We start from the raw sequence: 72,089 nt of genomic DNA, 5'->3' as shown, positions 1-72,089 counted from the left end.
GTCACTACGTAATCACCAGACGGACGTGAAACAATTCTGTTAATCATTTTAATGTAACAATCAAAATTTAGTAACAAATATTTGTAAAAAGTTGACCTGTTGAAGGAACTCAAAAATTCTACTTAATCTCTCTAATTATTTTCCTTCAAGTCAGCAGACGTTTCTTTGCTAATCAAAGTTCATGAGGATGAATGTGTGAGTAGCTTGGTGGAACATGGAAGTAATGAAATGCTTTCATAATGCCTAAAGACAGCCAACTGGCTGGCTACTGCTCAGTTACCTATTTTGGGCTCTCCCTCTGTCAGGTCTACTTTATCTGGTGTGTGGGTTCAGATGGGGAAGAAGTTACATATACAAAGGTTGAGAGCCACTTCCCTATGTGCAGTTTCTGTCAAGATGAGCAAGCAGGATGAGAACAGATCTATTGTAGTAGGTGACCCTGTAGCAGTGCTGAAGCAAGTAGCTTGCGTTGCATAGCATAGAATGATATCTTCAGTCTGTGTGAGACCTTCAGTTTCTCAAACCCTCAACCAGGCGCCACTCCCCTCATACTACTCTGTATGCATAAAAATCTTCTAGCAGGAGAATTATCAGTGAAAACTGAGCAATAACCTCCTAGAGGGTCTCACTGTCAAGGATCATGTGGTGGAAGACACTGTTACATTAAATAGGCATGTACCATCACAGCAACTGCCTATGGTGATGTGATTAAGGGTGCTGTAAAGGCTGATATATGTCATTGACGAAAACAGCCAGCCCGCAATTTACTCTCTTCAGTGGAAGCAATTTTCTACCTTCACAGGAGTGTCAATAGGTTCAAAAATGTTCGTTGCAAACAGAGACACAACGATCTTTCCAGCACTATGGGCTTCATTTCCTCTATTTTGTTTCTTCTACCATTTTATTGTGACAGTGAGGCTGTATCGGTTTAGCCAAGCGGTCTAAGGCGCTGCAGTCATGGACTGTGTGGCTGATCCCAGTGGAGGTTTGAGTCCTCCCTCGGGCATGAGCGTGTGTGTTTGTCCTTAGGATAATTTAGCTTAAGTGGTGTGTAAGCTTAGAGACTGCTGACCTTTAGCAGTTAAGTCCCATAAGATTTCACACCCATTTTTTTTTTTTTTTTTTTTGACAGTGGGCAACTGATCTGTGGGGTAGGAAAAGCAGGACTTACAGACGCAAATGTGGAAGCATCGGTGTTGTGTGTGTTGGGGAGTGTTTGGCTTTTGGGTAGCACGCCTACCACTAGAGTTTAACATTGAAACATTTTCTTCCTTAATCTTCCAGTTGCCATGACCACTACTCTTATTTCCTTATGACAAGATCACCGGCAGTTGGAAGATTTTGACTGTTTTTTGAGAGTTGGCTAGTGCATATGTTTCTGTTAATGTAGGCAGTGAAGAGCTAGTAATTATGATGATAAATAATCACTCAGCACTTGCTACGAATACTTTTATTCTTGCAGCATATACACAATGGATGTAGCATAGAGAGCGAACTAAAGAGAATTGATTGGGGAAAGAGACAGTTCTTCTTGCTGCAGGATAGGGCAGCAATATTATTGGGGGTGAGAGCCAGTGGTTCAACATCCCCACACTGGCTTCACCACTGTAACAACATAGACCATAAATGCTTTGATTTGGTGACCTACAATTAATCTCAGAGTCCATTGAATGTGATTCCTTTCATTATTTCTACTTATTACAATCGTTCCCTGCTTGGGAAATAGGGTAACCACTTCTCAGATCTGAGAGGTATCTGAAGTAGTCAATGTGCACCAATGAGGTACGTACTGCCTGCTTCATGTGTGCCTCAACATATTTGCTGTCAGATGTCTTACCCTTGCAGATCATTACCACAAGACCCAAAATTTAAAACATCACATGGAGCTGATGATGAATGCCCTAACCACTGCACACATTACTACCTGTGTTTACATACTGTGGTAAGTAGGAATGCTAAATCATTATAAATGTAACAGTTTTTCCAGGTGTTTATTGTTCCTACTAGTGACTTGAACTGCATCCATGATCCATTGATAAGCTGCTGCATATTTTAAAATCATGTCCATGAGGTCTCTACATATTACCCTTTCTACTATTTGGAGCATAGAAGCCAACCTCACTGTTTCCTTTTCTATAAGTAGTACGCCATTAAACAGGCCCATTATTAAAGTATATTGTCAAAGTTCAAATAACGGAAACTCCAGGGAAGGATATCAACAGTGTAGGAAAAGACGCATTGCTGCATACCATACAGTTTATATGTGAAGTTGCACACAGACACAATTAAAACACACTTAAGCACAAGCTTTTGGCCACAGCCTTCATCAGATAAAGAGAAACACATGATTCATTCACACAAGCAACCACATCTCAGGCACACACGACCGCGACCTATAGCAGCTCGGCCAAAATGGGGGAGTTGGGGAAACCTCCTCAGACGATCCCTCCCTTCTCCCATCATCAAAACCATGTCGTTAGCTACTTGAGCTCTGATAGTTTTATCGTAGCTTTCAGATAATTATTTAAGAACTCTGAATAATTATAACTGTTTTTCATGGAAATGACGTAGTTAATGGCTCATGGGGACTTTATAATAATTGGTGTTATCCGTTTGTTTTGTGAGACATTGATATGATGTAGGTACCTCTGTAAATGTCTTTTCAAAATTCAATTTAAAAATGTTGAGAATTTAGAGATTTTCACATTTACATCAGTTTCTCCACATAATTCATCTCAACTTTGGTTTGCTTGTTATTTTCAAATATCTTCTATTTTTATTTCTGATAGATGTCTTTTGCAAACTTGCAGTTTTGGGGATTTTCCCATGCCAGATTTTACTGTTGTTTTTTGCCAGAAATGGTCTGACAGCCAAAGATATTTTTGAGCTACATCACACTTTTCCCTGGCCACACTGTCAATCAGCAATGGAGTCACTGCAGTAATATTTATTACACCATTAACCAAAAGGGAAATGTGAAAACTCTGAAGTATATTGATGAGGGTTCTACTTCTTTTGTTTTGATATTTGTGTTTATGTCTCCACAGAGATGTTTGTTTACTTTAGTGTCTAAGTCTTTTAGACCTTCTGTTAATTTATTGAAAAAAGTTCCCACACTGCTACTAGGAATTTGGTACAAACACAATATGATTAATTTTCTGGTTGTATCAAGCCCTGTTAATTGAGTAGCTCATATTTCAAAGTGTTTGTCTTCACTTATTTTAGTAAGTACACACCTTGACTTGAGCCACATTTCTTTTCTTGTTGTTGTGGTCTTCAGTCCTGAGACTGGTTTGATGCAGCCTTCCATGCTACTCTATCCTGTGCAAGCTTCTTCATCTCTCAGTACCCACTGCAACCCACATCCTTCTGAATCTGCTTAGTGTAGTCATCTCTTGGTCTCCCTCTACGATTTTTACCCTCCACGTTGCCCTCCAATACTAACTTGAAGATCCAATGATGCCTCAGAACATGTCCTACCAATCGATCCCTTCTTCTGGTCAAGTTGTGCCACAAACTTCTCTTCTCCCCAATCCTATTCAATACTTCCTCATTAGTTATGTGATCTACCCATCTAATCCATAGCATTCTTCTGTAGCACCACATTTCGAATGCTTCTATTCTCTTTTCGTCCAAACTATTTATCGTCCATGTTTCACTTCCATACATGGCTACACTCCATACAAATTCTTTCAAAAATGACTTCCTGACACTTAAATCTAAACTCGATGTTAACAAAGTTCTCCTCTTCAGAAACGCTTTCCTTGCCATTGCCAGTCTACATTTTATATCTTCTCTACTTCGACCATCACCAGTTATTTTGCTCCCCAAATAGCAAAACTCCTTTACTACTTTAAGTGCCTCATTTCCTAATCTAATTCCTTCAGCATCATCCTACTTAATTCGACTACATTCCATTATCGTCGTTTTGCTTTTGTTGATGTTCATCTTATATCCTCCTTTCAAGACACTATCCATTCTGTTCAACTGCTCTCCCAAGTCCTTTGCTGTCTCTGACAGAATTACGATGTCATCGGCGAACCTCAAAGTTTTTATTTCTTCTCCACAGATTTTAATACCTACTTCAATTTTTTCTTTTGTTTCCTTTACTGCTTGCTCAATATTCAGATTGAATAACATTCGGGAGAGACTACAACACTATCTCACTCCCTTCCCAACCACTGCTTCCCTTTCATGTCCTTCGACTCTTATAACCGTCATCTGGTTTCTGTACAAATTGTAAATAGCCTTTCGCTCCCTGTATTTTACCCCTGCCACCTTTAGAATTTGAAAGAGAGTATTCCAATCAACATTGTCAAAAGCTTTCTCTAAGTCTACAAATGCTAGAAACGTAGGTTTGCCTTTCCTTAATATGTCTTGTAAGATAAGTTGTAAGGTCAGTATTGCCTCACGTGTTCCAACATTTCTACGGAATCCAAACTGATCTTCCCTGAGGTCGGCTTCTACTAGTTTTTCCATTCGTCTTTAAAGAATTCATGTTAGTATTATGCAGCTATGGCTTATTAAACTGATATTTCGGTAATTTTCACATCTGTCAACACCTGGTTTCTTTAAGATTGGAATTATTAGATTCTTCTTGAAGTCTGAGGGTATTTCGCCTGTTTCATACATCTTGCTGACCAGATGGTAGATTTTCGTCAGGACTGGCTCTCCCAAGGCCGTCAGTAGTTCCAATGGAATGTTGTCTACTCCGGACGCCTTGTTTCGACTCAGGTCTTTCAGTGCTCTGTCCAATTCATCACGCAGTATCGTATCTCCCATTTTATCTTCATCTACATCCTCTTCTATTTCCATAATATTGTCCTCAAGAACATCGCCCTTGTATAGACCCTCCATATACTACTTCCACCTTTCTGCTTTCCCTTCTTTGCTGAGAACTGGGTTTCCATCTGAGCTCTTGATGTTCATACAAGTGCTTCTCTTTTCTCCAAAGGTCTCCTTAATTTTCTTGTAGGCAGTATCTATCTTACCCCTAATGAGATAAGCCTCTACATCCATACATTTGTCGTATAGCGATCCCTGCCTAACCATTTTGGATTTCTGGTCGACCTCATTTTTGAGACGTTTTTATTCCTTTCTGCCTGCTTCATTTACTGCATTTTTACATTTTCTCCTTTCATCAATTAAATTCAATATTTCTTCTGTCACCCAAGGATTTCTACCAGCCCTCGGCTTTTTACCTACTTGATCCTCTGCTGCCTTCACTACTTCATCTCTCAAAGCTATCCATTCTTCTTCTACTGTATTTCTTTCCCCCATACCTGTAAATTTTTCCCTTATGCTCTCCCATCTCCTTAAATTTCCACCATTTTGCAGTTTCTTCAGTTTTAATCTACAGTTCATAACCAATAGATTGTGGTCAGAGTCCACATCTGCCCATGGAAATGTCTTTCAATTTAAAACCAGGTTCCTAAATCTCTGTCTTACCATTATATAATCTATCTGATACCTTTTAGTATCTCCAGGGATCTTCCATTTATACAACCTTCTTTCATGATTCTTAAACCAAGTGATAGCTATGATTAAGTTGTGCTCTGTGCAAAATTCTACTAGGCAGCTTCCTCTTTCATTTCTTAGCCCCAATCCACATTCACCTATTATGTTTCCTCCTCTCCCTTCCCTACACTCTAATTCCAATCACCCATGACTAATAAATTTTCGTCTCCCTTCACTATCTGAATAATTTCTTTTATGTCATCATACATTTCTTCAATTTCTTCGTCATCTGCAGAGCTAGTTGGCATATAAACTTGTACTAATGCAGTATTTGTGGGCTTTCTTATCTATCTTGGCCACAATAATGCGTTCACTATGCTGTTTGTAGTAGCTTACCCGCATTCCTATTTTCCTATTCATTATTAAACCTACTCCTGCATTATTGTTACAAGGTCAGAGCAGTTCAATCATGCAGACTGCCCCTCTTCAGGAACCATACGTTTGTCTGGCTTCTCAACAGATGCCCCTCCATTGTGGTTGTACCTATGGTATGGCTATCTGTGTCACTGAGGCACGAAAGCCTCCCCACCAACGGCAAGGTCCATGGTTCATGGGAGGGGGGAAACAATTAATACAAACAGCAATGAAAAAATGGAAATTGTCAAAGCAAGCAGCAGCAATTCTAAATTAGCACAGCAAATGCAACATTGCAACTAATATAACGCAATGCACAGCAAACAAGAAAAATAAATCCGCAGCAAAACTATCTTAACAGAGTAATACAAAGTCAAATTCAGTAACATTATGCCTGGCAAACAGCAGCAGCAAATGCAATAACTTATAACTAAACATGACGAAGCTCAAGCAGAAAAAATATCACAGTAAAAATGGCCATATTTAATACTTATGTCACATCTTAACACTAGGGTGATGCACCACGAGAACTTACGCTAGCAGATAAGTTACCATATCATAAAAAAAGATATTTATACAATTCCTGTGAAGAGAAATGTCTATTTATGTGTCCTCATTTTCTTGGAAGTAGATCATAAATCTATTATTGACCGGATCTGTAGGCATAAAATAACTATATTAGTACATCTATTAAATTTTATTTTAGCCAATGTTGCACTGCACCTAGAAACTATATATTAAACAAAATGAGTAAATAAATACATAAGGCAAGCCATATGGCATTTCTCTCAACTAGCAAGACAATAGCTGTAAAATATTTCTCATCATATCATTATACATTTTAGTAAATATCATAAATTAACAGCTCCACAGTATAACCATATGTTTTCAAGTTTGAACGTGTCGTATTTGCGATGCTTTCTACAAAGAAATGTCAATAGCCAGAATAATGGCATCTTTTTTTTCTCCATCTGTGCCTCTGAAAGGCACACACTAATGACTTTTTCTCCAGGCAGGTGGCATAGCTAGGCGCCCACGTTGCATTACATGCAGGTCACACAACGTTCTTAATGAAATATTTAAGACAGCAGTTTGCACTACAGTGACAGTCTCATATAAAAATTTCACAGGTCGAGAATTGGTGTTTCAAATCTGTAGAAACAAAATCCTGTAAATTTAACAGTGTCCAAAAAATTTTCGCCAGCATAGTGATACAATCACGCATATACACACATTTCATAACTCTTAAAGTTCGATTCTAGGTTTCCTACATCGTTTTTCACAAACCAGAGTCCCTAACCACTACTCATTATTCCTTGCTTTATTACACATATAAATATTCATAGACACTTATTCAATATTTCATCATAATAAACATGTAGCATAATGAAATTCCTCATATAACATCTGGTTATTGACCATAAACATCCCATAACAGCGTAATACACATCGTCATTATAAGATCACAAAACCTCAGCCAAATCTCAAAATCGTCGTAGCTTCCTCCATTAATTTCAAAACCTAAAAAAAATTCTCTGCTCATGTCAAAAGTATCATCTGACTCAAATGTACTTTAAAAATCATGATCCCATACCAAATAAATCATTCAAAGCTCTCATAGTACCACAATGGTTCTGAAAGATTTGAACAGTTCACAAAGTACAGACTAAATACGGTTTCATTAGTGTGAAGTTATTCAACTGTGTGATGGCGTAAACATCTCTCACTGATGTAGTAAAAAAAAAATTATCTCTCAGTTAAATGATCAGATAGCTGTGTAATTTATGTGTTAGAGAAATATGGTACCGACGTGTAAAGTTGTATAAGCTAATACCATATTAGCTAGGGCTTCTCGTGCTTGCCACACATATGGTACACAAAGTAAGTATGCACCCCCTGAGGATTAATGTAATTATACCCTCAGGTGTTACAGATTACAGCAATGGAATGAAATGTATCATGGAAAACTTTCTTTGTAATTCAAAAATCTTGAAAAGTAAATGGTTCAAGTAAAAAATTAATCACTCAAATGTGTGTCCTGTAGCGCTAAATGTGCGTCTTCCTGTAAGATAATTCTGTGGAAGTGTCGTAGTTATCGTCCTCCGAAAGCTAAGTTCTGCAGAAGTCAATGTACTTACCTCATGATAAACAAAAGTGAAATGCTTTACGTATAAATATCTTAGTTATTACGCTTATTGCCGTGATGAAGAAAGTACTATTCTGTAACTTATTGTTGTGCTACGGAGAAGGCTGTCTCCTTGTAGCTATACCACAAAAGTTACTACTAAAACATGTTTTCCTTTCCAGAATAATTCAGAAAAACTGCGGATATAAAACAGAAACACGGCAAAAGCAACATTGTAAATTGTCACTCATTAGTAGCCTCATGACAAAATCGTGTAGCTGTCAAATAAACTAAATACTAAGTCATCCTTAATGTCACAAAAACTACTTGAAATAAGGAATGTCTTTTCAAGTAACCAAAATGTTGCTTTAAAATCTCATTAGCAGTATATGTTCTAAGTATGTAAGCCTTATAGTCGTTAGTAATCGTGCAACTATCAAGCAAGAATGTACAGACACAGTAACACTGTGTCCTCTGTTCACTATCACAATGCAGTGGTAATTACTGTCTCAATATGTTCTGTAGGTTCTAGACTGGATAGTGAACTTCAAAACATTGTTGCATGATAACAGTTTCAAAGTGTGACAACGCATACTAGTAACGTGAAGTGAAAAGTTTTATTTCACAGACAAAGTTAACAAGCAGATTATCTTTCAATAAACGGTTTTACATGTGAAATGTGGTCTAATCCTTTACTCTTCCTAGTACGGAGAGTTTCAACTTCAATGCAATTATTATGTGGTATGCGTCGGATTCTGTAAGGTCCATTGTAAATCAGAAAGAATTTGTGACTCAAGTGTTTCTACTTATGTGACAATGAATGAGCTTTAATGAGAACTTTGTGACCAATATATAATTTCTTTGCATTTGCTTTACCGTGTAGTCTTCTCCTTTTGTCTGCTGCAGAATTTGTATCTTTAATAGCCAAATCAGTTATGTGTTTGTGTCGAAGTTTACTTGTATTTGGAAAACGTACAAGCTCTCTGATTCTGTTCGGTGGTTCTTCATTCTTCAGTACAAGAATACGTGGTAAAGCAGTGGAGTCATGAGGCATTTCATTCAGCACGTTTTGAAATAAGTGTAAATATCTGTCCCAATGCCGATGCTTTCTGTGACAATAAAGTCTGCAAGGCTTATTGATTTCTTTCATAGTCCGTTCAGATGGGTTACAATGTGGTGAGTACAATGAAATAAAAACGGGTTTGATTTTATGGTTCCGAAGCATTGGTGACCAAACACCAGATCTGAATTGCGATCCGTTGTCTGGAATAACTTTACTAACGTGTCCAACTTCACGTGAGAAATTTTTAACAAAGGCTTTGGATACAGACCGTCCAGTGGCTTTACGTAACGGAGTGAAAGAAACAAATTTTAAAGTAAGTTCAACAGCGACTAGAACGTACGAAAATACATTCGATGTTCTGACAAGCGGTCCCAAGAGATCAACAGCAGCAAATTCTTTTAATTTAGAAGGAATGATAGGAAACAACGGAGCACGATGTGAGATAGTAGATGGTTTCGCCTTTTGACAAAGTTTACAAATAGACAAGACTCTTCGAATTCTCTTTTCCATTTTGATAAAATAACAAGTCGTTCGAAGAATATGATAACATTTTCGTGGACCACAATGTGCATAGCTGAAATGAATGTACCAAATGAGCTTATTAACGAAATCGTCTGGAATGCAAAGTACCCATAGCTTGTCATCAACAGTGCAGCGTTTGAATAGTATGTTGTTTCTAACCAGATAATAATGCCGAATCTGTGTGTGTGTCTTTTCATGCCATTTGCTTTTGATGTCTTTCCAAATCGGATCTTTATCTTGTTCATGGGCAATGTCTTTTAAAGATGTGGTGATGAAGTTTTCAAAGGCGACTTTCTGAATGTAAAGAATACTGAAGTTTCTCTCGAGGTTGACTTCTGTGTTACTTTTCTCAAGCCCAGCCGGTGCACGGGACAGTGCGTCCGCAACAATGCTCTCCTTGCCGGGAATGTAGACTATTGTGAAGTGGAATTCTTGCAGAAACAATGCCCAACGTTTTAACCTGTCATGATTTAATTTTGAAGGCATAAGAGATTATAATGCACGATGATCACTGTATACATCTACGTGCTTGCCAGAAAGAAAGAAGCGGAATTTTTTAAATGCCCAAACGATAGCTAAAGCTTCTAATTCCGTAACTCAATAATTTTTTTCAGATTTTGTTAGCAATCGGCTAGCAAAAGCAATGATTTTTCTGAACAGTAATGTCATTTTCTGTGGCTTCTTGAAATGAATGGGCACCAAGATCGACTTTAGAAGAATCCGTGCTAAGGCAAAAATCTTGTGAGAGATCTGGATGAGCTAGTATTGGCGCGTTAAGTGGCGATTCTTTCAAAGAATTGAATTCCAACTGCGCTTTTTCGTCCCAGTTCCAAATAGTATTTTTTCTAGTGAGAGAACAAAGTTTTGGTGTAACTAGAATTTGCATATTCAGAAGACGACGGTAAAGATTGACGAGACCTAGAAAACTGCGGACTTGCCGTTTTGTGGATGGGGCTGCAATGGCTCTGATTGCTTCTAACTTTTCTGGATCCGCCTGAATGCCTTCAGAAGAAATAATATGTCCCAAAAACCTCACCTTTGACCTACCGAATTCACACTTTTCCAAGTTAACTGTAATTCCAGATTCTGCAAAAATACATAACAAACTGTTGAGGATGCTATTATGTTGTTCCCATGAGGCTTCTGCTATTAGAATATCATCCACATATAAGATGATTTGACGTTTTAAGAAATCAGGAAATATGGAATTTAGCCCAAGAATGAATGCTGCCGAAGAAATGTTCAAATCAAAAGGAAGTTTCCGAAATTGATAACAAAAACGTCGAAACAAAGAAAAGCTGTGTATTTTCTACATTCTGGATGAAGTTCGATCTGATAAAAGCTGGATCTGAGATCAATAGAGGACAACACTTTTACACCATTAAAATTTTGAAGAAGTTTTTCCAACGTTCTGTTTCAGGAATGATGATAGTATTGATTTGTCTCGAATCTAAGACAAGCCTGATCGATCCATTCTTCTTCTCAAGAACATGTAATGGATTGTTGTATGAGCTTACTGCAGGCTCAATAATTCCCTCGTCAAGCATAGATTGTATTTCTGTTGTAACACGGTCCCTATAATGCGCCGGAATTAAGTATGGTCTAACACAAAATTTAGTATGCTCACGAACACAAAATTGGTATTGAGATCCCTTGATTGTTCCTGTTTTGTGAGTAAAAACTGTGGAATGTGTTTGTAAAATCTCAAAAAGGTCCTGCCTATCGGTGTCATTACAATTCTCAATTGTTTGAATTTTATTTTGAATTAACTCATTAGTTTCAAATATGCTGTCGATATCATCCCTGTCAGTACTTGCAGAGTGATTGTTAGTGTCTAGTTCCCTAGAATATTCCGAAAGGTTGTATAACAGAAGGTAAAGCCGATTAATTTCCTCGTCATGGTTTAAGAGCCAATCTTGAAATTTCAGAGCTATTGACTTACCTTCTTTCTCTAAACTTATTTCAGCATCGTGAAAGTTTAAGATTGCTTTGTATTCATTGAAAAAGTCTACTCCCAGTATAATTTCCGTCGACAATAATGGAACAATAAGAAACTTAATAGAGAAGCTGTGGCTTTGACAAGAGATTTCTAAGTTAGTTTTTTCCCACAGATTGCACCTTCTAATTTAACCTTACGTAACGGAAGTGTGGGGCAATCGTTCGATTTGTTGCATTTCCTAAAGGCTGTTTCAAAATTACTGAAATGGGACTGCCAGAGTCAAGTACTGCAGTAAATTTGACGTCATTTACTGTAATGTGAATCACAGGATATGCAATGTTGTTATCTTTTACGTCGTGTTCCTGGAGTAAGATGACCCTAATGTCTTCCATTTTTACGTAATTACTACCTACAGCAGCTGCGTCGTCAGTTTCATACGTACCTTTTGTGGCTGCGAGCGGTATGACTCATTGCCTATTGTCTCTTTGTTGGCACGCCTCGTTATTGCGATTTGGAGGCCTAAATTCTACAAATTCACCATGTCGTCATGGTGGGATCTACTGAGATCCCATAGTTTCCTTCTTGTCGGTCTTGTGGTGGAGAATTTCTCCCTGAATCGTAACTGCGCGCTGGACCGTTGCGTCTAAAATTATTCTGTCTACCTTGATAATAATTATTTTGGTTCCCATATTGTCTGTTTCTCTGATTGTCTCTGTGATAGTCACTACCGCGGAAAGGTGATCTTTCCCTGTAATTATTACTACTCTGCCAACGTTTGTCATACGGGTGGTGTCTGTTTCGGTCACGATTGACGTTGCAAGAGTAGCCTTGTCGTGTATTATTTCTGTCATCGGGGAATTGTGACAGATGTGACTCGTAATTGTTGAGCTCCTGTTTTCGCGTTCCGCGATTGTGAGTGTCAATTTCCAGTTCTTGTGACAGTCCCTGAAAAGCTTCAATGTCGTCTTTGCAACGTCCTGCTAAAATAATGTGTCGTAAATGTTCAGGCAGTTTGATTAAGCAAATGCGGATGAGTTCTGAGGGGCTGTATGGGTTCGACAGGTACTGATTCTTGTGGAACATGTCTTCAAAATATGTCACAAGACTGGAAAATTCAGATTGTCCGAAAAGTTTCATCATTATGATGCCATGTTTTACTCGGTCTTGTGTGGCTTGAGACCAATATGCTGAGAGGAAGGCATGATAAAATTCTCCTTCACTGTGGCAATCGTAAATGACCGATCGCATTCTAACAGCCGGTTCATTCTCTAAATAGCCACACATAAATTCTAATCTGTGTTCTAATGACCAATTGGGAGGAAAACAATGAGAGAATTGATGGAGCCACACTTATGGATCAATGTCGTTGCCAGAATTCTTAAATGTTTTGAATTTACGTATAGTAATGAACAGCTTATAGCCAAATCATCATGTCGGCGAGTCGCATGTCGGTCATTGTTACGTCGTTTCGGCGGTTCCATCTCAAAATTCGGTGTACCTTGCCAATTTCTTTCATAATTTTCGAAGTTCCCTGTGTTATTATTTTGTGTCTGTTCCGTATTTCTAAGTCCCTCTTCCCGTATTGGAGCGCGAGTGTCCTCTGAAATAAGCAATTCTTGTATTACCTGCGTCAGCTGATTTTGTACTTCCCGGATTTCTCTTTGGCGTTGTCTATTAACTTGATTCTGATTTTATTTGAATTTCCTAATTGGTTCGATCTCTTCTGTGTCATTAAAGACTACCGGTTTTGTGTCATTCAGATTATCATCTACCTTCGTAGATAAATTATTTAGCTGATCCGAAAGTTCAACTATTTTTTCTCTGATAATGAACTGATTTCCTTCATGTGTCATCCTGAACCAATTTTTAGAGTATCTACTGTGTCCTTTAAGTTTTCCTGAGTTTTTGTGAGTTGTGTAACCGAATCGGTAGATGCAACTGAGGCAATCTTAGCTTGCAAGGTCTCATGATTTTCATGAACAATAGTTTGCAGTTCTTTTATGGCTGATTCGTGATTCTGTAATGTATTTTCATTCCGAGAAAAAATAGCTGGGAAATGCTCACGAATTTGTGTTTTTACATCATTGTAGACTTTTTGACATTTCGATTCGATTTTATGTAACTCAGTAGTTAAACCTTCACGTGTTTGTTCAAGCGTATGTTCCACTGAGTCTAACTTTTGAAGCTTTTGTTCCATTGTGTCTAACTGTTGCACTGTTTGTCTCTGGTGTTGTTCCATTGTCTAACTTTTGACGATTTTTTCCATTGTGTCTAACGTTTGAAGATTTGCTGTGTTTGTCTCTGGTGTTGTTCCATTGTGTCTAACTTTTGAAGCTTTTGCTGTGTTTGTCTCTCATTTTGTTCCATTTGTTGCATTAATTGCAATAATAATGTATTAGTGTCTGGAACCTGTTTCTCTATGCTTTTTGGCAGTGCGTTTTCACCGGCAACATTCACATTTTGACAAGCGGAAAATGTGTCTTGAGTCATTTAAGAAAAGTGTGAGGATCCAAAACCTAATTCTACAGTATTTACAATATTGTGTTCTATCATTTCGAATTACTGAGGCGAGCTGTTACCAACAGATCGATCGATAATGCTCCCCTGTTCACTAATTGTTTCACTGCCTACACCATTATTTGCAGCCCACTCCATTTCCCTATGCACAATTACCAAATTACTACTTTGAACATTAGTTAATTCATTACTCGGCGGCGCTAACACACTGCTTTCGTCTTCACTGTCATTTCTCAGTTTACTTTGAAGCCTAGTATTACGTTCCTCACACGCCATTATTGTCACAATATTTGACAGGACAACACAGAAAAGCACAATTTGAAGAGCAAAATAACAAAACACATTAACATAGCATTCAAAGTAATATCTAGTTCATTGCAAGCTCAGCTGCGAAATTCTTGGTGCAAATCTACATTCATGCCACAACCGTTTTACAGTACAACAATGAAAAACTACAACTACAGAGGAAATGCTCTGTACAATTACGTGCTAGCAATAATCAAAGGCTACATCAATTCCACAAATTACAAGAAAAAAATCAGAAGATTCCAGTGAGGTATCCTCGGGTAAGGGTCGACATATGAAACGTCCCCTTAAAAATCTTATACATGACTGTGCTTAAACTGACACAATATTTTTTTAGCGCAACGTAATCTGACTTTCAGTAATCCCTACAAGAGAATGGCCCTGACTAACATTAACCTATACGTTTCACAAATCACTTACCTAACAAAAATCTTCGTTACTGGAACTACTGCAATACAGCGAGCGCCACTACTGCCAGCTAACTAAAAGATTCAAACTACGGAAGGCACTATCTACTGATAGGCATAGTGAGCAAATGAAAGATTTTGATAGAGAACAAACAATGTATTTACCTCAATAGTGTTCAAAAGTCATAACGTATATAGCAGTTCATGACATCCAGTCTCACAAATTTCAAAACTCCGCCATCTCTCTCCCCACATCCACCACTGCTGGCGGCTCACCTCCAACTGCGCAACGCTTTGCGCTGTTCACACCCATCTGCCCAACACTACAATGTCGAGTATTACAACAATGCCAACCAGCCACAGACTGCACACAGCACAGCCAGTGATCTTCATACAGAGCGCAACGTCCCGTTACCAGTAAAAAAAACTACACAGCCTACTTACAACATGTATGTCTTTCACTTTTCCTAATCTGAGGTGTTATTGGTCTTCCTATTTTTTACTCTTGTTTGATGTACATATTGCACGTAACCCTTATTTTGCTAGGGGTTACACCCATTTTTATGAGAGTTTCGGAAATCCTGCATTATTTTAAATTATCGTACGATTTTTATCTAACTACAAATCCTATGGACGTTTCTAGATTTTCCTTAAGTCTCGCTTTAATCATCAGTCACCAACCCAGAAGTACTTCTCTGATGCCTTTACCTTTCCTAAAACCAAATTGATCGTAATCTAGCACTTACCCAATATTCTTTTTCCTCTTATACACATATTCTTGTCAGCAACTTGAGTGTGAGAGCTCTTTAGGCAATTGTGCGGATGTCCTCGCACTCATGTGCCCTTGCAACATACTGAACTATGGCCATACACTATGCTGCTTGTGGTGTGGTATCAGTGTTAGCCACAGATCTCAACCCAGGCTACATCGGTCTGTCTGTGATGGCTGGTGAACTTCTCAGAACGTTGTTGTTTCCACCTCAAACCGTGGCTATACATTCTGCAGTCGCCCTACAGCCAGATGCCAGTGTAATGTGTCAGTACGATGCTCTCAAGTCCCTCATGCCGAAAATTTGTTTTTTCTTACAAAATTCCCCGTTCCTTGGACTTTCTCTTTTCCGATTTGCCGCTGAGTAATTCCAATAGCATTAGGAACGAAATAAACATCGTGTACACACATCATTCTCCATCTGTAGCAATGTCTTTGTTGTACTGAAAATAGGCTCGTATAAGAACGAAATGCAAAAAATCTCGCACAGGCATTAAAAAAATTGCAGTATTTTTCTTTAAGAGGTCGTATCTGCCATTAACTGTAAAATTATTTGTTTTCACGACAACAGTTTCGATCCTATGCCCTTTATACAGGTATACAGCAATAACCGAAAAGTGAAGGGCAGATGGCACGTATAGAACGCCACTATCATACCATACATGAGGCACTCATATTACAACAAATGCTAAAAACTGTACATCACTTGCATTGGGCCTCTGGAGGTGTCAAAATTTACGAATCTTCTGACATGTGTATATCTCACTGTTGTCTCTGTATATTGAGTCCCCTAACTCCGAGTGTACATCAACATTAGATCAGCTCAAGGATCATAGCATTCGCATAATGTAAATTTATTGTTACTGATGTTAACATCACTAAAACGAATCCCCTCAAATCAATGTTCATGTTGTTTACATGACAACTGAGGCGGTAGATGGGGAACATATTCACAAGTCGATTCTTAATTGTTCTTAGCAGTGATTGTACATGCCACAGTAAACGTTTTATATCAAAGTATCTAAATATCGTGTTTACATTTGTTAACAAAGTTTGGCATTCGGTCTACGATACAAGCATTTGATGTAAAGAAATAAGATAAGACATTTCTTCATTGTGATAGTGCGTAATAGTACATATGGTATACATCGTCAAAGGCTTACAGTAGCTTGGCTGCTCATAAAAACATGGCAGTAATAATTATATATATATATATATATATATATATATATATATATATATATATATATATATCATTTTACATATATATTCTTTGTACCATATTAACATCACAAAGGCATAAAACGCCTTCACAACTACTGTACCAGTACAAATGTAGTCATACATTTCCATGGTCCTTAGAACGTTTAGGCCGAGAATGGCTTTTTTAGCTACACTTGCAAAACACCTTATTCAATTTTTTACTGAATTATTAAACTATATTACTTATGTTAAAATAAATACACCCTAAATATAAAAACGTGTATGAATGGACATAATTCTTCCTCATTTCCATACATATCATACAACTCACGGGAAACATCGTAAAGTCTACTCATATTATAAAATCAGCATAGACACGATCCTGTGCAAATCGTTACGTCCTATGCTTGTCAGTAGGTCAAAGTCAAACAGCCAAACTATACATCCTCATTAATGTTACTTTCTATTATTAGCACATAAAACTGACTGGAATTTATTTCAAGATCTCTTATTTCTTAAATCTGTCCTATCGTTTGGCTAGTGGTGTGGGTGATTTTTGAAATAGTTGTATAATTTCACTTCTTCAGATATTTTGATACTTCTACCCTTAGGTTAATTTTTATTACTGGATCTACGTTAGGTGGTGGTACTCCTCTCTCTTTGCTTGATGTGCTCTTTAAATTGTCGCTGGAATATTAGCTGTGTAACGTCCGGTCAAGTTGTCCATGCTGTAACTCATACGATTACTGACATTGCATATTGATCTAGTTTCAAAAGGTAAATGCAACCTGCATACACTCTCTGGGGGCAGAAAGTGAAAGCTGTGCTTCCTACAGAAGTCTGATCCACTGGCTTGTTCATCAGCGCGTCGTCTCCCGTCTTGTGCAGAGCTGCAGACCCCGGAGGCTGTTTTCCTGGAACGCCTCTCCAGCTACTGGCGGGAATTGGCGCAGCTGCTCTCACTCGGTGCGACGCACGCCTCACAGCTGTTGCTTCCCCTCGCATTCGAACGTACGGTAAGTGGAGTTTTTTTCGTCCTCTTATAAACTGTATTATACGTACAGGGAGCGAGAAAATGACACACACTGCCTGGTCAGTTCTTGGAGAGTGTTTCCCAGTTTACCTGCTTCATACTGTAGCTATATTTGGCTCTCCAGTTCTGGAAGAATTCTGAACTAACCTCTACTTCTGTGAGACTTTTGGGGCTATGATACAGGGAGGCTAAGCTCGGAATGGTTCGAGGTCGAAGAAAATCGCCTGCATCTTTCTTTTCTCGTATTTGCTAGCTACTTCTTTAACAGATTCAGATAAGTTTGCATCGAATCCTGCTATACAAGCTGCAGCATGTTAGCTTCGTATTTAGTGGAGAGTGGTCTAGAGTCTCAGTGTGGCAATTCAAGTCTCCATCAGCATCTTCTCTTCCTAAGAACCTCTACTCCATATGGAAGGCCTATAAAATTACTTCTCTCAACATGGAGCTTCGTCAACTTCAAATCTCGTAATGAACCTGTGTACATACCACATAATTTATACAGTTCGTTACAACTGCTCGAACTCTTTCCAGCTTAACATTCACGTGGCATTTCCCAGGACTCCATGACAAGACGATAGCGCAGCTGACACTTGTGGCTCGACGCCAGTGGTGGCCCCCTGTGCTCACCTCTGCCAGCCAGCACTCTCCGTGTGGCACAGCAATGTCCCAGCCGCCGCAGCCACAGAGGACGCGCAACGATAACGAAGGTCCACCAGTTAGCGCGTGTTGCGTCAGCGAGCGGCTTTGTTAAAGGCACTGTGCTACTACAGACACAAGCGGAATATCTAGTGAATGAGTCAAGACCAATGAAAACCTGTGCGAGACCGACGTGAAACCGGATGCTGCTTTCTGAGAGCATTCATCTTAGTCGTTAGCCTTTCTGCACGTGTCTCGTGGCCTAACTCGAACCATTATCGAGTCTGAATTCTGTGTCTATGATTTATGAACACTACCACCAGAGATTTTCCCACTACCGAGAGGACGACGGTTCAATCCCGTGTCCGGCCATTCTGAGTTAGGGCACGGCCGACTTCCATCCCCATCCTTCCCTAATCCGATGAGACTGATGACCTCACTGTCTGGTCTCCTTCCCCAAACAAACCCAACCTTAACACACAGAATGGCCACTTGTGACTGTTTAGATTCTGACAGTAGTATACATGGAAAGCAAAAGGGCGAAGTATGATCTGTGTCTTTGTGTAACATTTTGTGGCGTATGTAGCAACGTGACAGTCCCTAAAGTATCGTGTGAGCCTAATTTTGGATCCTTTGAGAAGAGAATAAGGCGATACCTGTTTCAGTGAACTGAAAACGTTCTGGTTGGATTAAATCTTTTTCCTATAAATACACTCCTGGAAATGGAAAAAAGAACACATTGACACCGGTGTGTCAGACCCACCATACTTGCTCCGGACACTGCGAGAGGGCTGTACAAGCAATGATCACACGCATGGCACAGCGGACACACCAGGAACCGCGGTGTTGGCCGTCGAATGGCGCTAGCTGCGCAGCATTTGTGCACCGCGGCCGTCAGTGTCAGCCAGTTTGCCGTGGCATACGGAGCTCCATCGCAGTCTTTAACACTTGTAGCATGCCGCGACAGCGTGGACGTGAACCGTATGTGCAGTTGACGGACTTTGAGCGAGGGCGTATAGTGGGCATGCGGGATGCCGGGTGGACATACCGCCGAATTGCTCAACACGTGGGGCGTAAGGTCTCCACAGTACATCGATGTGTTCGCCAGAGGTCGGCGGAAGGTGCACGTGCCCGTCGACCTGCGACCGGACCGCAGCGAAGCACGGATACACGCCAAGACCGTAGGATCCTACGCAGTGCCTTAGGGGACCGCACCGCCACTTCCCAGCAAATTAGGGACACTGTTGCTCTTGGGGTATCGGTGAGGACCATCCGCAACCGTCTCCATGAAGCTGGGCTACGGTCCCGCACACCGTTAGGCCGTCTTCCCCTCACCCCCAAACTTCGTGCAGCCCGTCTCCAGTGGTGTCGCGACAGGCGTGAATGGAGGGACGAATGGAGACGTGTCGTCTTCAGCGATGAGAGTCGCTTCTGCCTTGGTGCCAATGATGGTCGTATGCGTGTTTGGCGCCGTGCAGGTGAGCGCCACAATCAGGACTGCATACGACCGAGGCACACAGGGCCAACACCCAGCATCATGGTGTGGGGAGCGATCTCCTACACTGGCCGTACATCTCTGGTGATCGTCGAGGGGACACTGAATAGTGCACGGTACATCCAAACCGTCATCGAACCCATCGTTCTACCATTCCTAGACCGGCAAGGGAACTTGCTGTTCCAACAGGACAATGCACGTCCGCATGTATCCCGTGCCATCCAACGTGCTCTAGAAGGTGTGAGTCAACTACCCTGGCCAGCAAGATCTCCGGATCTGTCCCCCATTGAGCATGTTTGGGACTAGATGAAGCGTCGTCTCACGCGGTCTACACGTCCAGCACGAACGCTGGTCCAACTGAGGCGCCAGGTGGAAATGGCATGGCAAGCCGTTCCACAGGACTACATCCAGCATCTCTACGATCGTCTCCATGGGAGAATAGCTGCCTGCATTGCTGCGAAAGGTGGATATACACTGTACTAGTGCCGACATTGTGCATGCTCTATTGCCTGTGTCTATGTGCCTGTTGTTCTGTCAGTGTGATCATGTGATGTACAGATACATCACATGATCACACTGACAGGAATGTGTTAATAAAGTTTCCCCTTCCCTGGACAATGAATTCACGGTGTTCTTATTTCAATTTCCAGAAGTGTATTACAGATGTTTTTGCTGGATGGTAATTTCAAAGATTGATAGTTGCGGGTTCCGCATTTAAGAATGGTTTCTGCCGACATCGTATCATGTCCTGTCATTACATCTTGTTTTGGTTACCATCATCCATGCATTTCACTGCAGCAAAGGCAATTTACCTGATACGTATCCAATATTTAGTAGAGATAGTACCTCACAGCTTGCGAGAGTGTTTAAAGGACGACTTCTTTATAAAATTTGTTGTGCAGCTACGCTTCGTTGATCATACACTGCACCTGCTTAGTAAAAGTGTAATTGCGAAAAGGTATTCAGTGAACCAATGTTGTACAGATAGTTTCGACTTATAGACACACTTTGCTTTCTGAATGAAACTTAAGTCTTGAGACAGCTGCAGCAGTCTTGAGGTATTCGTACTCGAGATAATTCCTATCGTTGTTCTTCACTACAGCCCTGCAGAGTAGTACAGCAAAGCGTGCTGTGGCCCAGGTAACGACGCAGCTTACGATTTTGACCCTATGCCCCTGGTAACTGGGCTCTCACATAATACTGTGTACAAATATGTATGTATGTGTGTTCAGAATAGTTCAAATGGCTCTGAGCACTATGGGACTTAACTTCTCAGGTCATCAGTCCCCTAGAACTTAGAACTACTCAAACCTAACTAACCTAAGGACATCATACACATCCATGCCAGAGGCAGGATTCGAACATGCGACCGTAGCAGTCGCGCGGTTCCAGACTAAAGCACTTAGGATCACTCGGCCACAACGGCCGACATAGATTAGGTCTAGATGGCAGTGGCGCCATCGCAAGGACGACGGATTCAACGTTTTGGAAAGTGCCGATTCAAAAGTGTGCACACCTTTCAATTCACTGCTCCTGCACAACGAGGGAAATGCTGAATTTTACTTTCCGTTTTCTGTATTGCTTATCGACGTACCGGTTAGTGCCATCTGCAGCCACGTGTCACCACTACAGTGATTTTGGGTCGGCCGGTACGCCGGGCCCCCTACTGTGTGGACTCGGCCAGTGACGCTCGCTGGCCTCCCTCGCCCTGTGCTGTTGTGACGCCCACAGCCGGGCTGTCGGAAACTGGAAGCGGCTCAGACCACAAACGGGATGTTAGCTGCCCGCTGACCGCTAGCCGCATTCTGTCACAGCGAGGACCTGACGCACGTCCCACAGACAAACACACACACACACACACACGTAAACGCGTGCAGTATTCCTGGCGCACATCCGCAAAGCTCTACTTACGCAAATACGAATTGGAGGCGATAAATCGCGATCCCGCGTAGAACCGGTCGACCATGTAAATTTATAAAATATTGTATTCGAAATGGAAGAACAGCAACAGCAATGGCAGCACAAAAACAATACACACACACACACACACACACGCGCACCATAAACATATAAAATACTTTCATTACACGGATGCATATTGCACATATTCCCCACGAAATATATACTCTGTCTCTCTCTCTCTCTCTCTCTCTCTCTCTCTCTCTCTCGATCACACACACACACACTCACACACACACACATATGGACTCAGAACTGTGACAAACAGTTCATCAAACTATTCCACACACACCCAGTCAAGTGGAACACATTTTTACCTTTTTACTAACAAATAAGCCCACCCAGACACATCAGTAAATAGTCTGGGTGCAGCAGACTTCCAAACCTATGCCCCCCGATGAACCACTTGTAATCGTGATAGGACACCCCTGCTTCCAGCTGGAATTGCAGTATATACCTCAGTATATAACCTCCTGATACGCATTTGTGGTGCAGCGCCAATGCCCTAGAGGAGGCACCTGTTGAATTCCCTGAACGTGAAAGTCTTTCAGGCTGTGCAAGTCACCGTGTTTGTGATGCAGACTTGTGTGATTGTCCAAATCTACCTCTAGGAGATATGCCTCAACAGCGTCAGCAGCCACATATCTGATATCTTCCCTCAGTCTGGTGATTTCCCCTTTTGACATCCATGAGAGCCCTTGAAAAGGGAGACTTAGTTGCATATTTTGCCTTTAGAGACAGTTTACGTCCAGGTAAAGGATGAAACTGAAATCGTGAGACAACCTGTACTCCCCCTCGATTATTTACAGGTTATTTGCCTTGGCATACCTGCGCACACATTGGCAAAGTCACTCGTGAATCGAATGTTCCAGGAAGACATGTATCTGAACGTTGGTCAAGAATTCGCTGCTGGCTTGTGTCTTTCTTAACATGGCAGCCCACGAAATCTCAGTGATATCCTACAGAACTTCTCGCAGATGTTGGTGGTCAGATGTACATTGGTGTTCATCATTTTACATGTTCTGATAAATCAGAGATGCTGAAGTCCTGCTGTTCGTTCACCAAGTGCCCGTTCTTTCCATTAATTATGGAAATGCCTCTTCGTTTAGTAGAGAATCCAGATATTCGTATGGAAAGACCCCATCTCCGTCACAAGTTGAAACTCTTGAAACTCTACATCATCCAGATAAGTGGCTCCCTTTGCTAAGAATATCTTTAGGACGCGTTGGTTCAGCAAATTTCTAAAGAGACGTGAGCATGAAGCGTTGAGAATTGAGGAAGTGGTGTGATACTCTTTGAAGCGGCATGTATTTGTCAACGGTGTCAGAAATGACACTGATCTTATCATCCTACTACCCAGACTCGTCAAAGTGCTGAACTGCAAAGGGGGCATCATGCTCACTTAAACTGTGGAAAAGATGGCTGTGGGCTGTGGCAGTGAGTACTTACATGGGTTGTCAGCTGCACTCTGGGACTTCCCCGTTACGTGGCAACAGTCTCTACAGGGAGCTTGCTCACCTCTGTCCAGTCACAGTCCCCAGATATAACGATCAGCTGCCTGCTTGCTCAGTGCGTCATTCTCCTTCACGTTGGTCATGGGGACGTTTTTACTATAAATGTTATAAACACGCCGTACAAGACTTTCAAGCTCAGTGAGCAACCATCTCGCGCTATTCCCTTGACATAAGGTTTTAATTTTAGTGCACAGAACTTGATGGGTGGCCACATATCGTATGCATCATTTCGTGACAGTGATTTGGGAGGCAGAGACACCACGTTCACACTGTACCACAGGAGCTAGGAGGCGCTCTAAACCGACGTAAACGATGAAGGGACAGAAGTGTTGGTGAGAGGTATTCTTAAACTTCGAGAACCGTTTATCCTTGGTAAGTGTTTCCACACCTATTGTTTCTTGGCTCTAGCAGTCAATCAGGTGTCTTTAGAGATACATGCGCTTGGTAAACGACTTGAGACATCTACAGAAAAAACATCTAGCACCTTGTTTGTTCTCATTTCAGAGGAACGTAGGTGGTACATGCATTATATTCAAACGTTGTGTTGCTTATCGTCTTCAGAGATTAGCAACAGGTCTACACTTTGTGGATGTTTCTCGGCTAATATGGACAAGAAGAGGGGACCACCTAATTTACGATCGACTTCTTTGTCGATATGCCAACAGCGTGTTAATGTTTGTCTTCTACTTATAGCTTTCCTACATTCGGCCATAAACGAGAAAATACAACGTCGGTGGACATCTGGTGTTTGTTGTGTATCTGTATGCCCTGTATTTTTCGGTTAATTTCTATCGCTGGTGAGAAGCAACCATGGTAACTAATTTAAATCCCTCTCATCATCATTCTGGGCATTAGGACATGCTTTTTGTTAGCAATATACACTTTTGAAGAGAGATGTAACTGGACCCCACAATAAGTTGATAAAAATCTTATGAACATAAATGAAGGTATAGCATACAGCTGAGTGTCTTACAGGACCCCCTTTCCTGCATCTCAGAAAAGTGACTCAGTATGACCACTCTGGTATCGACTCACTCCATGATGTCACGACAGCTCTCCCCCTAACTTTGACAATGCTCTTCCCCTCAACAACACGTCGAACTCCTAATAACTCTGCACACAAGAAGGAGAAAGAGTCGAAGTTGGTAAGTATCTAAGGAAGGAGAAATAAAAATCCGTACTCGTATAATAATAATAATAAATTATGAGTACTTGCAAGTAAAACTGTTGTTGTCTTCATTACTGGAATACAATTCCAGCAACACATCATCAGTGGGGATGTTTGTCATCAAGGGCATATCCAGCATTGGGTTTTAGAGGTGGTGTATGACGTCGGCAGGGGAATGTGTCTGAAAGAATATGGACAAATCGAAATGAAAAGACAGGTGCAAAAGAATCAGTAGCTGGTAGTCGTGTCAAAACACCGATATTCGCATTGAGAACATCTACAAAGTAGAGCATCTCAAAAATAACAAAAAAATTTAATACTGTAGAAAAAGCGATATCTACCTCTGAACAATCGAAGACGTTCCCCAGAGATCATCATTATCAGCTGCTGGGTTCAGATCCCACAGCGAGTAACGCCAGGTCACACCTAGAAAAGAAGAAGTAGAACCCATAAAATCACTTACGCTACTAGCCATTAAAATTCCTTCACCAAGAAGAAATGCAGATGATAAACGGGTATTCATTGGACAAATATATTATTCTAGAACTGACAGTAATTACATTTTGACGGAATTTCGGTGCATAGATCCTGAGAAATCAGTACCCAGAACAACCACTATGGCCGTAATAACGGCCTTGATACGTCTGGGCATAGAGTCAAACAGAGCTTTGATGGCGTGTATAGGTACAGCTGCCCATGCAGCCGGAACACGATATCACAGTAAATCAAGAGTAGTGACTGGCGTATTGTGATGAGCCAGTTGCTCGGGCACCATTGACCAGACGTTTTCAATTGGTGAGAGATCTGGAGAATGTGCTGGCAAGGGCAGCAGTCGAACATTTTCTGTATCCAGAAAGGCCCGTACAGGACCTGCAACATGCTGTCACGAATTGTCCTGCTGAAATGTAGGATCTCGCAGGGATCGAATGAAAGTAGAGCCACGGGTCGTAAGACACCTGCAGTGTTCAAAGTGCCGTCAATGCGAACAAGAGGTGACCGGGACGTGTAACCACTGGCACCACATACCATCACGCCTGGTGATACGCCAGTATGGCGATGACGAATACACGCTTCCAATGTGCGTTCACCGCGATGTCGCCAAACACGGATGCGACAATCATGATGCTGTAAACAGAACCTCGAGTCATCCGAAAAAATGACGTTTTGCCATTCGTGCACCCAGGATCGTCGTTGAATACACCATAGCAAGTGCTCCTATTTGTGATGCAGCGTCGGTGTCCGAGTTGATAGTCCATGTTGCTGCAAACGTTATCGAACTGTTCGTGCAAATGATTCTTGTCCTGCAAACGTCCGCATCTGAACATGGCTGCACGATCCATTACAGCCACGCGGATAAGATGCCTGTCATCTCGACTGCTAGTGATACGAGGCCGTTGGGATACAGCACGTATACCTTCCTGAACCCACCGATTTCATATTCTGCTGACAGTCATTGGATCTCGACCAACGCGAGCAGCATTGTCACGATACGATAAATCGCAATCGCGATAGGCTACAATCCGGCCTTTATCAAAGTCGGAAACGTGATGGTGCGCATTTCTCCTCCTTACACGAGGCATCACAACAACCTTTCATCAGGCAACGCAGGTCAACTGCTGTTTGTGTATGAGAAATCGGTTGGAAACTTTCCCCATCTCAGCACGTTGTAGGTGTCGCCCCTCACATGCCCCTCACAACTTGCTACTACTCTCATTACTTACCAAGCGTGGACGCAAGGCAGCACTCACGGCTTTATTTTTCGTAAGAAGAAGAACTTCCGCATATTAAACGAGTGGGATTGTGCTGTGACAGAAATGCACGAAATGGAATATGCAGGCTGCAAGTAGCTGCTGATCGGTTACGTTTTGAGTGACACATTGCAGAAACAGTGCTTGATTACTCACTGTGCAATGTACACAGCAACACACCTCAACATGAACACGACACAAGCCATCTGATGCAATGGACAGCTGACAGCAGGGTCAGTGGTGTGCTTCGGGCACAGGTTAATGCACCACTGCGTTGCTTGAGTGCTGCGAGCCTAGTTGTGTACAGAGGGTCCGTTTGGTGGTCAGGTGTGCACACCGTTTATCAGCTGCTACTGTTCGAGTGCACAACGGACACCCGAGATCTTCCCAAGAGTGTGAAGAACTGCAGGCATCATTGCAGTACATGCATTCATTCAGACTGACAGTCGTTGCTTTGAAGCATTGCTATGAGCTACATTGTTGTTAGGTGGTGCATGCTGTGCATGTCCTTAACACAATAAATATGCACTTTCGAGTATTGGTCCCCTATCTCAGTATAATCTATTGTGGGACCACTGTCACCTATTTCAGTCTGGCCCAAAAGGTTTGGGGACTCCACGTACAGGGAACAAGAGCAGTTCTGTCCCACTTCCCTCAGACCCTCCCGACGGCACCCATGCCTGTGGCAAACACTCACCTTCCAGAACAACATACTGGCTGATGCTAGGGTAGCTAGAAGAAAGGAAAACAGAATGGGCAAGTGCGAGAGGGACTCACGCTGAAACGTCCCCTTTGAACAATTATACAAGACTGTGCTCAAACTGACATACAATATTTTTTAGCGCAACGCAATCTGACTTTCAAAAATCCCTACGAAAGAATAGCCCTGAGTAATATTAACCTATATGTTTCACAAATCGTTTACCTCACAAAAATCTTCGTTACTCAAGCTACTGCAATACAGCGAGCGCCACTACTGCCAGCTAAATAAAAGATTCAAACTACTGAAGGCACTAACTACTGATAGGCATAGTTAGCAAATGAAAGATTTTAATAGAGAACAAACAATGTATTTACCTCACTAGTCATAATATATATAGCAGTTCATGACACCAATTCATACAAATTTCAAAACTCCGCCATCTCTCTCCCCACGTCCACCACTGCTGGCGGCTCACCTCCAACTGAGCAACGCTACGCGCTGTAAGCATCCAGCTGCCTCTGCTCAACACTACAATGGCAGACAACAATGCAAAGTAAACACACACTGCGCACAGCACAGCCAGTGATTTTTCATACCGAGCGCTAAGCGGCGTTACCAATAAGAAAACCTAAACAGCCTACTTACAACGCACTAAGGGTTCTCTACAAATTTTATGCCTGTACAAAACTGAATGTACTACAGTCATGCGCTGGCAGTAATGTCAGCGTCATGTAGTAGTGCTACATGTAACTGTATATTAAGACAGGCTGCGATTGTGGATGTTGTGAAAGTAAGCGACTCTGGTCCAGATACTGGCATCCAGTTGGTGAGGAAAAGTGGCCGCAAGTCATGTTAATCTCAATAGATGGAGGGAAGATGGGAAGACGTCAGTAGAGGGCAGGAAGCGGATAGCCATCGTTCTTATATTTTGTCCTGTGGTTGGTGTGTTTAAATCAGTCCGTGGCATAGAGCGTAAATACTGGAGGTTGCGAGCGAGAGGAAAGCGGAATAGTCTCTCAAGTGGTTGACATGTGGGGCAGTGGAATGGAGTCTGTAGGAGATATGTTGGCACCATGGAGGGTGACCAGGTGGCTTCCTATGTGGGAATGGGCAAGCTCCCAGGTCTTGTGGCGGTGTTCTTGGATTATTTTAGGTGGCTTATTGAGGGATAGCTATGGAGGTGGAGAACATGTAATACGATGGACACTTAGACTCAGCCGTGATTACTATCAATAGGATGAAAGACTTCTGCAGTTGTATCTTAAGAGGTCGGTAGGGGAGTCACTTTGGGCTGAGTGTGTCTGGGAAATGGACTAGGTCTTCTGAAACGAATATGATCAACCGACATCCACAGTTCAGTTCATCATGAGAACTGATGTGGGTAAACAGCTGTGGAGAGGCAGTGGTCGGTGTGAGGAACGAAATTATGTGCTATAGGATGGCTCGGACAGAGACAGGCAGTAGCACAGATCACGGTCAGGGTGGTAAAATACACACTCAGGGTAAGGTATTAGGCAGGAGGATTGAACATGATTTGTAGCGAACTGAAGCTGTTTCTGAGGAACGGTATTGTTACTCCACAATGTTTATTGTGTGGGGCTTTGTGGTTTGCTTCTCCACATCTGTCATCATAACTGTGAGTGGGTTACTGGTGCACTGTGTACGGAAACATGCAGATAGTGTGACGGGATAAAACTATAGATATTGTGTCAGGCAGTGGGAATGAAGGTAACAGTGGTTGGGAAGCTGAACTGAAAATCGGGGATGGGTAGATTTCAAGACAGGGGTGCACTAGACAAAGGAAGCAGCTAATCGGAGAGCAGAGTACTTGTGGAGTGCACATGGGGGTTTCAGGCTAGCCAGTAGTTTGAGGTACTCTCATGAACACTCGCCAGTTGGTACACATTTAGGGAAATCAGATAGCTTTCAGAGTAAAGTTAGTTTGAAACTTTTATCAGGCACTGTCGAAGTATTTGTACCATAGTTCCCAAATTTACTCTCCTCCATGAACGTTCTCAGCATCAAATTATTCTTGAATTGAGAGCTGGCTAAGACGCAAAGTAAAAAAAAAAAAACTCTGAGATATTTAGCTAGTCTTGGAATGTGTATCGGAAAGTCGTATTCGACGCCGTAGGAGGGGAAGTGTTCATTGCAGTTGACAAAAAATATTCTCTTTACTGAGGTTGAATTTGAGTGCAATAGTGAAGTTACGTGGTCGCACATAACAGGACAAGGTGAAACCGTATCAGTTGTTGGATGTTTTTACCACCCACTCGACTCCGCTGGGACACATGTGGAGCCATTCAGAGAAGGTAAATGGTCAGCATTGCATAAATATCCAGATCACGCGACACTAGCTGGCGGTGAGCTTAACCTACCGAGTATAGACTGGGACATGTATGGATTCACTGCAGGTCGTGCAGACAGACAGTCTTGTGAAGGACGTTTGAACACGATTTCCGAAAACTGTGCTGAGCAGCTAGTTCGGCAGCCAGCACAAACAGGCAGGACCTTATCGATGGCGTCAGCATACAGATGGGGATTAGTGATCATGATGTTATCAGCGACTATGGTTACGAAAGTCACTAAATCAGTCGAGAACGCTAGGAGAGTTGATATGGAGTTGTCAGCATCTCACTTAGATAATAAAATTTAATTCCAGAATTATGGCCATAGAGGAATTATGGCTAAAGTTTACAGAGACTGTAAATCGTGATCCGGAAAAGTAGGCGCCTACTAAGTGGATCAGGGGCGGAAAAGACTCATCGTGGTTTAATAACAAAATTCGGAAAATGCTGAGGAACGAAAGTCTGTTACATTCTCGGTTCAAAAAAGAACGCGCAAATGAGGACAGCAAGATTTGTAGAGATTCGTGCGTCTGTGAAAAGATCTGTGCACGGATCATACAACAGCTACCGGAAGAAGTTTTGGTCCTCTGCAAAATCGTTAAGCGGATCTAACGCTTCTATTCAGCCACACATGACCAGTCTGCTTAGGCGGTAGAATATTCCAAAAGGAAGGCTGAAGTTAAAAATTCCTCGTTTAAGAAATCGTTCACGCAGGAGAATGGTACAAACGTGCCGTCGTTCGACCATCGCACAGAGTCCTGTATGGAAATCATACTAATGAGTACCCCTGGCGTAGAGAAACAGCTGATACAGCTGAAAATAAGTAAGTGGCAATACCTAGATGGACTGCCAGTTTGGTTTTACAAGGAGTAGTGTACGGCATTGGCCCCTTACCTAGTTTGCGTTTACCGCGAATCTTGCGATCAGCGCTAAGAACCAAGTGAATGGGAAAAAGTGTAAGTGACTCTAGTGTATAAGAAAGGTAAAAGAACGGACCACCAAAATTGCACACCAATACCCCTAACACCTGTTTCCTGCAGAATCCTTGAACATATTCTCAGTTCGAACATAATCAACTTTCTTCAGACTAAGGAGCTTATGTGCACAAACCAACACGGTTTTGGTAAGCATCGCTTCTGTGAAACTCACCTTTTACTTTTCTCGCATGATGCACTGAGAGCTATGCATGAAGGGCAACAGGCAGGTTCCATATTTCTAGATTTCTCGAAAGCATTTGACACGGTGTCTCATTGCGGGGTGCTAAAGGAAGAACGAGCACATGGAATAATTTGAGTGACTGCGGGTTAACACAAGATGACGTCGACAAAATTTCTAGTTGGTTTGATGAATAGCAGGTGGCTCTTGCTGTAGAAGAAAGGGGATGAGTAGCAAAAACGAACCCGTAATATCAGGATACGGCACTCCAAGTATCCTGCTTGCCACAGTCACTTGGTGTAAATATCTGGGCGTAATGTTGCGAAGCGAGATGAAATGGAATAAACGTGTGAGGATTCTGGTAGGGAAGGCGAACGGTCGACTTGGGTTTATTTGGAGAGTTTTGTAAAAGTGTGGTTCGTGTGTGAGGGAGAGCCCGTATAGGACGCCAGCGCGACTTCTTGTTCAGCACTGCTCGAGTGTTTGGGATCTGCACCAGGTCGGATTGAAAGAAGGCATCGAAACAATTCAGGGGGAGCAGGTAGATTTCGATCAGCATGCAGCTGTTACGTATATGCTTCTGGAGCTCAGCAGGGAAGGAGGCACTCACTTCGAAGAAAACAACTGAGAAAGTGTAGAGAACCTGGCTGCAGAACGATCCTAAAGACGCCAGCATACATTTGTGGTAGGGTCCACGAAGACAAGATACGAGGAATTGCGGCTTCTAAGGAGGCATATAGACTGGCGTCTGTCCCTCGCTCTGTCAGCGAGCGGAACTGGAAAGGAAGCGACTAGTTGTGGAACAGGGTACCCTCCGCCACGCACCTCACGGAGGCTTGCGGATTATGTATGCAGATGTAGATACAAAGGACGATAGTTGAGAGGAGTTATTGGTTTCATGTCCGTAAATTTAGTGAAATCATTTTTGGCTTGGTTTCATTTGGAATCGTGAGGTTTTACCTATTCTCTTTCCTTTGTTTGGTCTTATGAGTGCATGCATGAAGCTTGTGGTGTAACAGGTGGCCCCAGTTGTGTGTAGGTAAGGACATTGACAGTAGTTTATGACGGCGGTGACGAAGCTACAGTGGTGGTGGATGTGGTTGGAACTTCCGGCTCCGGCAGAGGTGCGGGCGATGGGGCGAGCAGCGGTTCGGCGCTGGCGACGGTGTTGGCGACAGAGCCAGCGACGCTGCTGGAGAGGGAGTCGACGGAGGCGCAGGTGGCGGCGACGGTGGTGGAGCATTTGACGGAGGCAGTGGCGGAGGAGCTGCCAGACTACGGCTCTCTGTGAGTGGTGAAGCAATGAAGACGACGACGAAGGGTGGGAGGTTGCGGCGAAGAGCCACTAGCAGAGTCCAGGTGAGAGCTGAGCTGCTGGAGAAGTGTAGTGGGGCGAGTCAGCAAAACGGAGGATGCACTTCGTACTGGAAATTTTGGGAGGACATTTCGAGGTCAACATGAGTAAAGCGAGTCAGAAAATATACTCCAACCGAGAACGTGCTCAACGTGAGTAAAAAGGTGAGGGATGTTGCTTAAGACAAAGAATGTTCTCCGATTTAGTGTGAACAAAACTTGAGGAGCTTCTCACAACCGGAAAATATTGAAGCGAGATCTGTAGCATTCTTCGGGCTGAGTAAGTTCTGTTAACTGTTACCTACATTTTGGCTATGTTGGCAGAATCCATATTGCATGGGACGCAAAAAAAGAAGTATATAGCCCATCGAAGTGCTGAATTGAGGAGCTGTAGAAGTTTATACCGCTTTGACAATAAGAACATTATCTGCGGACTACCTCTCAAAAGAAGTGAAAATTGAAACATTTTTATTGCTATTTAGTAGCCCCAAGTTTTCAGACTGATGTACGAGAACATTTAGCCGCAGGCCTACACCAAACAACCGTGTCACTGACGTTTTCTGACGTTCACCATCATGTCTTCTCACAGCATAAGTCTTATACAGTGTGATGTTAGAAATAAGTAGGGTTACCACAAAAATTAATAACTGGTTTGTTGCAAACCTAGCGACCTGTTACTCGTAAGGAACGCATGGTGGGCCGCTTACGGGCTTGTTGCCACGTGTTGGACAACTGGGACAGAGTTCCGGCTTGAAGTGGATAAAAAGTCATTTAATCTTAAGATTTCGTTCGCATAATGTGTTCACCAGACATCTATAACTGAAAAGTTTCCACATGTTGTAAATTCGGTAACATCGCAAGTAAAGACATTTTCGTAAGCTGTACGTAGTTGTCATAATAATTTGTTGCCGCACATGAAATAAACAAAATGCAACGTAGTGAAACCCTGCCTGAACACAATGACGCCGGTTCCAGACATGTCGCCCGTTTGTTCGAGCTCAATGGAACGTGACACGGCGCGTGCTTTGTGTGCCGGACCCGGCAGACCACACACACCGACAACTCAGCAGGGAGCAGAGGTAGTGAGGAAAAGGAACACTCTCATCAGAGATTATGGCTTCGAATGTTTGGCTCGTAAGAACTTCCTGATAGAATGTTCTTTTGCTCGCAGAATCTTCTCCAGAGAACGTCGTCTTGTTTATTCATATGACCCAGCGTGTTTACCTTCAGTTGGATGTCAGTACAAAGTCGAAAACCGGAGATGCAAGAGGGGAGGGAGCCACAGAGCTCCACCGGCAGTGGTGCAGCTTAGGTACCGCCCTCCTAGTTCAGGCAGCACACCATTTCGTGTCTCTCCTGTAGTTGACGTATCGCCATTTACAGTCGGTCATTTCTAAATTTCTCCAATCCACTTCATTACTGGACTCGCATGATAGCTTTAGTAATGGCTCCAGCTCTACAGGCCAAAGCCGCCTATAGCACACTCACCCTTCCTCTGTACCCTAATTGACGACGATTGCCTTCCGTGGTAGCGGTCTGCCTCGCTTAACGAAACTCCACGTCTCTGTGGCGAGTATTGATTGCGTCTTCTGTGGATTCGCCACTCTGTGTCCCAAGGCACGTTCCCCCAAAATGAGAATGGCAGTCAGTATTGTAGTATTACTGCTGTGTAGTACATAGGCAAGTTGTCCAGAAGTTTCTGGGCCTTCTCTTCCTTTTGTTTTAGTGGAGATTGTATGCTCACCTCAAATGGTTCAAATGGCTCTGAGCACTATGGGACAACATCTGAGGTCATCTGTCCCTTACAACTTAGAACTACTTCAACCTAACTAACCTAAGGAGATCACACAAATCCATGCCCGAGGCAGGATTCGAAGCTGCGACCGTAGCAGCTCCGCAGTTCCAGACTGAAGCGCCTAGAACCGCTCGGCCACACCGGCTGTATGTTCACCTCCTTCCTCCACTTAAATACTTTCTTTGGTTGCCTTATGAAATGAACGGTTCCATTGCGTTAAACACAGCCCTTTCCCGAAATTCTTTGCCAAAAAATGTCAATATAATGATTATTGAGATCATTGTCAGTATGAATCTACTTCCTGGATCTGTGGCATGCAAACGATAAATTCTATCGCGGCACGAATTCTGAGTCCCAGCTTGTCAGTGGAGTAGGTGTGTTACTGTACCTCTAAACAGAACAGCGTGCTGGTGTACGTAGCGTGGAAATGATTTGCGAGCCTTAGCACCATGGCACCACATGTCTTATGGGAGGAACTGCTTTCCGGTCAAACTGGGGACCCAGACATCACACGGAACTCATTATGATGCAGCTCCATGCTTTAACTGAGAACGTCGTTTACAAGTAACGGTGATAACCAAGGACCATACTACAAGAAGTACAGGGAGTACCGACTGTTCTGCATCGTATCTGGCCGCATGGAAACTTTCCATCGTTGACGGGCTATGGGGAATGCAGTCGTAGATTAATCAGGAAAAAATTGTCTCATACCCGATTCTGAGGGCTGCATTCTCATCACAACATGTACCCGACACATATGCATCGAATCGATGTACCGAACACTGACCTTAGGACAAAATTTTACGGCCAACAATTTCTATACGATAATTTTCACTGCCAAACGAGAGAACCGCTCACGAAGCGAGACCGAGCGAATGCTTCAGAGCCAAGTAAAAAAAAAAAAAAAAATTATGCAATAGTGAAGCGTCATTTTGTCAAGTTTTACGTCAGCAGACGTGTACTTCTGCACGTCAAGCATAGCAGTGTGAGATGGTGGTAGGCACACTGCCGGATGTGAGCAGAAACATTATAAAAGTGCCAGGACTGATAAGGGTATCATGAGTAAAACGAAAGACCTATTGTGAAATTAAAAGACATGTTTGGTATTTGCAAAGACGGATTTGAAATAGTTTAAGCCATCGTATCGCGCTGTCCTTAGCCGTTGGATTAGCTGAAACGGACAATAAGTGGACCGGCTTGACGGTACACTCACGATTGTCCATAGGGCTCTTCTTCCTGTGGGAGTTCTGCTTTCAGCTGTCATACAGTCTTTACGGGAAATTATCGCAGATGTCACACCACCTAAAGCACATAGGAAACTCCCTGGCAGGTCAGAGCCGTGTGTCGGACCCGCGACGTGCACTCTCCACTGCACAGTGAGAATTGGTCCAGGAAGCAACTGCCGAGGCCACCGGGCACTGCAGTGGCCGTCCTCCGGGAGCGCTGGTCCCGCCAGCCGTGCAGGGGAGCTCCTGTGACGGCTGGAAGGCAGCGGGTGAGGCACTGGCCGAAGTAAGGCGGCGACGGCGGCTCTCGGTTCGTGCCTGCCTAGCTCGATGTCTGTCTTCTTAAGGACGTCATATTCGCCATTGACTTTAAAAATTGTTTTACAATTGCAGTTTCGACCTTTTGAGCCATTTTCAAGTGGTAATGTGGAAGATTTTGCTTCAGCTCATGACAGACATGTCTACATATCAGCGTCTAAAATCATCTATAACAAATTTGAACAACTCATTCATATCCTTAACATAAATATCACACGTTTACTCTCTTGCAATGCATACGAAATTCTTCTTTAAAGAAAAGATGTATTCTGCGGCAAGCGCTGCAGTTCTGCTGTTTGATGTGTCTGAAACCAGTTAAAACGATACAGCAGCACAGAACGGAGTTGATGATCTGCAAGAAATAGTTATAATCGGTGTCACACTCAAGTGCTCTGAAATCTAAAGATGAAATCTCGATGCGCTAAAAAGCTGCAAAGACTAATGGATTTGCGATTGTTTGCTGTGTTACTATGCATCCTTCAAAGAATAAAAAAGATCTAGGTTTGTGTCCCATTCAGTCACACAGTACTCATCTGCCAGGAAGTTTCTAATCCACTGGTGAGTGGAAATCCGTCCTGGATACTTTTACGTTATTGCATAAACTATACATGCTAGGTTTTTAACTCTTAACCTCGCACCTTGTGTGCTCCAGACGGCCGCTGTTGAGTGACCGCCTGCTGCGCTATCAGCCGTGGAACCTCTCCTCTGACGACGACTTCCGTGCGCTGTGCAAGCAGCGGCATCCAGAGGCGTCGCAAATGTTCAGCCTCGCTGACGATCTGTAAGCCTTCAGCCGTGTCTACTGGTTATTACTGGGACTTACTGGGACCTGGCCACTTCACGGTTATGCGCTGACAACTGTTCAGTTGTTCGAGGAATGAGATTCAAATATCCTTCTGAATATGTAGTCTTAGATCTTGCGTGATTTTGCACGCCACGCATGATAATCTCTGGTGCTCTTTCCAAAGTCAGTTTTTAGATTCCTCGGCACTCTTCGTCTGGATCTATGACAAGCTAACTACTTGATTTCTATGTATTACTGACTTCTTCATTATGCAGGGACTAAAAATAGACTACGTACACAAAATTTTGGATTGTTTAGAGAAGATTAGAAAGAACAAATTTTATGTGACACAAATGTCACAGGTGTACCCTCCACCTGCTCGTGTCCCATGAAGGTTTCGACGCCAGCGACGTACAGAGCCTGTGTGATGTTCTAGAGACGTTACTGAAGTGCCAGATGGGCGCTAACACACTCGAAATAAGTGGGTGTCTCACAAATAATGTTTGCAGCCTCAGCCTAACAGGCAACCACCTCAACTGGGGTGTCCGCCAGTGTCCGGCACACTGAACAACTCGTCTCCCTCCCGTAGGAGGCCCGCAACATCTCAAAAACAGTGTCCATCCCACAGCGGTTTGAACAACGTCTCTGAACGCCAGTGCAGATAAGATCTTCATACATGTGCGACACGTGCCTCATATAAAAAAGTGTTCCTTTTTATCTTCTCTAAACACTATAATTCTGTACATGTAGTTTTTTTCAGACCTAGTCTAAGGGTTGTTTTAAAAATGGCGAATGGTTTCTGCAACTTAACGGCTAGAGACAAGCTAATGTTTTGTCAATACTGTAACTGGTGTAGTGTTCTACATTTCTCATCTATGATACTGGCATGATACTGTTCGTATTTACTAATTTTCTTTGACGAATAATGTTTAGATTTGTAACTGAACAGTCAACTGTATTAGATACACTGTTAATATTATCCTTAGAAGTATTAATACTATGAACTGTAGTAGGACTGAAGGAACACTGTAATTTCAGCTATCGCAACTGTCTGCGAAACAACTCTATTTGTTCGAATCACTATATTCTTTAAATTTATTATTTTATTCTCGTTGCTGGACTTTATCTCTTACTCGATCATCTATCTATCGTGCATCAGACACGAAACGTGTTGTAATAGTTCATTTCTTTCTTTGTACCTGTCTGATAGCTTTTTGTTCGCTAGGGGGTAACTCCATTTAAATGAAGGGGGGACAGTGAGCTTGTGCTCCCTCAGCGGAAAAATTATTTATGCCTGCCGTTGTCACTCTTGACCGCTTCAGGCAATCGAACTTGAAGGGTTTTAATTGGTAGTAAACCGCCTAATTAAGAAACTAAGGTGGTCGAAAAGGGTTACAACAGATAAAGGAGTAAGTTGTCATAAGAACATGCGTATATTAAAACCAGGGACTGTAATACTGCGAAGAACGGCCTTTACAAAATTTCGTCTGCAGCCGATAACTTACTGGCACATAAACAGAAATACGCATTGTTAGCAAGTTACTAAACAAGCAACTCCTACCCCATCTGTTTCTAGACTCAGCGGCACTCGGCAGCAAGTCTATAAGTATGACTGAAACTGTAATGGACACCGAGAACAAACGTGTGAGCTGAAGTTGATGTTTCTATTCCTCGCGGGTAGCGACAAGGTATTAAAGAATGAGCAGCGACAAGAGCTTACAGAGTTGTGGAAAACTAGACGTTTGTCTGGAAGCTAACTTTAAGCCCGACATTGAAGATATCTTCAGGGGAAAGTTGTCATGATAATCCAGAGAGATCGGAGAGATCGTGGCAGTTCGGTCGAGATAGGGCGGGGGGGGGGGGGGGGGGGGAGGAGGAGGAAAAGACGAAATGGGTGCGAATCTCTTCTGAGCACGTGGCGATGTTTAGATGGCTTGCGACATCCAGCAGGCTGCTAGAACGGCCGTGTCTGAAAGAGTTGCCCTCGCCACTATTAAAACCTTGGAGCTTTACTGTCGGCTTTTTTACGCATCACTGTCCAGCAGAACTGGATGTTTGCCCGCAACAGACCAACTTATCTGGAACTGAGTCCTGATATGTTGTCACTGCCATTGTGTAAAATCAACTAAATCCCAAATCCAAGGCTAAAGATATCAAAAATACTTCCTGTGTGACGACTATCTGACCCAGTATCGCAGAACCACCTGGCCTAACCCAATTACAAACAAGACCAGTCCAAGTTGCTAATTTTTATTTTTTATTCATTCGATGATTTGTTTCGGACCGAGACCCATTTTCAAATCACCACAACATAGTCGAAAATGGCACTTCCGAAGATGTCAAAATCGTGCAATGAACATTTACAGTGCATACAGATAACTCATTGAATGAACAGAACCTTGGAACGGTTTTTCGTTCACTGATTACCAGACGTTTCTGACCCAAACTACTGCAGCATACTGGAAGTTCGGAAAACCACCCATGTTAACTATGCCAAATGTACAATCCTAGCACAATTGCATCACCTACACAGCCTCAACTCGAATGATCTAATAAATATAAAGTAAACGCATTATTCATGACACTAAACTTACATTCCGCATTCCAACAACATCATGCATTGCATCCTCACCATCAAAGATATTGAGTTCAGATCCACAGTTTTCTACCCACGTCAGTCGAGCTCATCGTCATCATCTCAACAGTTTCTTATGTCGCATCCCTAACATGAGAGACATCCAGTTTAGAGCCACTGTTTTCCACAACATTCACTCTCTTTCAACGTCCACATATCGTCCAACAGATGACGATAACAGCCACAGTCACCTTCCATTTTAACATCCAAGTCACCTATTCCAAAAATCAATCCAACTTAATCTTCAGCCACACCAAAACATCAGCTGAAAACCTATACCTAACCTTGTTTCGCCACATGAAACATCAAGACAAAGCAGCAGCCAAGCATTCCATCCATATGCCTGTTCCCGCAGCTCCAACGAGATCTTCATCACTCACATGTTATCTCAGTGCTACAACTATACTTTAATGAAAATTGTTACAGTCTCAAAACACAGTCCCAGCCACTCTACACTCTACAAAGCACAGATAATTGCTACAACATACAAGCAGATGGTATTGCCAATGGGTGCTTGTGAGATATCCTGATACCAGCACCTCATTCTGCAGATCAGAAACCCTGGGATTGGTGATACACATGGACAAAAACACTGCCACATTTTCCATAAACTGAACAATCTATTGAAAAAGGATTCATTCTCCTCCCATCCATAACAACCACACGTTACCAAACAACCTCAACAAGCCAGACTCAGTGCTTCATATCTTAAAGATATACTCACTGTATCTAATGACTGCTCCACAATTCGGTACATAAAATGTCACACAAATACGACTACCATATCTGTTGGTCCCAGTTTACAATATCTGTCTATAACGCCACAAAACGAATTAAATATAGCATTTACAAGACTATAAAGCCACAAATTTTGTGAGCGTGTGGGTTAGTGCTATTCTGTCATTCTGCGCAACATATTAATCTGAGATGTACCCCTTACCCTTTGCCCCCTGCAAGATATAATTTCCACCCTACACAACTACAGAAGTCAGATGGACACTCCTACCGTTCTAAAGAGAAATGCCTAAAAAACTTTCAACAATAAATACCTGTAAGGCAATTACACAAAAATTCACAAAATGTCTTACCTAACTAGTGGGATACTTGGTACTGGAGTAGTACTAGTTAGTGTAAGAAAAACATAAAAGAAAAGGAAATTTATTATTTATTTTGCAAAAATTCTGAGAAATCACAATGGCACTTTTAGTTATGAATTGAACACGTTATTTGTGGGTTCTTTTCAGAAGGTGAATTTACCTCTTAAGGATAGGTTTCGCTAATGAAATTTCTATACAAAGTTTAAGATTGTTATTGACTTGGCAGAATTGCTGAGAGCCGCACCTACTCAACTCGAATAACTATCGCTTAGAATGTTGTTAGGTACTGTCGAGGCTGTCACGTGTGACATGCCATGAAGGGTAGTGTTGTGGAGGAAATGTGGGGGTCGCAAGAGCTGTAGCTGTGATGACTGCTGTCCGCGCCGCTCGCTGCCGACAAATAAGATAACTCTCGTTCTATCTGGATTGACCTTCGCCAATCAAAGTCAAGGATTCCTGTTCGCCCCTAGTCTATTGGTGTGGTACACCAGTCAGATAACCAGTCCACCACGATGCCACTCAAAAATTCGCTCACAGGCGTTTAACTATAACTCTGTCCATTCACACCTCACAATGAGTGTGGCAGCCAACACAGTGAACAACGCTTGATCGCAAGGACTCACTATAGAGTCACACTTCGATTCCCTCTCGACAGAGGTGCTCTCCCAGTGAAGTACTGAGGAGAGACTTGTTCCTCGCTTTTGGAGTACATGTCTGCCAATCAGCATTGCTCTTGTAAAATGGGAGAATGACGTTTTGTTTAAGGCGACCAATCCGGAAATCTGTAGTATCGCTGTTTGGCGTTTGCTGTCTCCATGTGAAAATCTCTGAAACTGTGTGCTATGTGTAAAGAATGCGTAGGCTGGCCGCTCCCACACAATGTAGCGGAATTTGCTTTTGAGCCTAACACGGGGTCGTCCTTTCACTCGGGCTAACGCTGTCTGCTCTACAGGCGGTCACTGGCTGACGTAGATAGCTTGGGACAGGCCTCCTGGGGTGCAGTTGGCTCTCTCGAGCTAAAAGCTCCTGTGACCGTCGTGTCTGGAATGTATGTGTGTACGCCAGCCTCGAGTATTTCAACCACGGTGCGCACTTGCGATTTATTAGTTATTTGCATATCGTTTACATGAATTCATACAATACTGACTTTACCTTATTGAGTTTGGGCTCGAATAAAGCGTCTTGATTTGCAGAATATGATTGTGAGGGCGGAATATGTAAGCAATGAAGGAGACCAGAATGTCTTATAATTTCAGGAAATTCTTATGAGAGGCTGCTCATGACTCCATTACTTTCGACTGCCTTAAAAAAAGAAAAGAAAAAAAAGAAAACCTTACTTCCTACCAGCTCTAGTCAAATTGTGTGATATCATACTGTATGCAAGTTTATATCCCACGGCTCACCTATGATTTAAGGGTAGTGTCTTTGTATACTAATTAAAACGTCATGGGATCCAGGATCGAACCTCGCTACTGCTTACATTTAGAACAGAAATCGTCATAATGATGGATGGGCGGATAGGGCTTCGAGGCACTCTTTTCCCCTGCTCCTAAAACCCTGAAGAGTCAGCAGTGCTCAAAGGCATGAGAGTGCAGAAGGTAATGGGAACCACTGGTGTCTGTCCACAGGACATGTGGCCTATAATTGAAAAGTGGTATGGTGTCTCCTCCATTGGCGAAATATTCCGCAATAGTCGCACATTCGAATCTCTGGGAGGAAACTGGCAAGTGACAGGTGTCCCAATGAATTACGCTTACTGTATAACTCCTTGTCTGGCACACCATGCTTCTTTTGTTACTGTAAATATTACTCAACAGCATATCTCCATCTGCCTCGACAACTTCACCTCTTGGTGTAGCCTCTGCTACATCAAAATCACTTATGTTAAAAACCCAGTTGTAGTAACCGTTCAGTGCTCATCATCTGCAGACTTGCACTGTAATGACGCTCTGTGTTTTCAGCAGCTCCTGTGTATTTCAAGCCCAATTAGTAGCACACATGCTCTCACAGCCACAGCTACGAGGAGCAAAAGATAAGCGTATTGCTTTTCAAACAATAAGGCATCCTGTTCATTAACTGCTTCATTTATCTACTTGTAAATTTATTAAAAGCATGACATAACAACATGTGTATCAGATGTGGACGTTAGGCTCTTAACGCGTCCATTACAGTCACGTACACTCAACAGATAACTCCGAGTCACAGTTCTCTCACAATGCAAGGACAGTGCCCAACTACGTTCAAGAAGATAAGCGCTTGCAGTAAGGCGGTGGACCTGCTGCTCCATTCCTCTCTGCTGACATGGGCAGAGGGCTCACACTGTCTCATATCTTGGAATAATCACGCATTCCCAGCTTACAACAAACTCAAATTAATAAATCAGGAAACTCGACAATGTGGGGATTCCATCATTCAGCCATCCTCTGTACTTGGGTAAAGCCCACTGAACAAGGCGATGCTGCGGTAAGCTCTTGGCTCCTAACTTGATTTTCGACCATATTTAGTTTCTCTCCGATGTCCCTACACAGCTTAAGGTGAATGACATGACGGTTGCTATGGATGGACGCAGCAGTCCTTCTTCCCTGTTCTTCCCAATTCTGGGTTATGCTCTAATAGCTGTTTCACCAACAGGACGTTAACCCCTGATCTTGTCTCTTCCTTCGTCTTTACATAGGCCTTAGTGGCCTCAGTGTTACTTTCGCCAATATAGCTTGGATCTCAGCACTCTCAACAATTTAGCATTCCTTACAGTCTTAGAACACCTTGCACTCTGTATCATATTTGCCGCCTCAGACGCAACCTCTACCAGCTGCTTACATTGCCCTCTCTTATGAAGTTCCTCAGGCATTGTCACAAATTGTAAACGTTCCATAAACGTGGAGAACAAAAGCAATTTTTTCTCGACTTTCCTCTGGATACCTAGACTTCTGGTGCGCCTATACCAACATGTCATATGCACCCTCCACTTGCCATCCTTCTGTATCCTAATCGAGCGGAACTTCAGCTGGCTGGTTCTTCCTGTTCCAGAACAGTATGTAGACACTTACTCCTCCAACCAGCTATAATCCTAGCGTATAAGCCTCTTCAGTATGTAAATGATCCCGCTTCCAGCCTCCTGACCAGTGTAATCCCTCCCTCACTCCTCCCTATACCCACATCAACTTGTCAATCATACTTCCCAGCCCACTCCAACACCTTGAATACATACACCCTTTCTGGCTGGCACCTGCACCATACTGTATTACCCTCGTAGTAGTTGTTGGGAACTGACTGCCAGTGACTTGCCAGAAGCACGAGCCTTATGTTCACCATAGCACCATTATCAGCTTCAATGCACATGTGTTTATGTAGAGACGCTGTGACTTTAATTTTTTTGAAACCTGTCATGTTATTCATTCTCCCATAAAAGCTATACTGGCCTAACTTCGATAGGCTGAAGAGCAGCAAAGTGTCCAAAGCTTGCTTACCACACGATAATGTGGTGGGAGTGTAATGAATAACAAAGGAAATGGAGTGTTTACGACAAAGTCGAGCATTCGGCCTTTCACAGAATGTGCCTGTGTATAAGAATCTTTCAGAACTTATTCGTCTTACTGGGTATACATTTGCGCTCAACACGCCGATGACCTATATACATTGGATGATGTGTAGCATGTCAGTATCATTCTCCTTTGATTTGTACTCTGAACAGGAAGAGTGCTCGAGGAAAACGACCATCAGGGCATCTCAGAGTGCAGCAGGTAAAGCCGTCGTCAGGCTGAGGCCTGGTATGGCCACCACAGTGCTTCACGAGCGATTCTCCTACTGCAGGTTGTGCTCACTCGCCGTCTTTCTACTTTTGAACCAACTTACCCTGTTAATAACTGTGGGACAAAGTTAATGATTGGGTCTCCGAACAATTCTACAGTTCCAACGTTTTCGATTTCCATAAATCAATGTCAAATGTGAAAGAAGAGATAAGCGACAGAAGGAATCTCGGGAGCTGTGCCTGAATCCCAAGTCTGTGGAGTTGGAATCCCACATTCATCTACTCAGAAGCCGAGGCATATATGTCCTAATTGCATTTATTGCTGCATTATTATCATTACACTAGGTACAAGTGAGACGAAGTAATTAGATTTTTCTGCGTGTTTTTGAATGTATGCAAACAGAGTATTAACAGTAAATCGTTCATTGTGGTAAAGGTACTTGCAGAATCGTCAGTTACTGTATTTTGTTGTGTTTTTCCTTGACAGTCTCGTGCTAACGAAACAAACTTGTGACAAATATGCTCCATCACTTTTTTTTACGCTGCGTGATGGGGTCACTAAGTTCACAGAGAAAAGTGAAATATCACAACGACGAGAATTCAGCCTGCAACCTATTTCTTTGCACAGGACGCCTATGGAGTTATGTCAAAAGAGTATGTTCTATATTGACGTAGTAAGATATAAAAAAATACGTATCCAATGGATCAGAGTATGGACGATCACACCTTCCTCAGATATCTTTGTGTCTCGCTGTCCCCCTTGCTTTATTGCGGATCGTTCTAGTAATTGTGCTTAGAAAGACGTCCTCAACACTTGTGTAAATTTTCCATTAATCTTTCAACGTTGAGCCACATGAGGCTTTATTATTCTTCAAATTCTGTTATTTGCGTGGTAAGATCAAAAGTTTGTCATGACGATTTCAAAAGTTTGTCGAAGTGGTAATGTTGGGATTTGGTGATAACCATTTTATTGTGGCTTTAAATGCTGCAGAACCTAATACAGACTGAGAATAAGTTGTTCATTAAGAAACCCACACATCTGAACAACAAAACGAGACTCAAGCTGCTTCCTTCTACAACCACACAAGATCCGTGATTGCCTTGTCATAGAGCTGAGATACTGAAAACTTCTGATGTACAGAGAAATGGAAGTTCCCATTCATGTAAGCTTCAAAAGAATGTGGTCCTAACAGGTATTCTGATCACACAATGGCCAACATAATGTGACGTAGATTCCTTTCCAACTCTCGCTGATAATGGGTACTTTCCTTTGACAAGAAAACAATATTTTTCCTGAGAAAACAGTGGTATATGGCACATTTATAAGTAAACAACACTCTTGAGCGAGACATGGCACAAGTCGCCACAACGAAATACGGTAGGTTACAAATCGTTGCTCCACACCATTGTCAGATAATTCAGTAACAAACATGAAAACCTTTCGTATTCATATTTTTTCAGTGTCGTCGTGCATTGTTGAAGAAGATGCTTAAAGTCCAAATGCTCTTTTGCAAATTGTTTTTATTGGAGACTGCTCATCTCATTAAGAGAGGGTGACACACGTTTCCTCTCACTTTTTATTTCTTCCCATCCGTGGCCTGTCTTTGAGACAGCCTGAAAATATAAGACATTTATGTCAATCAGGCAGGGCTACTTTACGTGGTGGACTGAGTTTTCCTATCTGCGTATGTTCATGCACCCACAAATCGGCCACTAAACTCCCCTTTAGAAGATGAATTCGGAACTCAATGACTGCAGTGCTGAAACAAAACTATAATTCTGATAACATTTTTTTTGCCATCTTCAGAAAAGGACTATCAATAAAACCTATTTACTTCCTCATTTTTACTATGTCAAGAGCGATACAGGGACTTGTTGTAGATGAAGTAGATGTGCATAGTATAATGATACCTGTCTTTGTTAATAATCTTACTTTGCGTTGACATGCCGCCTGGGTAACTGAACCCAGATAATGTGGCTAAACAACGCCCAGGCTCTTCATCCAGACAAGACTTTGGATTCAGCTGCCTGCAGTGTACGGGCACCACCTACTTGCTGTCGTTTCCTTGCAGACGAGGAGTGGCAGCTGGAGGACAGAAGCCACGCTACGCTCTCCGTGGGCACTGACTGTGTGCAGCTGTTGGTGAACGCCCTGGACCACCCCACGTGTCCGCTGGAAGACCTGCCGCCGGAAGCCGTTAAGCAGCGCTTACAGTGCCGCGAGCAGCTGTGGGAGGACATGGTGCAGAGGTCGCCCCACGTACCCGTCACCAGCTACCTGGCCTACACGCAGAGGGCGAACGTCAACCTCTGCCTGCTGGCCTGGATGGCGGTCAACTCGTACGGCATCTGTCAGGACGTCCCGTTTAGTATGATACAGTCCGTGCATGTCGCTCGCTGCTATTTCGATAGTCCTGACGATCAATCATGTCTGCAGTCAAACGCTACAGACGCCATCTGCTTTGTTTCCAGAGCTATTCTGCTGCTAAAGTGTCGCGACTTTTCCTCTGTTACGACTTCCAATAACTGTACGATCGCTAGTTTACAATTTGGATTATTCCGTAGTAGTAGCAGTGTACTGTATCAAAAGCTAACAGAAGAAACACTGAACTACAAAAACAGTTTAAATAACGCCACCTTGAAATACAAGGATTTCAAAATAGACAGCTTGAAACCCTTAGAAATCTCATTTATACTGGTAAATATTATTTTCCGTTTTTCGACCGCCGCAGTATACATCTACCTTCCCCAGTTACGTAACTTGCCTGGAAAGATATTCTTGTCCTTTCAGATCACGTGTATAATCCAGATACTGTGTTCTGAGGTCGTGTATCGTATGGCAGGCGTTCCTGACTTACCTACAGCAGTGCTGGTAGATAGCGCCCTCACACTTCTCAGCTGTATCTGGCTAAACTCATTCTGCTACCACATGTATTCTTGTGTTCGCCATCTCAGGCTTCCTAACCAGCTACTACATGCAGAAGTAAGCCAGTTCTTCTGTCGTGAGGTACTGTATGTGTTTATACCGTGGAGTATAGTATGTGTGGCAGCTGTTGCTTTGGAAAAGACGAGTAAATATTACCTGATCCACAGTCGTATAGTAGTCCTTGCAGGGATTTCAGTGTCTGTGGCATTCAATTTGGTTTGTCTCGGACTGGTTGGATACATGTACCTACGTACTCGGTGCTCCATGCGGCAACTCAAAATTGTTGATAACAACAAATTTGCCTCAAAGAAGCAATGTCTTTTTATGTCAGTCAAGGCTGTTATCTTAAGCGGAATAGGTATTCTAATTAGAATTGGGTTCCACCAGGCTCAGGGAATAGCGCAGATAGTTTACTATACACATCTAGCAACGATGGTGCAAGGACCAGTGCTCTTCGTCTGTTTCGTTTGCAATCGAACGACGCTCCCCATTCTGAAGAGCAGGATACTTGTTTGGTGGGACCCAACTAACATTCCTGCAGGTGTAGAGCTGTGTTCAGCAGCCAAAAGGAATCTCGCCAGGAGAAACAATGAACAGTCTCCTTTTTCAGAATCCTCGCTGTAGCCTCCTTCAGTATTTTTCGCAAATAACTGTCTCCACACTGCACTGCATTACACCCAGCAATAAAAATGGACAATAGTAAATGTCATTAAATCTGATATCGTACAGCCAGTCCGATTCTCTTTCCTAACGCCTACTTCGTTTATAACTGTGTGCTTATTTGTGAGTGGTAGCCTCTGTCTACCAATTCTAATGCACTGAGACTACTTACTAAAATTGTTGGGAAATGCTTCGTGTATACAATAGGCTGCGTCAATCACACGGCATGTTATATACAAGGAAAACGCAGCACGTTGTCGGAGGAATTCCCGTTCGTCAGTGTTATCTACCGTGCCGATGGTGCATTTCTGGACACATGTTCGTAGGACGTCTTTTCTCCCTTTTCCGTCAAGGATCTGTCTTTGCAGTTTGTCTGTTTCATTAATGTATAATGTATGATATTAGTATACAACATATTATGTCTGAAACAAGGAAATTTTCCATATGTGTGTGAAAGATGTACTTTTACATGATTTGTAATTCAAGTACCATGACAAGAGACATTCAGATACTTATAAAATCAAAATAGAGTGAAACCTTCCCGTCTAATATTGGATGAACGTTTGCTTGCTGACTGAACGCTGCGTCTCTTAAAATCTTTTAACTGCTGCTCTGTCAAGACTACCTGCTGATTATTACGACGAAACATAAAATGTGTTGTCGCCGTGGCCCTCAGTCGTTACCTGAAATTATTAAGACTGATTCTTACCTTTAATTATTTATACTGGATCGCCATCTGACTGCTACAGCAAACTGTGGAATGAATATACTTACTTCTCTTTAACATAATTATAAGCTGCTGGTGGAGTTTCATAATACTTTGTGACTGGAATTCTTTAAGTTGAAGTTAATTTAGATTTGATAAAAGCTGAAGCTCAGTTTAGACTTTTCTTTTAAGATAACAATAAATTCCGTAAAGCATTTACGTGAATGATTTTGGGATAGAAAATTCTTAATGCATTTAATCTGGTAGAAGTTAACTATATTCTGAGAACGATCTTGACAAACAATTACAAGGGGTATAGTTCTTTACAAAAATTCTTAAAAAGTAGCGTTGCGCTACATACCTAATTTTCCATCAAAATTACATAACTATATTCTGAGAACGATCTTGACAAACAATTACAAGGGGTATAGTTCTTTACAAAAATTCTTAAAAACTAGCATTGCGCTACATATAGCGAGTGGCTGGCGAGCACACCGCTTCTTTCAAAGTGTTAATTCATTCCTCGCTTACAGCGACCTCCTCTCATGTCTCGCTAGCTACGACTGCCTCGTCTCACATCTTACTCGCAACTGCTCGCTTCCAACGCTCAATGCTACAAAAGTGCGGTCTCGCCGCCAACAATGGTTTTTGGTGCAGACAATCCCTGCTACCATTACAGATGTATTACTGCGCGCTGTTTCCCGCTCTTTCTCAAAATGTATCTATGCGCGGTTTCCCGCTCTTTCTCAATAATACACAATGCAATTTAATTAACAAAACAATTTAAATAAGAAACAGTTCAGATAATTACATGCTAAAACAGTTTAAATACGCCTATTACATAATTACATATGCCGCTACTCGGCTTTCTTAAAATTTTACTACGTTGTTGAGTCATATGGACTCAACATAAGTATAAAATTTGATTATAGAAAATAGTTTGAACAAAGTGTATACACAAATGCTGTCATACGAAATGATTTGTCTATCTCTAATAAAGAGAATATGTAAATAGAAAGGGTTTTAGTAGGAATTGTACATCAAGTAAAATTTGGTTCCCTTAAATTTAACAACAAGAATAAGAGTAAATGTGAAAATCAATATACAGATCATATGAAGCAATTGAAAGTTTACATTATGAAACATTTAATTCAAATTGGCATCTCTTAGTACCACAATTAAGGAAGGTACAAAAGGAATTGGATAGCATGGTCAAAGCACTGGCAACTGTCTGTGAATGCACTCAAAAGTCTGTTCCTTTCCCTCACATAGCACAACACCAGGTTTCGCCATGTGGTTCCATCATCGCCTTGCTCCATAGTTTTAGTGTACCCAAACACTAAGTAAGTCGTCGAATAGCCTGAGTTGCCGCAGCCACATCAGGATTAAGTTCCATCTCCAATGGTCCATTAAGGTTGGTGGTGTGCATCTTGGTATGCAAACACCTATTGTCGTACATCATACTGTGGTGTGTATCTAGGTATGCAGGCACCAATTGACATACATCGGTCTGTGGTGTGCATCTAGGTATGCAAACACCTCGTCGAGAACATCATTGGTTGAAGTCACGTGTTTCACAATTCACTGATTCTGTGCTCAATAACCATGGGGATGCACAGGAATTAAGGTACGGGTAAAATTGTTTTGGCAATGGGTTCACGGACATTGTTGGTACCATAATTTGACTACCAAATAATTTTCCCTATGACAAAATATGTTGAGTCGTAATTTGTAACAATATGTAGTTTTAATTTAAGAATTCTTCCAGAAAATTATTCCCATATATAAAGGACATAAAAGTTCCTACTTATTCAGTATTTGATAGTATACAGATTTGTTATAGACAAGTACATTATTACTTATTCTGTATTTACATATCTTAGTTTCTTACATCATTAATTATAAATTTTGTTGACAATGCATTTCTTGACTTACTGTCCTAAAATTTTATCTTCCATTCAGGGGTGTAGTCGTCAGTTATGAGTCGTCAAATGTCAGGTCATAATATACAATAAAATTACTGTCATAAAATTATTTAAAGTATTCCTTTGCAGCTGAAAATTAAGGTAAACATTATTCTGGTTAGACATTGTAATGTGTGGTCCCCATCCATAGTGTTGCAATGTGTCACATGGTAGCAAAATTATTTCTTAACATTATACATTTCTTATATACTAACATAACATACACATTCTTCTTCTGCATCTGTGTCAACTCTCTGCATAACCTGTTATAAACATTCAGCATTAATTAACGTCAGCGCACGGCATGGCTTATTATAAAACATTCAGTAATAATTATCGTCAGTGCACAGCATGACTTCAATAAACATCTTCTGGTACTTCTCGTCCGCTCCTGGCATGACCTATAAAACACTTTATCATAATATTAACTGCTGCAAAATCACGTCAGCTCCCGGCATGACCTATAAAATTTCTGTAATGACAATTAGCGTCAGCTATCTGCGTGACCTAAAGATTCACATCCTTATTCTAACTAAAACTACGTTTCATTTTGATGACGTGTGACAACAATGCTGCGTTCTGGAATAAAGAGTACATGTTAATGTTACCACTAAAATAATTGATTAATGAACGATCTATATTATCAGTTTAGCTATTGCAAAAATCGACATTTTCTTAAGTCATTATGTCACGTTATAAAAAAAATTTCTTTCATTTATGAGCTCTCAGTGCACAAATTCATACGTCGTGTCGTTGTCTGCATGTTCTCTTTAAGTTAGGAAATGTTTCTCGTGTTTTTATTTGTCTTGGCTGGCGTAGCATCATTAAGTACTGCTGTGTTCTTTAAGGTACGGTGAAATATTAGCGGCCCGCTGCGTGTCGCGGCTTTGTTTGTTACTGAAGCGCGCTGAAACTACCATTGTTGCATACTTACGTGTCACGCCGTCCTTTCGTCAGCTGAAATGCAAAAATTTAAGTCAAGAAATGTTTCACATTGGATACATGATGATTTCCTAATGATTTCTTCTTACGTAGCGTTTCCACATGCACTACATTAGCGTGTGGAATATTACGAACTCTGTAAGGGCCTGCATACAGAAGTTCGAATTTACGGCATCTGTGCTTACCTTTGTTGGAAAGAAAATGAGTGCGCATCAGTACTTTGTCGCCAATCTCGTACTTCTGTAGTCGACTTACCTGCTTCTGTTGTTTCTTCCGCCGATCTGCAGCTCTTTTAGTGTTTGCTAATGCTGTGTCTATCATTTCACAATGTCGAAGCCTACGCGTCTTAGGAAAAGTAATTAGTTCGGTAATTTTGTTCGGTGGGTCTTTATTTGTCAGTATTACGGTTGGTGATTGCATCGTAGATTCATTGGGTATTGCATTTATCACTTCTTGAAACTGTAAAATATATTTATCCCATGTTGTATGTCTTTTATGACAATAAATTCTGCATAACTTCCCGATCTCTTTCATTATTCTTTCTGATGGGTTGGAAGAACTGTGATATCTTGATATGTAAGTAGGTGTTATGTTCTTACTTTCTAACATTTCCTTCCATACGTCTGACCTAAACTGCGGACCGTTATCCGAAATAACCTTCTGTACACGTCCTACTACTGATAGAAAATCTCTTACAAACGCTCTTGATACTGTTCTTGCTGATGCTTTCCTTAGTGGAGAAAATGTTACAAATTTGGATGTTAGTTCTACAGCTACAAAAATATAACTATAACCATTATTTGTTCTGGGGATTGGACCGAAAAGATCCACTGCTGCCATGTGTCTTAACTTAACCGGTATGATGGGATACAATGGTGGAATGTGTGACACTGTTGATGATTTAGCTTTTTGACATATCTTGCATGATGCTATTACTTTTCTTATGTGTTTTTCCATGTTATTAAAGTGGCAATTTTGTCGCAGAATCAGAAAGCATTTCCTCGCTCCGTAGTGTTCATAACTTAGATTTGTATACCATATCAGTTTATTTACGATCCCTTCCGGAATGCATAAAAACCAATTATTACCGTCTCGGTATGATCGAATAAAGAGTATATTTTGATGTACAGTGTAATGAAGTCTGACTTTAGCGTTACTTCTGTCTTTCCAAAGCGTTACAATCTCTTTCAGTATTTCATCTTTCTGCTGTTCTCTCTCTATATCCTGTAATGCTGCTGATATAAAGTTTTCGAAAGCTACTTGTTTAATATACATAATACTATGGTTGTTGTAGCAAAAGGTATTTTCTTTCTCCATGCGTTTATTGTGAATGGACCTCGACAATGCGTCGGCAACAGTATTCTGCGTGCCTGGAATGTGTATAATGGTAAAATCAAACTCTTGTAAGTATAATTTCCAGCGGCTTAATCTATCGTGCGTAAGTTTTGCTGACAATAAAAACTGGATTGCTCAGTGATCGGTATATATTGTTGTATGTCGGCCATATAGAAAATGACGGAATTGCTTAAAAGCGTAAATTACACACAGTGTCTCTAATTCTGTTACAGAATAATTGCGCTCTGCTGGAGAAAGTATCCTGCTTGCAAAAGCAATGTGTTTCACGACTGTCTTATCTTCTTCCTTTATTTCTTGGAAAATATGTACTCCTAGTGCTGTGGTTGAACTATCTGTTGCAACGGAAAAGTTTTGTGTTGGGTCAGGGTGTGATAACAAAGGTGCTTTTAATAATGCTTCTTTCAAGTTCTCGAATTCAGCTTCAACGTCTTCATTCCATGACCAAAGTGTGTTTTTACTTGTAAGCTGGTATAGCAAGGGCGTGTCTAATGCTTTGTAGTGGATAAATTTTCTAAAATAATTGATAAGACCTAAAAAGCTCCGAAGTTCCTTTTTGTTTGTTGGCACGTCGATGTCTTTCAGTGCTTGCAATTTGTCAGGGTCTGGTGCGATACCTCTTTGTGAGATAATGTGCCCTAGAAATTTTATTGACGCTTTACCAAATTCAGATTTACGCAAGTTTATAGTTATACCATTCTGCTCGAATGTATTCAGTAATTGTTGAAGAGTATGATTGTGTTGTTCCCAGTTTTCTGCTGCAATTAAAATGTCATCGACATATGTAGCAATTTTGTTTTTCAGATCTTGTGGTAGAATAGTATTCATGCCTCGTATAAAGGCGGCAGACGAAATCGTTAGTCCAAACGGAAATTTACAAAATTGATAGCATTCCCCAAAGCAAAGGAATGCCGTATATTTTCGGCAATTTGGGTGTAGTTGGATTTGCCAAAACCCTGATTTGAGGTCGAGTGTAGTATAAATGGAGGTGCCATGAAATTTTTGCAGTAACTCTTCTAACGTCTGTGGTCGGTCGGTTTCTGTAATGATTATTTTATTAACTTGACGTGAATCTAAAACTAAACGTAGTGATCCATCCTTCTTTTCAACAATGTGTAGTGGATTTATATATTGGCTGGCTGCTGGTTCTATTATTCCTTGATCGATCATTGCTCGTAATTCTTTCTTAACTGCTTCTGTGTGTATGTGTGGGATTGGATAATGCTTTGCTTTGAAAGTCTCGTGTGGTTTCACCTGAAATTCGTACATAAATCCTGTCATTGTTCCTGGAACATTGGCGAAAACTGCTTTGTGTTGTACCAGAATATTTTCAAGTTCTGTGCGTTCTGCGTCGCATTTTGCTACACTATTGTCTACCTTGCGTGTAATTGTCTCGAACATATTGTACTCCTGTTCCTCTACCAAGTCATTATTAAGTGTGTTCGTGTATAGTGCGATATAACAATCGTTATCTTGAGAATCAGTAATAATCTCGATCCTGTGCATATTTTGTTCTTCGGAGGATACTGTGTTTTGAAATCTTACGATCACTTCCCTGTTTTCCTTTTGTAGTGTGAGGTATGACGATTTGAAGTCAATCTTCGCATCGTACTGAACAAGAAAATTTATTCCTAATATCATGTCTGTTGTTAAATTCCGAACTATCCAACAATCACTGTGGAACGTTTCCCCTGCAAAAACAAATGTTAATTGTGTCTGTCTTTTAACTTCAATGCCTTTTCCTGCAAAAGCTCCCTTGACCTTCGTTCTGTTTAAAGGAAATACTGGGTAATCATTATTGCTATTGCATCTGTTAAATGTGTCTTCGTTAATTACGCACATAGGTGAACCTGAATCAATTATCGCTAAAATATTGTGCGACTGTAAATTTATCTCTATTATTGGGTGATATATTGTTTTCTGTAGGATTGGTTTTTCCTGTAACAATGTGTCTCTCACATCGTCAAATGTAATGGCATTTTCGGTCGTTATGTTTTCTCTGTGTGATTTCATAGTATCGACATTAAGAGATTCATTGCAGGTTTTCTCTAGTCATAATTCTTCCGATATGTGATTTTCAGCTTGGGAGTTTGGTATGTGTTCTATCAACTGTACAGTTCTGCCGTTTTGATTATTAGCAGTGTCTGGTGGATGAAATCTGGTGTCTGGTACATTCATACGGTAACGCAGCTGTTGGGCCCTGTTGTAGTTTCCGTTAAAATTGTCATTGTGGAACGTCCTCGGCGGTCTGTGTTCGCTTTCTTTTCTCCTGTCGTTATAACTGTGACTGTACGGCAGCCCACCTGCACCCCGTAGAAACGTTTGTTTTTGTTCATTTTGCGGTCGACTCGCGTAATGGCCTTCCCCGGTCGCATTATCTGAGCGATGATTCATATGGAAATTTGACCTATTCGGTTGCGTGTTAAGTCTCGGATTCTGTTGCTGTCCTGAATATAAATTTACCGTGTCAGTATAATGTTTTTCATTACTCCTGTTTTCGTTGTCATTTTCGCTGCGAAAGCGTTTACTCGGATTGTTATTACCAAATCGTGTTTGTTCAAAAGTAGCTGAGTTTGTTTGTTTTCCGTTCTGTCGTGAAAAATTTTTGTTAACAAATGCGTAGTCTGCCTGGTGTGCTTCTAATAGTTGTAAGATGTCTCTAAAAGCGGATACATTGTCCTTTTGTTGCCCTGTCAGTAATGACACTTTCAAAGCTCTGGGCAGTTTTGAAATGCAAAGCTGTATTAATGCCGATTGACTGTATGGCTCGTTGAGGTACTGGTTCTGTTCCACCATGTACTCGAAAAATTGTGTGATTGTTGGAAAGGTAGAATTTTCAAAGTTTGGCAAACTAAGTAGCCGATCTTTGATGCTGTTTTGTGTAGTGTCAGACCAATATGCTGATAAAAATGCTTCCTCAAATGCTTCTACGGAAAAACATTGTCTAGCAATTGGTCGCATTCGTCGTGCTGGTTCTCCTTCAAGAAAACTGACAATAAATTCTAACTTATGTTGTACTGGCCATGATGGTGGAAGTGCTCCCCTGAACTGTTGGATAAAATCCAACGGATGTATTTGCGCCCTGTCGTTTTTAAATGTTTTAAACTTTCTAACTGAAAGAAAATGTTTGTGGTCAAAACTGTCATGTCTGTGTGTATAAGTGTTGTCGTATTGTCTTGAATATGGATTCGGGTGTCTTTCTTCCTGGGTAAAATCTCTTACTCTCTGAAGTCTACCAACATTATATGTATTATGGATCTGAGGCATTTCGTAACGGTGTGTGTTCTGTTGAAAATGATTATGTGCGGCGGTTTCTTGTGCGTCCGCTATCTCTTGCTGTAGAGAATTTATTTGCTGATGCAATGAATCATTACGCGATTTTAGATCTGTGATAGTTTGTTGTATATTTGTCAATGGCGTGTTATTACTATTAGAGTTCTGTTGCACTGGGACTGGTGCAGTGTCGTCTGATCTCTCGTCATTGTTAGTATCTAAAAGATCTATTCTTGTAGTGAGTTCATTGATCTTTTCTGTCAGTTCGTTTCGTAATTTACGGTTGCTTTTGGTGACTTTCTTAAAATCTGCCTTTAAATTTTCTGTGTCATGGTTAATTTCTATGTGTTCTATTTTGTCAGTTAGTGTCTGAACGTCCTCTGTTAATTTATCTTTAACATTCTGGATTTCAGTGTCTGTAGAATTTTTCACAACGATTGTCTGTGTTTGGATTTCTGTAAGCCTGTCTTGTATTTGATTATTTGTTTCTTTGACCGTTTCGATTTCTTCCGAGATCGACTGTATGTGATTGTCTACATATGTTTTGCCCTGGGCAAACACTTTCTTTTTGTCGTCCTGACGCTGTTTAGTGATTGTTTGTAGTAATTCTTTTCGTTCTTTATACTGCGATCGCACCAGTTTACGGTGACGTATCAAACAGTTTTCTGTGTGATTGTTAAAACGTTCATCAATCTGAGCGTTTTGTTTAGCAAAGTTTTCTGTCATTGTTTCCCGTATACTAACTGCAAATGTTGCTTGGTTATCGGATATTTCTTGAATTTTGTCGCGTAATTCTTGTGTTGATTGTGAACATTTTTCAGCGACTGTTTGAATTTCTAATTTGATTTCGTGTTTTAGATTTTGGTACATGTTGTCTAATTTCTGATCTGTGTGTGCGTGTTCTGCCTTAATTTCGTTTTTTAGATCTTGTGACCTTTTTTCTAATTCTTGTGACCCTCTGTTAAAGTTTTGATTCATGTCTTGTCTCATTTGTAGCAAAAATGCTATTATTGGATCCGTTTCGGATTGACTTCTGTGTGTATTTGTATTCGTTGTTAAAGGCTGTAGATCTGTGTTCATTTGAACATCCTCAGATGATTGTGACTGCGTCACGTTTTCCGTAATTTCGGAATTTTGGTCATGAGAACTGTTGGATCTGCTACGCAGGTTGTGTAACTGTGTACCGTTTGAATCTAAATCAGTGCTTAATGGAGTCTCTCTGTCTGACTGCATTGTAGTGGTTTCGTTACTGAAACTGTTATGTCTACTATGCGGAATTTGTGACTGTGTACCGTCTGTTGCATTTAATGCCAAATTATTTTGCACTACCGTTTCATTGTCTGTGGGCATTTCTGAAGTTACTTGTTCGTTAAACGCTTCCATATTGTTACAGTTATTAAATGTCTGTTCACCTAACGTTTCAGAATCAGGGTTTTCACACGTATTATTACTGCCTATTCCAGAAAAGAATCTCTCGTCAGTATTTTGTACAGTTTTATCAGTTTGAGAACGAGTAATTATTCTGCGGGACATTGTCTATAATCATCACACGCAACAAAAGTTTTATCAGTATGAGAACGAGTAATTATTCTATGGGACATTGTCTATAATCATCACACGCATAAAATATATCACTGTTCAAAGCGGATTCAACACTGAACAAACACTTTTCAACGCCGAATCAATAAAGCAAACAGAATTGCCGATGACCTGTGAATAAAAGTTATACACTTTAGAATATGCGTTGCGCCACCTTACAGTAACTTATTCACACTATTATCAAAGTCAGTATATTCATATCCACAGTAGATTCACTAAAATGTCGTACTGAATGGATATCGCCAAGTGAAACCTTCCCGTCTAATATTGGATGAACGTTTGCTTGCTGACTGAACGCTGCGTCTCTTAAAATCTTTTAACTGCCGCTCTGTCAAGACTACCTGCTGATTATTACGACGAAACATAAAATGTGTTGTCGCCGTGGCCCTCAGTCGTTACCTGAAATTATTAAGACTGATTCTTACCTTTAATTATTTATACTGGATCGCCATCTGACTGCTACAGCAAACTGTGGAATGAATATACTTACTTCTCTTTAACATAATTATAAGCTGCTGGTGGAGTTTCATAATACTTTGTGACTGGAATTCTTTAAGTTGAAGTTAATTTAGATTTGATAAAAGCTGAAGCTCAGTTTAGACTTTTCTTTTAAGATAACAATAAATTCCGTAAAGCATTTACGTGAATGATTTTGGGATAGAAAATTCTTAATGCATTTAATCTGGTAGAAGTTAACTATATTCTGAGAACGATCTTGACAAACAATTACAAGGGGTATAGTTCTTTACAAAAATTCTTAAAAAGTAGCGTTGCGCTACATACCTAATTTTCCATCAAAATTACATAACTATATTCTGAGAACGATCTTGACAAACAATTACAAGGGGTATAGTTCTTTACAAAAATTCTTAAAAACTAGCATTGCGCTACATATAGCGAGTGGCTGGCGAGCACACCGCTTCTTTCAAAGTGTTAATTCATACCTCGCTTACAGCGACCTCCTCTCATGTCTCGCTAGCTACGACTGCCTCGTCTCACATCTTACTCGCAACTGCTCGCTTCCAACGCTCAATGCTACAAAAGTGCGGTCTCGCCGCCAACAATGGTTTTTGGTGCAGACAATCCCTGCTACCATTACAGATGTATTACTGCGCGCTGTTTCCCGCTCTTTCTCAAAATGTATCTATGCGCGGTTTCCCGCTCTTTCTCAATAATACACAATGCAATTTAATTAACAAAACAATTTAAATAAGAAACAGTTCAGATAATTACATGCTAAAACAGTTTAAATACGCCTATTACATAATTACAAGAGAGGCCAATGACTGAAGTGGTGTGGGCATGAAAGTGTAAATAGGTCTGTTGAGCTTATTAATGGTTCGATTACATAGAGTGGCTGAAACAGGTGTAGTGATAAAGTAACACATGACTTGTGTGAAATGTGGCTGGAAGTGAGCGGAAAGTGTCGAATGGCAAAGTTGTTTCAATCTCATTCTAGAGTTATATGAGTTTAGCATTATTAGGTTTGTGAGACAAGATGGTTATTTGTTAAGCTAGAGGTTTGTAAGGGTACTGTGGCAGATGTTAAAAATTAGTGTTCCATGTGCCACTGCTGAGCAAGGAAGAACATTACTTAAAGGCGCATTTACAGAAACAGTACTGTGGAAGGACAAATTTGTGCCAATACTGTGAGTCGTGGAAAACATGTGCCATAGTACCTTCACTAGAAGGACACAGTACGCCGGAATTCTGGTGATTCCTAATCAATAGACGATCTCCCATTTGTTCAAATAAAGCCTGAGTGAGCAAAGTAAAGGAGTGTCTGTGTGAATTTAGTATCCAGCCCAACTGAAAATCCTGTGATGAATAGCACTACGTGGAGCGATTTTCGTGAATTGTGAAATTAAAGGCATCATCGCGCACTTAGCAGGCACCCGCAGTGTTAACCGCGATTTCCGTCCTGGACGCAGTGGAACCAGAGGCCGCACCGCCACGAGGGAGGCAGGTGCCGGGTGCAGCCCGCCTGGCGCAGGGGGCCGCCGGCAGCTCAACACACCCTGTGGAACCGTTTGACGGAGATTTGCAGGCCGCGCGCCTCGCTGCTGTCAGCGCAGTTCCAGCCGACCCTGGCCCGCCTTGCGTGACGTCACGAGAGCGCGCCGCGGCCGTCCCTTTAGGTGGTGGTGATCAGAGCCGACACGGGGCCCACTGGGGGCGCTTGGCCGCCCACCCACACAGGTGTCCGACACAGTGGTCGCCAGCCGAGCCTCGGCCCGCTGAAAGCATCGAACCTCATCGCTCATCAAAAGCCAGTAGATTTAACGGCCCTCATGCTACCTACTTACCCACAGACAAGATCCGCCACGTCGGCCACACGGGCGCCGACGGCCAGCTTTCGATTCCCCGAGCTCCGAGCCTCTCCACGAAATCCTTCTACACGTGGGCCCTTCAGCCAATCAGGAGCAGCAGAGGACTGCAAGCCCCACCACTGGCCACTCCCTGCTGCTGTTTCAGCCGCTGCTGTCACGTTGTGATCTTCTAAGAGGCGAACCAGCGAGCAGATGTGGGTGGTCAGGGAATCACCTGCTACAACCCTTCCACTCGTGGGTATCAAGCATTAACTTCTGCAACCGATATACCTATTAAGGGCTTTCCCCTGATATACCTGGAGACATGCATTCCCGCAGCAGAAACTGCTTGAGCTGTTGTTACACCTACGTAGTTGTTCGGCAGCACCCGTGTTACTCAGACGATGTCCCCTACAAAGAGCATCATGCCTAACTTGCGCCACTGTCGTCAAGTGCAGCATTGTCAGAGCGATTCAGACTTGGGATCAGCAGTCCGCACAACCGCCACACTTTGAGACAGGGACGACCAACCCGCATCTGGCGAGGCTAAAGGCACGGAACTCAACGCTGACTGAGAGCGTTCTCAGCAGGGCGTGGGGACTATGGATCGTCCTGTTTCCGATATGCAACAACAGTTTACAACGCACCAGACTGAAGTAGAGAACTCTGTCTCCACCAGATCTCCAGAAACGCAACGCTACGCGAACCAGCCCAAAACCCACACAACATAACAAAGAGAAAGACTCCTGGCGTACATAAGAAACAAAATCAAACAGTAGGGAAATTCTATAGAACATACGGCACTAACCAAATGGATATGCTACTATTGGCTTGAATGATCTCAATGACCTAATAAGAAGAGAAATCCACCAAATTATGCGCGAGGTATTCACAAGAATTAGGCCCCCATTATAGCAGTCGTTTTTGGAAAAGAAATTCAAACAAGCCATAGCACACCATTTTCGAACAGCCATCCTTAATAGCACATGAGAGTGCCATTCATTACTGCCGACCTCAAGAACGTTCCTCAAAGTGCTACAAAAACATTCACGGTCATCCATGGCATCCAAAATTAGAAGAAACCGACGACGAAATAATAATCGAAAATCCGAATGCAACCGCTTAACATCCACTACTTTATAACATTGACGAATAAGAAACGGAAAGAAACGTAACGTGCACGCAACGTTTTACGCTCTTACAGTGTCTGAGTTAACTTAAATAGAGCATGGTCGAAGGGGACAAAGGAAACATAAACAAAGAAGCCTGTCACATATAACGAAGGTATTACATCTAATCTTGCGCGACATATTCTCACGAAGCGCCCAAAAAAGTCTTTATCTGCCAAGTGAAACCTTAATTGTTGCATTCATGGACTGAAAACTAGGGCTACCAATGAAATGCCATGCCATTTTATGTTCCTTTCAAAATGTAATCCAAAATAGAATGAGTATGTTTACCACTGTCAAAAAGTCTATATACCTACGTTAAAGTCATGATTCAGAAATTTTCCTATAGACTTTACTTTTGTTGAGAATAATAACCCATCAGATTCAAAACGTAAACTATCACCTGTAGTCATTGGTACGATTTCAGGTAAAATCCCTCTTTATTTTATTCAGAAACCAGTTTTTGTGTCTGTTCACTCTTATACAATGGCTAGCAATTCGCGATCTCGTAAAAGTAGTGAAATTTGGGGTTTCCTCGCCGATTTAGGTGATGGGAAAGCAAAGTGCAGCTGTTGTTCTAAGTGTGTTTCATATAAAGGAGGAGATACATTTAATCTAGGGCGTCATGTTCGAGTGCCGCATCCAACAGTGTCATTGTCAGTCAGGCGCTTAGCGCCTCCTGCTCCTGCATCTTCCGATATTTCTTGGACAAATAACCCGGACAACCCGGAACCAACACCAGCAATTGTCAGAAGTAAACAGTAGTTGGTGCCAGAAAATAACAGTATCACTTCATTATCAGACAGCAGACTCAATAACACAGGACATTACCTATGTATTTTTCGAAACCTCTTTCGAACAGAAGAAATCAGGAGATAGATTTCACGCTTCTGGAGGCTGCTGTAAAGGATTATTTGCCCTTCAACATAGTGGAAAGAAAACTTTTCCAAAGTTTTGTGGGCAAACTGAATGGTGCTTACAGAATGCCTGCTCGGAAGACCATTTCCAATACACTACTACGACAACAGTACACCATGATGAAAGAAATTGTGAGAGTCAACATAAATTCTGAAGAAGCGGTTGTGCTGACAATTGATGGGTGGACCTCAACCACAAATAAGAGTTATTTGTTGGTGACGGCACACTACGTTGAAGACCTGGAGCTGACATCTTCCTTCCTAGAGTGCACTAAAGGCACTAAAGGCACTAAAGGCACACGTCAGAAAAACTATCCTAAGAACTGTGTCGTGTCACAAGGGAATGAGGCATTCAAGAAAAAGTCGTGTGTGTTGTTAGTGACAGTGCTGCTAATATTGTGGGAGCTACAAGACTCACAGCTTGGATACACAACACCTGCTTTGCACACACACTCAATTTAATTGCTCAGAATGGGCTTCCACACATTCAACCCGTTCTGAATAAAGTAAAAAAAATTGTTACATTTTTAAAAGAAGTTCACAGGCCTGCACGAAACAGAAATAATGCAGGAACAGTTAAAAGAGCCAGTTCTGACACAAAGACAGGATACTGTTACAAGATGGAATTCAACCTATTATATGCTGCGAAGAACAATCGAGGTTAAGAATTCCCTAATGACAGTTATCACTCTGATCTTCCAAATCTGACTGCAGGGGACATTGAAACTCTAACACAGGCCTGTGGCCTGTTGAAAGTTTTCAAAGACTGCAAGGAGGAAAGGTCAAGTGAAAATGTTGTCACTGCTTCTAAAGTTAAACTTCTTAGTCGCTCGTGGAAAAAATTGTGTTGTAGGTTTGTTAATAACACTGAAATTCATGTAGACGTGCAGCAAATGTCCGAAAAGCTAGCTAAGGACCTAAAATGACGGTTTCGAAATGTAGAGGAAAATTCCATCTTTGCAGAAGCAACTTCATTAAATCCCCGGTTCAAAGTACATTGTTTTTCTGATAAATATTCTGCTGAGAAAGTGAAATTAAACCTGATCAGGCACTGTGAGAAATTTGTGACGAACACATCCACTGCTACTGCCACAGTCTCAGTTCCAACCACTGAATCTATTTCTAGTCTCTGGCTCTAATTTGACTAAGTGTTTTCCAGACTGCAGAGTAATCCACACCCGAGAACTGCTGCAATGGTGGAAGTGGACAAATATTTACAAGAGCCCCTGCTACAGAGACAAGGCAATCCACTTGAGTGGTGGTCTGAAGGGCTGTCAGTATACCCCACGCTCTTTGAACTTGCAAAAATACGTGTATTGTTGCAACCTCCATGCGGTGTGAAAGAGTGTTGACGAAGGCAGGACATCTTACAACTGACACAAGAAACCGCCTGACAGGAAAGAAAGTGGAACAAATAATGTTATCAAACGGAAATCTCTGAACATTCGCCAAATCCGTTGACGTTTACTCATATATATGTATTTTTTTAAATATAATTAGGACAATCCTCAAGTTTAGTGTCATTATTTCAATAATGTGTATGAGATAAACATTGCTACATGAACGATTATCTTTCAGGCTTGGATTCCACGCATGCTTCAGTTCCAGACACAGAAGGTAAGCATTTTATTTTCATGTTGGCTGTGCGTGCTCACACAGCCAGCCTCTTCGTTTGTATCTTTAATATTCATTTATCTGCAAGCGCTGCCAACGGTAGGATATCCGTAGACGCGACGTATAACTGCACAAATAGTCACCGGTAAAGATGTCAGCACTGTAGGGAGCAGCTGACGCTGCCTTCCTCTCGCCCCTCACCTCCCCAAACCCTCCTAAACCTATCGTTCCCCACAAACAACGCGCGATTCGTCGACAGGAAGTAGAGGGAGGACTGAAGGGAGAATGAGTGACGTAGCGCCGATGTAGTGGGAGAGGGAGAGGGGAAGAGAGTGAGTGAACTAGAAAAAAGTGTGGAGTGTGCTATCTGTGAAGAATTTGAAGTACCAGTTCATTGAAATTGAGTGGTTAGTTCACACTTCACCGGAGTGAATCGTTCATTTGAACGACTCATTCACGAGCTCCCCATCACTAGCCGACAGTCCACTATTTTGCGATGGCGAATTACCTGCCCAGCCGTCAACCGGTAAGAGGCTTCAACCTTGAACCTTGACCCTAACTTCTTACTGGATGAGCAACCCGGCTACATGTAACGACACTGGCCAAAACACATCTAGACGTGGCATGTTGATCTACGCCTACGCTCACCTCTATGTGGAACGGCTCTGTACTGTGCCACGTCGGTTGTAGGTCACTGACTCTGTTAATAGGTTGCCAGACTATAAACATGCTTCTACAACTATGACTGGTGCCGTGTTTACTTTGACCAACGCTTGCCCTTAACAGGTAATTTTGTATAGTCAAACTCTGCTGTCTACTATTGGAGAACCTTTGCCCTACTTCGTTTTCTGACGCTAAAGTGTCAGTTTTTTATGTAAGAGGACTATTTGAACAAATCCTCACTTTGCTTTTGTTTCCATTCCATCACCTGGTAGCAAGGTGAACTGATGCGACGTAAATGACGTCAGTAAAGTAACATCCTATGTTCTCCTACATTTTCAAATCACTAAAGAATTCCTTTACACATCAAAATGAGTAAATATATAGAATTGTGAAATTCGCCTGTACTCCACCTCTCCATAAACTGATGTCAATAGTGTTAGCAGATTTTTGTAAATCGAGCTTATATACTCCATGGTTAGCGGCGCCATCTGGCAGTCGGCACTTTCGTGTAGTAAAAACATACATACATATATACCTTACATACGCGGCCAGTTCCCTGACGGCTGTAGTACAGCCTGGTTCCCGCAGCGTTGCGAGTGACGGGCCGTAGCCGCATCCACATAGGGGCTGGGTGATAGTTACCTCCGTCACAGTCTGTGCATTCGAACACAATAGAAGCAATATGAGCAGTGGACCTGTATGGCGGACGTTGCACACTGCGAGTCCAGTACGACCCACTTTCGGCAAGTTCAGTGCTTGATTTGTGACGGGGTACGCATAGGTACTCCCCAATGGTGTCTCGGTGTTGGGGGAAAAAAGGATCGATACTGCAAATTTTGAGATGTGGTAGGGTAGAACATTATCTTTTTAGTAGTAAAGATGTTGTCCTGTCACTTTTGAAATGCGCAGAAAAGCGTTAAAATCTTATGAGATCAATTGCAGAAACACACACCTGATACCCTCTCCCCCCCCCCCCCCCACCATCACCCTGGAAGGTCACAACAGTGTTGAACCTGTTTCTTACAAATCAAGCACTAGCTGAGGTTAAAGCTGTACACCACATACCAAATGCACTTCATGTCATTATTTTTGTCACGATATATAAAATTTTTCAGTGTGTGAATAGCAACAAGAGCGATTCCACTCAACAGATTATGGCGCTGTGTAATGCCCGGTGGCTGATACGTACCAATAAATATTACTACTTGTGTGTGTGAATGGAATTTTAAGCATAAACGTATTATGCTATAGTTGAACTCTTTTATGCTACCTTTTTGTATTTTGATCTGAAAAAGTCTCGTCAATGTTCTGAAACTAGTAATCAGTAGAGGAGTTTTAGCGATCTTGTAATATGACTTTTATCCACACATTTTAACATAACACATTGCCCGTCATCCCTTTTGAAAATAGGAAATTATAACGAGAAAATGTGTAACTTTTATGCCCAAGGGCATATTTTGCACTGGGTTGGCGCCACCTGCGACCACAATTCTAATTCGGTCTAAATTTCTTTTGGCAACAGAGAATGCAATTTTGATGGCTCATTGTTGAATGTCTAGTTGCTTAGTTTCATTTTCATGGTTGATTTATAGACTAACCATTATTATTAGCAGCTTGTCACAGTAGAGCAAACGTGTTTCTTTTGAGGAAGATTTTCTACATTGAGTCATAGAGACCTGAACGAGGCGGAAATTTTCGCTTAACATCTAATAGACGAACAAGTATCAGAGTTAAGGGATTTCGAGTCGAATTGTATAGACATTGAAGAGAATACAAATAAAGAAGATACCGGAAGGGTGGGGGGGAGGCAGTGAAGTAACAATGCCCACATACAACACTCACAATATGCTACAAGTTCTGGTAGGGTCCATCCAGAAGCAACTCCAAGAATATGTAAAAGTGCTTCTGCGAACTTGGCCCATAAACCTCAGCGAAGAAGTACACCTGGGAAAGAAGTATCTGAATCAATCAAAAAAATTTTCACTCCTGAAATGGTTAGGAAAAAAACTGACGATACAATTGTATCATGTAATGCCAAAAATTGATCTCTCGTTAGCGATTCTGAACTATACTCTGTATAGTCATACATACTACAATATACTGTCCTACTTAACATAATCTGTTACATTAGTTTGCTTTTAGCATCTAAGATGTACGTACTCACTTAGCATTTGACGATTTATTCGTTGTGACGCCTGATTTGAAACGAACAATCTGCAGAAATCGAAAAGAGTTACCTCCCCAAATAAGCAACAAAAAAAAATAACATTGTGTCTTACAGCCGATACATTTGTCCGAAAATGTAACAAAAGTATCTAGTTTTATTCGGTAACTCGCAAAAAGAGACGTCCTAAGCGACTTAATAAGTACAGCGTTCATATAGGGTTTAGATGGGACCATTAGATTCCTGTGTTATAGCCTAAATACAGCATTCATGTACGATTTAGATAGAACCATTAGATTTCGATGTTATAGCCAAAAAGTCGTTAAAAGTGATGCCGCTATGAACGGTCTCGACTGAATGTACCCACAGGACGTGTGGCATGTAATTGAAAAAGTGAGTTCCCTGATATTTGTATTATCGTGGTATTACTTTACATCTTGAGTTACTGCGATACAGGGCAGTGTTTCCTAGTGGTGACTTCGTGGAACCATTTTGAACGGTCAAACGACTGTACTGAGAGGCTATTAGAGGACCTGCTAAACAGCTGCGTTATGCGGGTTGCATGCGAATCAGGCGAAATGCAATTCGATTCGTTCGGATACTTTTGAGCATGACTATACGTACATAAGTTGTGTACCAGAAAGGAGTATTATGGGTCCGATACAAGTAGGCTATTTTCACAATTTTCGTACGTAATCGTTCATTGCTTACGGAAAGATTCCGGACAGTAACGTACACAGTGTAAGTACTGGCATCAGAGGCGGTACCTTCATTGTCGACGCTGTGTGCTCAGGAAGGGGCAAAGTGCAAGCACGTTCTGTGAAAAGAAATATTAGGCGCTGCTGTGATTAATAGTAAGGGCACAGAAGTATTTTGTTTGTAAACGTTGTCGGGGGTGTTCTTGAAGGCAGAATATCTGTAAAAACATTCCTACGTTATTCAAAGAATTCGAAAATACAATATTGTCAACCGATCTGACTAAAAATTTAACTAATTTTTGGCATTACGTAAAACCAGCAAGTGGATCGAAACCATGAGTTGAGTCGCTCAGTGACCATACTACCACAGAAACGGAAGACAATCGACAGAAGGCGAAAAACAGAGCTGCCATGAATCATTCACTAGTTTCCAGAATTCTAAATTTTCGGAAAACTTGCTTGTGGAAATATGATTGGAGCATGAATATAACAGCAAACTCAGCGTGTTTAAACTGTGCTGACCACCTCACATTAACAATGCAGCGCCTTGCCAAAATGCCGACAAAGCGAGAGAAGAGTTTTCTCGTGTTGTAATATGCGGGATGTTTGACAAAATGTGGCAGCTGCAACCGTGTAGAGGGGTGAACGAGATTTCTGTACGCGGTCCAAAGAAGTCAACAGCAGGCGCAAGCCGCGAACTCTAAACACCGCAGCAAAGTGTGTGGAACACCGTGCGTCTTCAGTCACACATCGAACCGCGCCGTCTGCATTTCTCACAACTATTAAAATCAGAAGGTTGCGGCCGGCGCCTTCAGATTTGCGCCACTATGCACGGACCGGTTGAGGATGGACATTTCGTCTGCACGCTCATATTCAGCAACGAAGCAACCTTGCATTTATCTGAAAATATTGATCTCCGCAATGTGAGAGTTTGGCGTAGTGTCAACGGCCCATTCAGCTTTGTCTGTGCCAGAACACAGCAAACATTAACCATCGGCGAATCTGGTTCATGCGCCGCAATTTCATGAGGATTTTCAGTAGCCCACACTCACATTGCGGAGATTAAGTTTTTAGGATAAATTCCAGGTTGCTTCGTCGCTGAAGATCAGCATGGAGGTTCAGCATGGAGGTTCATACGACAGCACTCCCTCCGCTGTGGCGCGAATGTGAAGGCGCCGGCCGCAATCTTCCGCTTTTAATTGTTGCACGATCTGCAGACGGTACGGTTCGAAGTGTACCAGCCGACGCCCGGTCTTCCACACACCTTGCTGCGGTATTTAGAGTTCGCGGCTTGACGCTGCTGTTTACTTCTTTGTACAAAAATCTCGCTCACCCTCCTCCACGGCCGCAGCTGTCACACTTGGTCAAATATCCCGCACATTACAACACACGAAAACTCTCCTCTCGCCTTGTCAGTATTTTCGTAAGGCGCTGCATTTTTAATATGAGGTGGTGGGCACAGTCTAAACTCGCTGAGGCAAAAAATATATTCGGAAAATGTAGAATTCTGGCAACCAGTGAATGACTTAATGGTAGCCGTGTATCTCGCTCCTGTGTCGTCTTCCGTTGCTGTGACGGTATGGTCACTGAGCGACTCAACTCATGGTTTCGATCCCGTTGTTGTTTTCATGTGAGGTCAAAAGTTCTCTTAATTATTAGTCGGAAAGGTTGACAATGTTGTATTTACAAATTCTTTTAATAATATAGATAATATTTGCACACGAAACCTGCCTCCAACGATTCTCCTGATAATGTTAAGAATCAAAGTACTTCTGTGCATCTCCAATTAATCACCGCAGCGCCTAATCTTTCATTCACAAAATGTACTAGCACTTCTGTACTAACTAATCACATACTGCCAAAACTATGTAGTGGCTTCAGCGCTACTAGTCTAAACATTCATGCTGGTGTCTGTTTGTTCTATATCGTGTCTCCCTACAACTTTCGCGCAACGACACTCTGAGCGTGTTTTTTTAGGGAATAGACTAGTTTGAACCTGGGACCTGTTGCTGGTAAGGAGACGCCAGAACAAACATGACATGTAGAATTAAGAAGAGTTCAGTGAGACTAGCGATGATATAACCAAATACTAAATGATCTCAGCGTCAGCTCCACTGCCCTCCCTGTAAAAGAATCTTAATACTAACTAAATTTAGCGGAAGGTGTTCAAGGCTTTCCTATTTTTAGTTAGCTGGTAAAATAACGTCGAAAAGCAGATAAGTTTACCATTGGAAATTTTATTCTACTCACAAAACATCGTTTATAAACTGCACTATTGATAAAAGGAAATGTTTTAATACAGGATGGTAAAAACCAACTGCATTCAACAAAAATGTGAACGAATATTCCCTGAAAGGGTTTCCAAGTTCTACAATCAATCGAAGGATGACCTATGCCATATCACATCTATAATCTAGGTTTAATTTAAGTTTCACAAAAGAGAAAACTATCAAAATGGTCTACAGTGACCCTCAATTATCTTTAAATACTTACCTAACTTGTCGTAAATTACAGTGGCTGATGTGGCTTCTCAACAACTATATAAAAGAAAAATTATCGCGTTTCAGATTTTTACTTCAAGTGGCAAATGTGAACACCATGAGTTTTAATCAACGATCGACACTGTTGTTTGTTGTTGTTGTCTTCAGTCCTCAGACTGGTTTGATGCAGCTCTCCATGCTACTCTATCCTGTGCAAGCTGCTTCATCTCCCAGCACCTACTGCAACCTACATCCTTCTGAATCTGCTTAGTGTACTCATCTCTCGGTCTCCCTCTACGATTTTTACCCTCCACGCTGCCCTCCAATGCTAAATTTGTGATCCCTTGATGCCTCAAAACATGTCCTACCAACCGATCCCTTCTTCTAGTCAAGTTGTGCCACAAACTTCTCTTCTCCCCAATCCTATTCAATACCTCCTCACTAGTTACGTGCTCTATCCACTAGTATTACCCAAAAAGGGGGTGTAACAGATGAGACTTCTGCAGTTCTGAGTGAAGCCTTATGCGCTCAAAAAATGTGCCATCGCTTGCGTTCATTACCTTGTCGGTGTTTAGGCAGCGTCAGGACAGCGGCGGGCAGCACAGCTCCGCTCACCACGCCATCTCGGAAGCAACTCCCCTAACTTCTCCTTACTACAGTTTACCGATGTTTGTTTAAAAAAACTATCTGGCTGTGTTTTCATCTGACCAATCAGGGTCTCAATGTTAACCTTAAGCTCTGCATACAAAAATCCTGTCTATCCAATGAGAAACGTTATACCTTTCGTGGTGGGGCAATCTTTTTAAAGTTTGCAACGTAACAGAGACGCTAAAAAGTCTCACGCTAAAACCTGCAGCTGGTGTGGTCCTTTTAGCGGTATCGTGAGATCTATACTGTTCTTCTGGAGGGCTCTCTCTTTTAACATGGGCTGGGGGTGGTCCTAATGTAACAGACACGCGAAAAAGTATCATGCTGAAACGTACGGGTGGTAGACTTAGCGGTAGACTGACGACGTGGGTGTCCAGTCCGTACCGTATCGTAGGGCCTTCTAGGTTAACACGGTTCTGCTCTCAGCTTCTGTTCTCGTTTCTCCCCTCGGAACTGCATCGGTCTCGCACTGGGAAGGGACGACATGAATTTAGGTATTCTTGTGTTAGTCTGTGGTATTCCATTTGCTCACTCGTTACTCATATTACTTTGGTTAATTTAATGTCACGATTTATTCGGAGCTATGTGACATACTACTGGATTTGCTTATCATGTCAGGGTTTTCATTGAAGTTGTTGGATTTCCCTGACACCTTACTTATCACCACCCTTCGAACTTAATTTTTGCACTGAATTTAGGCAATGACTGAATCGTTGTCTAAGTCAGTCAAAAATTTTTTAATTTATCTACATTTTGTAGCATACTGTTCAGCCACGTTATTCTGTTCTATGCTAGTTTGAATTACTAATTTATACTTTTATATTCTTCCACATTATAATGAAAAATGACAAGAGAAGAATATTTTTATTCTATTATTAATTTTTTATTATTTTCTTTCATTATTTAAGTGTGAAGTTTGTTTTTTTAGTAGTTTGTTATCGAAAGTTAGGAGTCTTCCACATCGATTTTCTTAGAAATATTGTTTTCATAAATGTAGTAATTAAGTAAAATCTATTCGTAACAAATTTTCTAAATATCATGTGCAAGTAAAAATGTTTTCGTTTCTAGACACTCCTTTCAACATTGCTACACTAACAAATAAGAATTATTTCCAAGAATTGCTTTGACAAAGAAATATACATACACAAGTATTGAGATATTATCCTAATAAATGGTAGAAATGTTAATCAAAAGGAAAACATCCAACAAGATAATTTTTTATTCTTTGTATTTATAAGGAGAAAATAAATAAAATATAGTTATTCTTTTATTTTTTGAGGAGAAAATAAGTGGCATATTGTTTCTTTATATACTGTCCGTTTCCGAACTAATGACTTATTTTTATTGATTGTCTATTTTTTACTTAACTCCATTGTCAATGACTTTTATTTTGTAGTTTATTAGCTGTCTGGTGTGCTTAACTTATTTAGTTTTTCACACATTTCTTTTGCACAATTCCTACATCACATAATTTGATTTCACACATTCACACAATCCTATGAATGTTTAAGCATGAGGTTGGTGAATGTTTTTGCACAAAGGTGATGGACTTGAGCGAGATAGATGTGGGCAAGTATTTGATGTACAGCTTCGTTCGTTGTTCCTTGTTGGCTTTGCAAGTGTGTGTTGCTGTTGGGGAGGTCCCATAATGGAATGGAGCTGTGAGTGCAGAATCTCGTGGTATACTGGCTTTGTATGCGTGAAATTCATCGTTATGTGTCGCTGAAAGCGGTCTTTTTTTGTAGTAATACTTCGCAGACGACTAGTTTACAATAGGATAGGGATTTGGGAAGGTATGTCGTCTACTCTTCACCCATCTTCTTTCTTGGTGTCAATCTTGCGAATCTTCAACTTCTGTTCTTCCTGCTTTTTTCTCTGCTTCTTACTTGCTTCTTGGTTCTTCTCTGTGCAGGATATGGAAATATTTATTGATAACTAGTCGCTTTGAAGTTCTCCTCTTTTTTTTGCCAGCGCTGGCTTGCCCAAGCAGTCTTGCCGTCGGGCCCTTTTTTGCTCGCTCCGCTGAGTGGGGGGTGCCCCGGTGTTCGAGCGGTGAAATCCGGTGTCCCTGCACCCCGTCACTTCTGACGTTCCGTGTTTCATTGCGTGTCTGCAGGGTTCCGTGCAGAGGGCTGATCTACTGCTCTACAAGGGCCCTCTGTTGGTCTCTCTGTTCTTCCCTTCTCTCACTTGTAGAAATCGTGCCTTGCTAATTATGTCCTGCCTTGCTAATTAGTCCTTTTCTTTCTTGATACTTCTCGCATTGCAACTTGTGGGTCGTCCCTTCTCTTCTTTGCTGGAGTTTTTACAATGGTTCTTACAAAAAGTTTTACTTATAATCATCTAACACACATCTAGTACGTACATTGTTTTGCGCCTTCTTAAAAAGCTTTACAAATTTCGGCGCCCTTTCCATGTTACAATTCTAAGATATTTGGATTCTTAACGTCTACTCAAGAATCCTCAAGTTGGTTTTTTTTATTTTTGTGTAGTGTCGTGGTGTACAGCATTTTACTATTTCATGCTGTTAGACTATCTACTTTTTATCCCTTCACCTTAATATATGG

The sequence above is a fragment of the Schistocerca gregaria genome, chromosome 11 (genome assembly GCF_023897955.1).
Source record: "Schistocerca gregaria isolate iqSchGreg1 chromosome 11, iqSchGreg1.2, whole genome shotgun sequence".
In the NCBI taxonomy this organism is placed as follows: domain Eukaryota; kingdom Metazoa; phylum Arthropoda; class Insecta; order Orthoptera; family Acrididae; genus Schistocerca; species Schistocerca gregaria.
Note: the sequence above shows the minus strand (reverse complement) of the source record.